This window comes from Alnus glutinosa, chromosome 14 (assembly GCF_958979055.1).
Source record: "Alnus glutinosa chromosome 14, dhAlnGlut1.1, whole genome shotgun sequence".
NCBI lineage: Eukaryota > Viridiplantae > Streptophyta > Magnoliopsida > Fagales > Betulaceae > Alnus > Alnus glutinosa.
The window spans coordinates 17,538,269-17,599,928 of NC_084899.1; the positions used below are offsets into that span (position 1 = coordinate 17,538,269).

A 61,660-nucleotide genomic window follows, 5' to 3' on the forward strand; every position below is an offset into this window, starting at 1 on the left:
ACTAACGAACTTGTCCTTGCTTTGCCTAGTTCTATTGTTTCTCTTTTGCAAGAGTACGATGATGTCTTCCCCGAGGAAACACCACATGGGTTACCTCCAATCCGAGGGATTGAACATCAAATTGATTTTGTTCCAGGTGCGACCATCCCAAACCGACCAGCTTATAGGAGCAATTTCGAGGAGACAAAGGAGCTTTAACGGCAGGTAAGTGAATTGTTGGAGAAAGGGCACGTGAGGGAGAGCATAAGCCCATGTGCGGTTTCGGTCTTACTTGTACCTAAGAAGGATAGGATGTGGAGAATGTGCATTGATTGCCGAGCCATCAACAACATAACGGTAAAGTATCGTCATCCTATCCCACGCTTAGATGATATGTTAGATGAGCTGCATGGCTCTTGCATATTTTCTAAGATTGATTTAAAAAGTGGTTATCATCAAATTAGGATAAAAGAAGGAGATGAATGGAAAACCGCCTTTAAAACAAAATATGGTTTGTATGAATGGTTAGTTATGCCTTTTGCTTTGACTAATGCTACGAGCACCTTTATGAGACTTATGAACCATGTTTTGCGTGCATTTATAGGCAGATTTGTTGTTGTCTATTTTGATGATATACTCATTTATAGCAAAAATATAGACGATCATGTAGTACATTTGAAATCCGTTTTAGATGTGCTAAGGAAAGAAAAGTTGTTTGCTAATTTAAAGAAGTGCACTTTTTACACCGATAAGCTTGCATTTTTGGGATTTGTTGTTAGTGCACAAGGTATACAGGTTGATGAAGAGAAGGTACGTGCAATCCAAGATTGGCTGAGCCCCACAAGTGTAGGTAATGTTCGTAGTTTTCATGGACTTGCTAGTTTCTACCGGCAGTTCGTGAAGGACTTCAGTAGCTTAGTCGCACCGCTTACCGAAGTGATCAAGAAGAACGTTAGATTTCGGTGGGGAGAAGAACAAGAGAAAGCATTTCAATTAATCAAAGAGAAGCTGACTAACGCACCTTTGTTATCTTTACTTAACTTTTCTAAAACGTTTGAAATTGAATGTGATGCTTCAGGTATTGGTATAGGTGCCGTTCTTATGCAAGAAGGACGACCAATTGCTTACTTTAGTGAGAAACTCAGCGGGGCAGCCTTAAACTACCCAACTTATGACAAGGAGTTGTATGCATTGGTTCGGGCTTTAGAGACGTGGCAACACTATCTATGGCCTAAGGAGTTCGTGATTCACACCGATCATGAGTTCTTGAAACACTTGAAGGGCCAACACAAGCTAAACAAAAGGCATGCGCGATGGGTGGAGTTCATAGAGACTTTTCCATACGTCATTCGGTACAAGCAAGGTAAGGAGAATGTAGTTGCCGATGCACTTTCTCGCAGGTATGCCTTATTCTCCACACTTGATGCAAAATTGCTTGGTTTTGAACACATTAAAGAATTATATACTGAAGACCACGAATTTTGTGAGGAATATAGAGCTTGTGAGAAAATCGCCTCTGGTAAGTTCTTTAGGCTTGATGGATTCCTATTTCGAGAAAATAATCTATGCGTGCCTAACTGTTCTATGAGGGAGTTATTAGTGCAGGAATCACATGGTGGGGGATTAATGGGACATTTTAGAGTTGCAAAGACTTTAGCTATTTTGCATGAACACTTCTATTGGCCTCACATGAAACGAGATGTCGAACGGATTTGTGGTAGATGTGTCACATGTAGGCAAGCTAAATCCAAAGTGCAGCCCAACGGTTTGTATACTCCTTTACCAATTCCTAGTGAGCCTTGGATTGATATTTCAATGGATTTTGTGTTAGGATTGCCTAGGACTAAACGTGGAAGAGATTCAATTTTTGTGGTCGTGGATAGATTTTCTAAAATGGCACATTTTATTCCATGTCACAAAACGGATGACGCTTCGCATGTTGCTGATTTGTTCTTTAGAGAGATTGTGAGATTACATGGCATGCCTAAGACAATTGTTTCGGATAGAGATGCTAAGTTCTTGAGCTATTTTTGGAAGACTTTGTGGTGTATGCTAGATACTAAGCTATTATTTTCCACTACTTGTCATCCACAAACTGGTGGTCAAACTGAAGTAGTAAATAAGACTTTGTCTACTCTATTGAGAACAATCATTAGAGAGAACATCAAAACATAGGAAGAATGTTTACCACATGTTGAGTTTGCATATAATAGAGTTGTTTATTCTGCTACCAAATTTTTGCCATTTGAAATTGTGTATGGGTTTAATCCTTTAACTCCATTGGATTTATCTCCTTTACCTTTGACGGAGCACGTTAATTTAGATGGCAAAAAGAAAGCTGACTTTGTGAAGCAGATTCATGAGAAGGCAAGACTCAACATTGAGCCAAGAACGGAACAATATGCCACATAAGCCAACAAGGGACGTCGCAACCTGGTTTTTGAACCCGGAGATTGGGTTTGGCTGCATATGAGAAAAGAAAGATTCCCGGTGAAAAGACGTTCCAAATTGCCCCCAAGAGGAGATGGTCCTTTCCAAGTCCTCGAGCGTATCAATGACAACGCTTACAAGCTAGATTTACCTAGTGAGTACAATGTAAGTGCCACTTTTAATGTTACTGATTTGAGTCCTTTTGATGTAGGTGATGATTTGAGGGCAAATCCTTTTCAAGAGGAGGGGAATGATGGAGATCAAGGCACCGCTTCAAAGGATCTCGTTCAAGTACCAATTGGGCCGGTTACGAGAGCACGAGCAAAGAAGTTCAAGGATGTACTCAACGGACTCATCCAAGAATTATAGGCTCAAGCAAATTCGTGGAGGCCCATTGAGCATGATCCACGTGGGCAACAAAGAATCGTCATCTTGATTCAAGTTCTAGAAGGATCCGGTCAAGGCTAAGAATTGGCAAGAAATATTTTGGTTCTATTCTAGAAGGATCGGATTGCATGGCTATTCTAGGCGTCCAGCTTTTCTTTCCTATTCCAGCTCTTTTTTTTTTTAGGCAAGTAGGGATTTATTTTAGCTTTGATTAGGAGGGTGGGCATCCAGCCTTTATTGCCTTATATGTCTTGTGTTTTTTAGGAAGGTAAGGATTTCTTTCCTTACCCATTTTCGGCTTTAATTAGGTTTTCTATGTTAGTTTTTTTTTTTTTTTTTTTTTTTTTTTTCTTTTTTAATGTTCAGCCCTTTAAATAGGTGCATAAGCAATGGAAAAGGCAGACATTGATTATTCATAAAACTTGTGAGGTTTATTCTCTTTGTTTTTTGAAGAACTAGATGAACTTATCGAGATTTCCCGTGGCGTTCATCTCGACTTATCAAACGGAGTTTCCACCACCGTTTGTGGCGTCTTCCTTATACCGAGGTTCTTGTTTGTCATAAACAACGGGTCGAGGTCTTCCATTCGAATCTGTCCATAGAGCGATCTTGGGTTTCCCTTTTGTTGTTGGGTCTCGTTATTCTTGATGGGGTTCACATCAGACGATCTCTAACCAATAAATCAACAATACAAGCCAGTGGCTCAACCATCCAACAAGAAGATAAATTCTGGTTAACTGCCAATTTTGCTAAACAATGAGCAACCACATTTCCTTCCCTTTTAACATGAACAAATTTGGCAGATGTCAAGTGATAAGTATTATGGACAATACTTTCAGTAATATGGCCAGAACTAGAAAGATGAGGAAGAGGGGAGCAAATATCATCAATCACCTGAGCTGCATCTATCTCAAAGATTACCTCACGAAATTCCATCTCCAAGCAAAATCTAACTGCCCAAAAAGTTGTCAATGCCTCCGCTGATTTAGCTTCTATTTTCTGAGAGTGCACAATACATTTTGCAGCCAAAAAAACACCATTACAGTTCCTAGCCACCAACCCAAAACCAACACAGCCTCTACTTGAGTTTGCAGCCGCATCCCAATTGATTTTAATGAAGTTTGGAGGAGGAGCTACCCACACTTGACACTCACGAACTGTAGATGCAACCGGTTTCAGCCCTCTAGTGTCGTCACGGCACAGACTAATGCGGTAATCTTGCAAAGAAATCAACACAAATTTCAGGACATCCGAAGGTTGTTTAAAGGAACCCTAAAAAATGAGAGCATTTCTTCTCAGCCAGATCTTACGAGCAATAATAACAAAGAGTTCCATATCTTCTTTGGAGAATCTAGCCATACATTCCTCAAAAAGGGATTTAAAAGAATTACAAAACAAGTTGCACTTCTGAAAACAGGATTTGGAATCCCCCCATACATCGTGGGCCGCTGGGCAAAGCCAAAGAACATGAAATAAAGTCTCATTCTCCAAATTACAGCAAGGACAAATGTCTTCCTCAATCACTTTGCGCTTCAAAAGATTAGACTTCGTGGGTGAAATGTCATGGCATGCACACCAAGAAAAGGTCTTTACTTGATTTGGAACCTTTAAACTCCAAAGGAACTTCCAAATTAACTTCTCCTCCAATCCCCTAGAACATTGCCCCTTAGAAAGATCATTAATGCATAGACCCAAGTGGTAAGCACTCCTGACTGAGAACTTGCCATCTTTTGATTCCTTCCAAATTAGCCGATCAGGGGGAAGACGTGGACTAAGAGGAATATTAAGGATCACATCAGCCTCTTCCTATAAGAAATTCTCTTTAATAATGTCTTCTTTCCAGGCACCCTGATTATGGTCAATGAGCTCCCCTACCACATCAAGCTGGCCCACAAGCCTTTGGGGAGATTGAACTTTATAAGTAACAGGGGTAGGCAACCAACGATCCTTCCAAATGTTGATAGAAACTCCATTACAAACCCTCCAAACTAGGCCTTGAATCAACAAAGCCTTAGCACCACAAATGCTCCTCCAAACAAAAGAAGATCTAGTCCCAATCTTAAAGTCCAAAAAACTAGAATGAGGATGGTATTTAGCTCTAAGCACTCTCGACACGAGAATTTGGATTCTGTATGATGCGCCAACCTTGCTTAGCAAGAAAGGCTTGGTTGAAAATTACCTAGTCTCTAAAGCCCAAACCACCAATGGTCTTAGATCTCCCCATATTCTTCCAACTCATCCAATGAATTTTCGAATTTCTAGACATATGATTCCACCAAAAGTTTTGCATCAGGTCATTTAATTCCTTGCATAAAGATGAGGGAATTTTAAAAACTCCCATGGAATAGGAAGGAATAGCTTGAACAACAGCTTTTATCAATATTTCCTTTCCTGGTTGGGAGAGAAATTGATTCTTCCAATTTAAGAGCCTTTTAATCACCTTATCCTTGATGTAACTGAAAGTTTGAATTTTGGATTTGCCCACAAAAGACGGAAGGCCAAGATAGACATCAATTCTATGAGCTTCAGCCAAACCCGACTCATGAAGAATCTCTTGTCTCCTTGAAAAACATGTATTTCGGCTAAAAAAACACTGAGGTTTTATTGACATTTAATTTCTGTTCAGAAGCTTGCTCATACCTCTCTAGAATTCCCATCAATCTTCTCCATTAGACTAGCAAAAAAGAATGCAGTCATTAGCAAAGAAAAGATGGCTGATTTTTGGGCCTTTTGGGGATGAGGGAACTCCTGAAATGTAACCTTTTTTCTTTGCTTTCCCAATCAAGGAGCTGAGGCCTTCTACACAAATCAGAAACAAATAAAGGGAGATAAGGTCTCCTTGGCTAAGACCCCTGGAAGGCTGGATATTACCAACCGTATTACCATTAATTAAAACAGAATATTTAACAGAAGTGACACAATTCATAACAAGATCAACCCATCGAGCATTAAAACCAATTCTAAGCATTATAGCTTTCAGATATCTCCACTCCACCCTATCATATGCTTTACTCATATCAAGCTTTAACCCCATATACCCCTCCTTACTCCACAATCTGTGCTGCATACTATGCATAGTATGCAAAGTCTCAAAGGCAATACTGACATTATCAAAAATCAACCTGTCAGGTAAAAAAGCACTTTGCACACAAGAAATGATTTGAGACAAAATAGGCTTTAAACGATTAGCTAAAACCTTAGAAATCAATTTATAGATTACATTGCAAAGACTAATTGGCCTGAAATCAGACACATGCACATGGTTTTGCACCTTAGGAATGAGTGCAATATAAGTTGTGTTAATTCCATCACCCAATCTGCCCGAATTGAAAAAATGATAGCTTGGCATACCTCAGATTGAATAACAGCCCAATTGGCTTGGTAGAAGCATGCAGAAAAACCATCTGGGCCTGGGGCCTTTAAAGGATCCATACCCTGCATAGCTGTGGTGATTTCCTCGATTGTAGGTTCCGATAGCAGCCTTAAATTCATCTCCCCAGTCATATTTTTTTCAACGGCATTCAAACAATCCTCCATATCCATTGCGCTTCCAGCTTTGTAAATATTTGAGAAATAGGAAATAAAGGCAAGCTCAATATGATTTTGAGATGTACACCACTGGTCATCCATATTTTTAACCTTCAAAATATTAGCTCTTTGTTTTCTTTGAGAAGCACAGGCGTGGAAGTACCTGGTGTTCTGATCCCCATTCTGCAACCAATTTGTTTTGGCTCTCTGCCTCCATTTAAAATCCTCCAATTCAAGTAGCACATGAAGTTCCTCTTGTATAGCCGGTCCAATCTCTTCATTGTCCAAGGAGCCCGCAAGTTGGAGATTATGTAATACAGACAATTTTTCCTTAATAAGATTCTCCTCAAGTTCTTTTTTACTTCTAGCCCAAACCTTGAGGGATTTTCTACAATTCTGCAAGTTGGCATCAAGCCTCTGCCAAGGGCTTTCATCCCTCTTCTTTGGTCTCCAAACTTGCTTTATAATACCCACATGACCCTTATGCTTAGTCCATCCCGCCTCAAAAAGAAAAGCTCTACCTTTCTGGCAGTTTCTAGAACTTGCATTTGAGAAATTAACTTGCACTGGATGATGATCCGAGCAGCATCTAGTTAAAATATCCACCTGCACTGCATTAAAAACTGAGCTCCATTCCGGGTTTGCCAAGGCTCTATCAAGCCATTCCTTGTTAGAATATTGGCCATGTCTACCATTCCACCACATAAAATTTGAACCAACAAAGCCCAAATTAGCTAAATTACAATCTTCCATAGCTTTCCTAAATGAAGCCATTTGAGAAGAAAGCCTGACTGCCTTGTTGGATTTTTCAAAAAGTGAGATGATTTCATTGAAATCACCTACACATAGCCAAGGACAAAGCTGTAATTTAGAAAGATACCGAAGGAGTTCCCAGGACTGCCCTCTCTTACACACATCCGGGTTCCTATAAAACCCTAAAAATTTCCACAAAAAATTATCTTGCTGGCTCAGAATCACTGCATCGATGTGGGGTTTTACTAAAGTTTTGAATGTTCACCGAACAAGCACTATTCCACAACAAGATTAAACCACCACTTTTACCAACACAATCAACAGCAAAACAACAATCAAACCTTAAAGACAACCGAATCTTCTCTGCACGTTTTTGGGTCAGCATGGTTTCCATGAGAAAAACCAAATCCGGGCACTTTTCCTTCACCAACCAGCGAAGGACCCGAATTGTCCGGGGGCTCCCAAGCCCCCAGCAATTCCAACTGAGCACGATCATGGCGATCGGCGGGGCTGGGAACCAGCCACCGCTAGGGCTTCTTCCAGTGAAATATTATTTTCATAATCCAACTTACCTTTCTTGGACAAAACAGACCCGCCTCCATCTTCCCCTTCTTTTTTACGTTTGCTACAAACACTTTTCAAATTTTCCTCCTTGGGAACTGATTCCAAAGAATAACTATCTTTCTTCTTCCACGAATCTTTTCCTCCCCTGCATTGTTCAACTTCTGGAAGTACATTGTTTCTTATTTTAGAATTCTCTAGAAAACACGAACTGGGATGAGATACTTTTTGGTAAGGATCTGCCCTACCTTGTAAGGAACTACCACCTGTATCATTGTCCCCATCTGAAAAATTATCATAATAACGTGGTACTTTTTGTAATTGGGCCACATCACCATCATTCATTTCCTTTTCCTTAACTAAACTGGAGCCCACCAAGTTATGGCCCATAACAAAAGGATCCAGAACATAGTTCATGGTCGAACCCTCCTTGGAATTTGGGTTCTCAGAAGTACCCATATCCGAGATAATCTCCTCACATCATTTTCTAGTTATCCGCTCTACAGTCTGTTGCCTTGTCTGAGAGTCTAGATCTAAACTATCACCCGGTCTTTGACCAACGTATTCACCCAGAAACTTCTTCATGTCACTGTCTTTCAGTCGCCCCCATCCTGCGTAATCTGGAGATTAGACAACAAATCCATACGTGATTGTACATTATCCCTACCATTAATGCACGTCCTCAGACCTCGCGCCTGGCCGGAAACCTCCACCTGAGCTCTAGGACTCCGGCTAAAAAGACCTTCTTCTTCACTACCAAAGCCTTCCTCTGAAGGCAGACCTTCATCATCCTTCTGTTGGACATGGCTAAAATTTCTTCCCACCCCACTCTCTTGGGGCTGTCGCCGGTATGATAAATCTCCTTGGTTTCTACGGATAGGATAAACAATACGTAGCCATTGGCCATAAGCCTCCTGTTTGGTGTTGCTGATGCTACCTACCCCCCGACATCCTTGCTGCACATGTAAAATTACCCCACACTTATAACAAAACCTTGGTAGTTTCTCATATTTAAATCCTATCCACAAAGATCGACCATTGACATGAAGCATTCTTCCACGTGCCAGTGGCTTCCTGAGATCAAGCTTGATTTTCACTCGGAGAAATTCCCCCCAACCGGGGTCTCCATCTACAATATCCACATCTTCCACCTCCCCCACAGATGCCCCTATTTTATATCCTACATTTTTCCCCATACACACCAAAAGAAGGTCATACATCCGAACCCAAAAACTTGCATAGTCAAAGACCATTTTTTAGGGAGGCGTGAAACCCTCAAAGTTAGCCAAGATGATAAGGAAGCCATCGAAAATCCAGGGGCAACCTTCCAATATTCTAAGCTTATCACTAACTTCCTCAAACTCCACAACAAACAAGTTACCACCTATGATTTGAAAAGATACCTTACCTTCGAGATGCCAAATGCGAAGTAAAGGAGCTCGAAAATGCTCCTTCAGCACTATCCTATCTACCAACAGTTTCCCTATCAGGCACTCTTTCCCTTTTTGCACCAAAGATGCAATGTCCTCACCCTCCAAAGTAACACCCGTACTTTCATCGTCATCAAGGGTGAACTTACCCCACCTTTCCGACAACTCCTCCACCATGGATCAGACCACTGCAACGAGAGGAAAGCACAATTTGACAAGGATAGATTTGACCTAAAGAATAGAAAATTAGCTTCACTTCAGTGGTAAAGGAGAGAAGAAGACCACGAAGGAAGAAAGTAGTTGGAGATGTGTGAGATACGGAGACTTTTCTCTTCTTCCATGTTATTCTGTCTTTTGGACATAGAGCGTCAAACAGAGCCGCACAGTGAGTTGTTGTAGGTGTAAGAAAAAAATGTGTCGCACATCAAGGCTTTGTTTGGCAACCCCTTCCCCTCAAGTATGAGGGGAATTTTTTTTTTTTTTTTTGAGTGATAGTAAAATGTAATTAATGTGATATAAAGTACAAATAATTTGTATGGAAAAGTGGAAAAAAAATTGTATTGTAGATTTTTTTTTATTTAAATAATAATAAAAAATTGTTGATGTGATGTAAAAAGTGAAAAAATTTAGAATGTTTTGAAGTTTATATTTTTTGGAGAGAGAAAGAAGGGGAGGGGAGGGGGTTGCCAAACGGGGCCCAAGTTTTCTTCTTGGTTTCATTGAAAAGAGAGAGAGAGAGATAAAAGGTAGTGCGTGTGTAAGTGAGGAACATAGTCGCGCCATACAAACGTGGGTAGCTTTTCTTCATTCTTGGCGCTGCACCGCAAGAGTGGAAGAGAAAGACGCGGTGATAGTGAGAAAAAAATAAAGAGACCAGCTGCTATCTGTTTTAGCAAAAGAAAAGTTTGTATTCCTGTCTTTTGTATTGACTTCGAAAAATAATCCCTATTGTATGATAGTGAGATTTGGGTGTATTGGGGCTTTGGGTTCTGAGTGATTTTATCTCTACTATTTTTGTGCTCCATCTTGATGGTGAATTTATTCGTGATCGTCTCTGCCAATGGATGTAGGCTTTTTAATCTTGATATCGTGCATGATTGATTTTTTGCTTTCATCTTATTTTTTCGCATCTCATGGGTCTTGGGAAATGGGGTATATTTCCTAACAACTGGTATCAAAGCTTTTGGTTCAAGTGTGAATGATGGCAAGAGAATAAGGAAAGTTAGGAATCAAAAAGTTCAACGTCACAGATTTTGGGTATTGGAAGATGCAGATCGACAATTATCTAAATGGGAGAAAACTACATCTGCCTCTTTTGGGAGAGAAACTAGACAATGTGAAGGATCACGAATGGGCTCTGCTTGATAGACAGGTGCTGGGAGTTGTTCGATTAACACTGTCAAGAACGGTTGTACACAATGTTGTGATGGAGAAGACCACAACGAGTCTATTGGCAGCTTTGTCAGGTATGTACGAAAAGTCGTTTGCTAACAACAAGGTGCATCTGATGAATAAGTTGTTTAATCTGGAGATGGAGGAAGGTGCTCCGGTAGCCCAGCATCTGAACGAGTTCAATACAATCAAAATCAATTGTCCTTTGTGGAGATTGATTTTGATGACGAGATTTGTGCATTGATCATTTTGGCCTCTTTGCCAAACAGTTAAGAGGCCATGAGAAGGTAGTGAGCAATTCTATAGGGAAGAGTAAACTCAAATATAAAGATATCCGAAATTTGATTCTAAGCGAGAAGGTTCACATAAGAGATACAGATGAAACCTCAAGTTCTGGTTTTGTCTTTGTAGTGCCCCGCATAAATTAAATACCAATATTTACAAAATTACAATGAATAATAATTAACCTAATTACTCTCACTCAAATTCTTCAAATACATATTCTTTCCCAAAATTTAATTATTGTTTTAATTCACTTCAAACGCTCGCCATCCTCTATGGAACGTTCGAAGGAATCCTAGCATAAACATTCGATTAACCCTCACCAGAACATTTGATGGTTGACCTAGCTGACGCAAACCTTATCCTTATCATCTTTGAGAACCTTCGACGCTCTTGATGATCGATTGATGTGTCATTTCTGTGACCATTCAAAGTATGACACGAACGTTCGGACATGTCTAAAAGATAAAATCTTACTCACCCAATCTTATCCACTCTCCTTCCCCTATAATTACAACACCTCCCCAACGTTCTTCATGCACCATTCCTTCCTCATCCATCCTACCCACCCCATTTCTAGAAAGAGAATGAGGAAATTTTGATATTTTTTACACCTCATTGAGGTAAGTGTTGGTCCTAAGCTCATTTTTCATGTTACTATTATCATGTCTTTATGATTTATCATGTTTTTACAAATTCCTAGCATGCAGTGATGAATGCAAAAAATTGCCCATTTTAAAGAAACTGGTTTTCGAAGAAGTTGCAAATTTCTTTTTAAAAGCCCTAATTCATTACGTTGATATGTGTTAATATGTTTATTAGGCTATTTAAAATCATAGTTAAGGGTTATCACATTTTGGGTAGAAGATTTAAGTCTACTCAACGGCTCCAGAAACTTGTTGTACCAAAAAGGGGCAAATCCAAGTGTAGGCTTTTGCAAGTAATAATTCTCAGTAAGTACAAGGCCGATCCACAAGGAATGATCAAATACAATAGAATAATTTTTATTATTATGCAGAAAAAAAAAATTAAGAAAAATAAATTTGACTTTGGTTTCCACTAGAAAGTAGAGCAAGGGAATAAAATATGAATTAAAAAGTAAACTACAAAACTAAAATAAATAAATTGGCTTTGAAAGAAATTAATAGAAATACTAGGGTTTCAACTTTCAAGGATCCACCTAGCATCATGTTATGTATTCGTGACACATATAATGATAATTCAATTAGGTAGAATTTCAATTCTCCTAATCGGAAAATACAACAATGAAGCACTCTTAAAAATAAAATAAACTGAATGTGGGTTAACTAGAATTTGATTTTGATAACATGACATAATAAAATAAGCATCTATTATTAATTCGGATCATATTAAATCAAATAGAATAAGAATTTGATATAAACGAAAATAATAACAAATCAAAATAAACTTATTCTCATGAAACTTCTTTCAAATTAAAATTATCCCTAACATTCAATTGGGATAATTACACTTTACCCCTATGTTTTATCCACGGGGTGGCGATTTACCCTCCAATATACCAAAATTGTTAGATGGCCCTCCTGAACTTGCCAACATGTGGCAAAATTTACCTTCCGTCCACTTGCCCGTCTGTTTAGACAGAAAGTCGGTCACATGCGTTGCACATGACGGTTTAAGTGATTTTTCCTTCCCAAAATACCCCCGTCCCCATCAACTATTAAATTAAACAGTGTGTTTTGATTTTATAAAAACTTCCAGCAAAGAGTGTAAATGAAACGATGTATTTTGATTTCAAAACAATGTCCAGCAAAGACCACACAGGTGTTCCAGCGGGGCTAGCACCTCCAGTCTTTCTGCCATCGCAGCTTAGCAGTCATACATTAGATGGTTCAATGTTTATGGCCAAGTGTTCCAGTTAGATTGTATGTATCAGAAGCAACCAATGCTCTGGCCAGATTTATTTTCCACACATACCATAATGTAAATACCATAATGTAAATACCATTTGAAATGTAAAACATTAGCTCTTTTATCTTTCAAAGATAGCTATACCCAGAAAGAAGATAAATATGATGATATGATTAGAGTTCATTTTGGTATGGAGGAAGACTAAAAAAGACATGCAGTAAGAAAAGAAGTCATTAAGCTTACATGGCTTTGGAAGTGAGACTTCCAAGTCGTCCCGGACCCTTCTCTCAGCAGTCACTGGTGTATAACGAGCCTCTGTTGCCAATGCTTCTCTCTCCATAAAACCAGCCCGAGCCATCTCTCTCTCTTCCCCCCTTCAACTATTTTCTTGCAAGGTTTTCTTTCTTTTCTCTCTTCTTCCTTGTGGCTTGCTCTGTTGTAGCAGCCTTACATATAAACAAATTTTGGTGGTACCTACTGGTGTTGAAGTGGCAGAGGGAGAGGTGGACACAACCGCAAACAAACAAGGCCCGCCTATGCTACGGTGGCAAGAACGCAAAATGCCACCTATTCTATGTAAGAAATAGTTGTGGCAAGCCTTAAGGTCTACATGCAACAATAGGGAAGCATCACACCAATAAGAAAACAGAGTATCTCACTTAACCAAATCTCATTGATTTATTATATCGGCTGCTTACTTATTCTAGTGGAATACATATAAGAGAGAATTGATTATTGACTAAAGGATAATGTAAAGGATAAAATAGATTAATATAATGCTCTGTTTTACGTTATCAACTAAAGAACTACTCTTCCTATATAATGATATAAGCTGGGTGCCACTTTGAATGTTGCAAAACCCAAAAAGGGTCAATCTGTAGCCATCTTTGGATTGGGTGTTGTTGGCCTTGCTGTGAGTTTTTCTTCTTGAGGAAGGTGAGTTTGCTTCTTTGTCAGGGTTGGGGTTGCATGGCTGGGTTATTTTCGCACTAACCTTAGGAGACCGAACAGAGGAGACCTTCTATTTTCCACCGAATCAATCACATTCATTGTCCTCTGCGTTTCAATGCTCGGTGGTCTTCTTCTACTCGGGCTATTCGCGCCGCTCCCGTTTCTCTCTCTCGTCTGGTACCGTCTGTTCCGATCAATCTATGTCCTTTCACGTCTCGGGCTCATGGCCGGCAACGTCTCGTTCACATGTGGCCGAACTCCGGCTCTCGATCTAAAGCTTGAAGGTGAAGAGTCGTTCCCCGTCCAATTCACTGACGTGGACAAGGTAGGCTTTGAGGTGGTCCAAGAAGTCTCTGCCTTTGGGTGGTGACCGAATTATGTTTTTGGGGTTTTGCGGAGGAGTCTAAATAGTTGAAGCTTTGGAATCCATGGGAAGTTGTAGAGAGCTAGAGAGCTTAGACCACCTAGGTTTTGTGGGTTTGAACCGTCTCCTTCCCCATAACTCAGTGGTACTACAGTGGACGCATGTGTGGGAATAAGGCCTGGATGGGGCGGGGGTATTTTGGGGAGAGAAACTCAGTAAAACAGTCACGTACAACGCACGTGTCCGACTTTCCGTCCAAACTGATGGGTGACTGGACGGAAGGTAAATTTTGCTACACGTTGACAAGTTCGGGAGGGTCATCTAACAATTTTGGTACATTAGGGGGTAAATCGCCACTCCGTGGATAAAACAGGGGGGTAAAGTGTACTTATCCCCATTCAATTATTAAACTATGAAGAACAACAAATAAAATAGTCTCACGAATACATAATAAGAATACTAAGCTTCACCTCTAGCCTTAACTAGAGATTTAGCCACTCATGTCTATGGAAATAAATCTCATAATTAACGTACTAAACATAAAATATATTGAGAACAAAACAAAAAAATTAAAACTCTGTTGTCTCGTTGCAAAGAGAGAAATTTGACAATCTAGTACTTGCTTCCAAAATATCTCCACTCCCCCCCCCCCCCCCCCCCCCATTTTTCTTCTCTACAGCCCTTTTTATATAGGGTCAAGAAAAATCCTAGTGCTTCTTTTATTTCTACATGCACCACATATGCAAGGTTGGGTTTCACTTCTTTTATTTCTTTTTTCCACGTTTTGTTTTCTTCTACATGGGCCCCACAATTTCTTCCTTATTTCCTTGGTCCTCCATGCATCTTTCTCCTTCCTTTCCTTCTTCCTTTTGATTTGTCTTTCATTTATTTGCTTGGCTTGGTTTTCTTAGCTTGGCTTGACTCATTTTTGTCCACTTCTTTTCTAGGCTTGGCTGGATGATTATGAAAAAAATTCAAACAAAGCAATTTCCCGCATTAGAATATTTTTTATGCACAAGATTAATAATTCAACATTTTTCCTTAATTGAATCTAAAATGTATGAATTAAAATAAAACAGAGTATGATAATGCTTATTTTAATATAGCAAATATGCACTTTTAAACTATTATCAGTAAGCGTTGGTCCTAAGCTCATTTTTCATGTTACTATTATCATGTCTTTATGATTTATCATGTTTTTACAAATTCCTAGCATGCCATGATGAGTGCAAAAAATTGCCCATTTTAAAGAAACTGGTTTTCAAAGAAGAAGATGCAAAATTTATTTTCAAAAGCCCTAATCCATTACGTTGATATGTGTTAACATGTTTATTAGGCTATTTAAAATCATAGTTAAGGGTTATCACATTTTGGGTAGAAGATTTAAGTCTTTCATCCATTCTGGTACAATTCAAACGTTCCACAGTCCTTGGACGAAAGTTAAATACCCGTGGATCGAATGATCGATGCTAAAGGCCAAACGTTCAAAGATGCTCTAATTCAGGGTTGAATAACATTTTGAGGTGTTACGTGCTTAGGTTAGATTTTTGAGTGGTTATTTATTATGTTCCGTAGTAGCGGGAAATCCAAGATGTCTGAGCTTGTGGATGAGCGGACGAGGTAAGTAAGCACTTACAAAACTGGTTCTCACTTTAACATGTAATATGTCAGCGAACTGAGCATATTTTATTTTCCTTAATGATATATCATAAGCCTGTTAATTTCTATAAAATCTTTACAACTGTTAGAGACAAGTATTACTTATTTTATGATAGTAATATATGGACTATATTAATTGCATCATATGACATGGTACATTGGTACGTATAGTAGGATGGTCATTAACTTATTATATATACGGGCTTGACCCTATGGTCACAGAGGCAGTGGCGAAGCCAGGAATCTATCTTAGTAGGAGCGGAATTAAAATAATAAAATATAATGATAAATAAATACTATCTTTCACACTAAACAACTAATGGCCTAATGACATATACTCTAATGATATTCTAATAAAATTATTAGCATATTCCAATAGCTATTAATCTAACAAATCAACAAACAATGTCTTAATGAAAAGAACAAACAATAACAAATAACGTACCTGAGAGTGGCAAAATTTTTACTGAAACTTGTCACTTGGTCAGTTGGCTCAATCCCAAAGTATAAAGAAAACCTTATAAAAAAAAAGACAATGTTGTTCTTATCAAAATAATAAATAAAAAACTACAATAAAAACGAAGAGTCAATAAAATTATTTAAATCAAACTGATGTCAAAAGAATAAATAAATAAACTGAATTCGAGTATGGAAGTTTGAAGAAAAATAAAAGTTACAATTTATTAAGTAATAAAGATGAAAGATCTTTTTTTTTTTTGGATGAATTAATTCTCTATAAACCACCAAAACAGAGTTACAACTCTCCAATAAAAAAAATAAAAAAAAAAATAAAAAAAAAAACCGGAACACATCCAAAATAGGAACAAAGGCTGCTAAACAGCAGACCATACCAACAACAGAACAAGATTGCTAAACATTGCAGAAAAACACTATGAACAACTATAGATCATCCTATCTTAATCCAAACAAATATAACTATACATGCTTCAAATTGCAAATTGTAATGACTGTAAGTAATAAAGAAAAGCAAAACAAAGAAAATTAACTTTATATATAAAAAATTTTTTTTTAAAAAAAAAAAAAAAAAAAAAAGTGGTTGTGGGCCTGTGGCCCAAGTTGACAAGTCACATGACTCACATTGCAACTATTAAAAAAAAAATTCTGAAAAGTCAGATAATTCAACAAAACAGAAAGAGGAAAACAAAATAAATAATAATAATTATGAAAAGGCAACCTATCAACGTTGAAAAGTCAGGATAAGTTAGAAAAAAATTTTGGACAACATGTCAAGTTGTCAACCACATATTTCATCCTCATCTTGAAAAAAAAAGCAAATGAAGAAACTAAAAGGAGAACAACTCATCCACTATCAACTCGGTACTAGAAAAGAAAAGAAAAGAAAAGAAAAAGAAAAAAAAAAAGAAAAAAAAAAAAGGAAGTAGAAAGCTTGCTGCTTAAGTGCTAGAGATTGTCAAGGAGGAGGCGAACTGGCGAAGATGTTGGAGGCCAAAGAAGAAGATTTGTGTTCTTGGCTTTTAATGGTTGGTTTTTCTATGCAAGAGTTCTAAAGTTTCTCCAAGATGGAGAGACAAATGTTTTTTTTTTTTTTCACAAAATTGTTCCGTTCAACCGTTCCTCTTCCTGAGCAAGTGAGCATTTAATGATTGTTGTTGTTGTTTTTTTTTTTTTTTTTGATAAAATTTTCTTTGAGGGTTGGTTTTTTCTTGTAAATGTAGTTTTTTTTTTCTTCTATTATCAGTAGGGGGCAGGCATAGCATCAACATTTTTTTTTCTTCTTTTTAATGTAATTTTATTTTAAAATATCTGTAAAAAAAAATTTCTCAGACATTTAGGGGGGGTGGGCTTTGTCTCCGCCACTGCATAGAGGTTACTTCTATGTTATGATGGGTCTTGGATCCAATGATTGTTTTTGTGATCGTTGCATCATTTACGAATGAGGTCACGATTACAGCTTTGCTAGTAGCGTGGACAACCCGATGTCGAACTCGGTCAAGCTGCTAATATATAATGGTATGCATAGGGCACCGGTGTTATATTACAGGTCCATTGGGACAACGTCAATCTTGTCAGGAAGGGGTTAATATCCTAGGTAGACTATACAGAAGACATCTATGACTGATTTACACACACACACACACACACACACACACACACACACATGTATAACATATTTTTTCCACATTAAAATATTAGTGTTTGTCATGAGAATTATGCATCAACAACTCTTTAAACTAAACTACCTTTTTTTAGGTGTAATAACAGAGACAATACACATCATTTTGTGAAAACCCATATTTATAATTCCAAGAGTTATTAAATGTCACTTGAACCATATTACATAACCAGTTTCCTAATGATTTATTTATTAAGTCCTAGCTTACACAGTTATTTTCATTTTCTTGATATTTACGGTTTTAACAAGTTGTCAATACTTAAGAACGAGAAATTCATTAGGATGAAGAAGCCAAGCGAATGGCTCATAGTACCAGGTTTGGCTGTTTTGAGTTTGTTCTAGAAATGATATTGGAGAAGTATGAGTCTGTAATTGATGATGTGTTTGTGGATGAATAAAATAAGTAACCTCATATCATGATTTTATTTTTTTACTCAAATAAGTCATTATGGGTAATTTCACTAGTCAATTACCAGTTAATTAATCTGAAGGAACCGCTAGTAACTCTCTAAGTTAAGTAAGCACAATTACCTAATTTTTGGGGAGTTACGACCTTAAACCTTGAGACACGAGGCAGGGGTAAGCAATCTCGGTCAGATGCAAAAGATGTGGAGTGTTATTATTGTCACAAGAAAGGGTACTTCAAACGATTTTGCAGGCTAATGAAACAAGACCTGAAAGATAAGAAGAATCATATAGGTTTTGCAGATTCAGTTAATGTTGCTAATGATGAGTCCGATGGCAGCGAGGTTAGTGCATATGTTCTTTCAATTTCGTCAGGTACATAATCTCTCATACACTATTGGATTTTGCTTGTTCATACCATGTGTCCGAATAGGTAGTGGTTCAACACATTTAAATGGTGTAATGCGAGTAGAGTGTAAGGTCATTGGACTAGGTACCGTAAAGGTCACGATGTTTGATGGGATTGTTAGGATACTCACTAATGTCAGATATGTTCAAGATCTTAAAAAATTCAGATATCCTTAGGCACATTGAATTCTTTGGGCTATGGTTATTCAACTAAATATGGAATTATGAAAATAACTAAAGGTGCTATGGTGATAATGAAAGGTAATAAAATTGGCAATTTGTACAAGTTGCTCGGGAACATAGTTACAGTTGGAGCTGCAGCATCCACTTTAGCAAAACCAAAGAGTTATGACCCTGTTTTATGGCATATACGGCTTGGCCATTTAGGCAAGCATTGTATGTTTGAACTTCACAAGCAGAATTTGTTAAAAGGAGTAAAGTCATGTAAATTGGATTTCTGCAAGTACTATGTGTATGGGAAGCAATGAAGATTTAGCTTAAAGGTGACATCTCATACAAGCAAAGGTATTCTCGATAGGTTCACTAAGATGTTTGGGGACCGGTGGTGGTGTCTTCTAACGAAGGTACACAGTATTTTTTCAATTTCATTGATAATTTTTCAAGAAAGGTTTGGGTTTATTTTATGAAGTGCAAGTCAGAATTTTCACCATCTTCAAGCAGTGGAAGATGCATGTGGAAAATCAGGCTGGAAGCAAAGGGAAGTATCTAAGATCTGATAATGGTTTAGAGTATAGAGACACTGCAAAGCTGAGTTGCCACAACGATGAATATAACACTACTGGGAAAAGGCAAGATGCATGAGGTTGAATGTAGGATTGCCAAAAAGTTTCTAGGCTGATGTAGTTAATTATCATGCTTCATCGCTAACCAGTCTCCATCCGTAACAATTGATTTCAAGGTTCTAAAAGAAGTATAGTCAGGTAAATCAGTTGATTATCCTGTGTTGAGAATATTTGGTTGTCCTACATACGTTCATGTACAAAGTGGAGAAAGTCAAAAAAGTATATTTGTCTTGGTTTGGAATCTGGTGTTAAGAACTATAGGCTATGAGATCTAGTCTCAAAGAAGAAAATTGTTAGCAGAAACGTGGTGTTTGATGAGGCCTATATGCTAAGAAAGTGTGAGAATGAAGCATAGACTGATAGCTAGAAAGAGAAATAGGTCATGGAGGTGGAACTTAATGACCAGCGTTCACTCACAGACAAATGTGATGACGAAGAATCTTCAAGAGACTCACAACACCGAGAAGAACCTTATTCTTTAGCAAGAGGCAGAGAGAACATGATTGAAAAAAATAAGAGAGGTATGGATTTGAGGACATGATTTTTTTTTTCCCTGATAGCTGGTAGTAGAGATTCATCGTTTGTTCAGAATAGTATGCCAAAAATAGGTGGAGTTACTACAGAAAGGAAAAGCTTGGGAGTTAGTAGAATTGCTCAAAGGAAAGAAGGCTAAAGGGTGTAGATGGTTCTACAGGAAGAAAGAGACATCAAAGAAAGCTATATGGCCAAAAGGACTTGTAGAGAAGCATGGTGGTATATCTAAACCAGGTCTTATGCTCAAGTTCAAGAGACGCTTGGACTTTAGTGGCTCTTGTGGATTGTGATTGCCCTTAAGGGCTTTGGAGGAGACATCTGAAGAAGATTCGTATTTTGCGACTTGATGGGGTTCAAGTCAAGGTGGAGATTATTGATGTGGGGTGACTTTCACCCATCATCAAGATTGTGGGGCCCACTGCTTTTCCTTTTACTTTTGGGTTTTAGAGACAAGTACTCCAAAATCGACTTGGATTTGGATTAAAAGATCTACTTGTCATAGGATTGTTCCACCGACTTAGTGTTTTATATAAAGGCATGTTATTCAGCTTTTTGGACTTAGAGCATCAAACAGAGCTGCACAGTGGGCTGCTGTAGGTGTAAGAAAAAAGGTGTCACACATCAAGTTTTCTTTTTGGTTTCATTGAAACAAGACAGAGAAAATAGGTAGTGCATGTGTAAGTGAGGAACAGAGTAGCGCCACACAAACGTGGGTAGCTTTTCTTCATTTTTGGTGCCGCACCACAAGAGAGGAAGAGAAAGACACTGTGACAGTGAGAGAAAAATAAAGAGACCAGTCGCCATTTGTTTCAGCAAAAAAAGAGTTTGTATTCTTGTCTTTTTGTATTCACTTTGGGAAAAATCTCTATTGTGTGATACTGAGATTTATGTATATTAAGGATTTGGGTTCTAAGTGATTGTCTCTCTACTATTTTTGTAGTCCATCTTGATAGTGAATGTTTTTGTGATCGCCTTCGCCAGTGGATGTATGCTTGTCAAGCTAAATCACTTAAATCTTGGTGTTGTGTGTGATTGATTTTTTGCTTTTTTCTTATTTTTTTTGCATCTCACGGGTCTTGGAAAATATGGTATATTTCCTAACAAATGTGTGGGCTATCAACATGGAATTCTTTTCTCGAGTGTGCCACCAATGCTGACTGTTTGGTACTTGATCATGGTCGATCAAGGTTGTGTTTCCCCAGTTAGACTAGTGCAACATGTAGCCATAAAAATGTGCTTAGATGCCCTAAGGGGTGCATCAACTCTTTAATGTATAGGGGTAATTGCACGGTAGAGTAAAGCTATATGAAAGAATCTTCCTCTTATCCCTCCAAATGTAATGTGGTTTTTAAAATCACAATTAGATCAAAATCTAATAATAATCAATCCCAAATCCGGTGGTACTTCTAAAAACAACACCTTTTGTGGGATAAGAGATGGATAAGAGTCTTGCATATAGCATTACTCTTATATGGGAAGGCCAAAGGGGAAAAGTTAGACATAAAATTTTAAAAAGAAGTATTTTCAGCTCTATTATGCACACTAAGTTTAAAGAATAAAGATTTATATGATATATTTTTCAATATTGTTATGAGTGTAAGTTAGAAAATGAAGCATTTTGATGTAGGATTTTTTTTAGCTTTACCATGTATACAAAGTTAGAAATGAAGTATTATATTTTTCATCTCTATAATACGTTCAAAGAAGTAAACTCTCTTTTGACGCTCTAATAAATGAAAAGGCCATGTTTAGAATGATTTATCTTTCCATGGTATTTTGTTGATTTAGAATGTTAATATTGCTCCTTTCATTTATATATATAAAACAAAGATTTTTATTAGAATAAGGGAAGGCTTACACCATCTCGAATGGTTGTTTACTTATTGAGTTGAGATTTTCTACTTGTAAAATGCTATTTTATAGAAGTCACTAACGCAAGAGAGGATGAGCAGCCATAATAAGATGATAGACATGATCCCTAGAGTATTTTGAGTCTACAATTTTTGTTCAACTTGGGAGAGTGTCATTATGTGACAACATGTTTAGTTGGATGACATAATTGCCTTTTTGGTTATGCAATTATGATTTGTTAAATTATAATGAGAGATTCTAACATGTAAGTAAATTGTAAATTTTGAGCACTTGATGTATATAGTTATAAAAGAATGTATTAATGTTTATGCCCTAGAGTTTTGGTGATATCTTGTGACTATGCTTATAGTTTATTTTTTCTAAAAAGAAAAAAAAAATATAGCAAATTATGTTGCATGTTTTTAGTCAAGAAATAATAGTAGCACTCCAGGGTATTTATATAATACATAATAATTGGGCGGCGTTACAATATAAGTACTGAATTAATTATTGTAGATCCCATAATTAAAGGTTTATTGGTAAGGCATTATAAAAGTTATGTGGAGTATATGAGACACATTGATTCACTTTGTTCTTAATTTATCTCTTATTGTTTTATAGACATCAAGTTATTGGTACAAAAATTTTTTGCACCTGTATTATTTTTATTTGATTGGATATATGAAATTGGACCTAAATGGCTTATAAGAGTCCCTAAGGGGTAGCTCAATCGGTTGGGGACCATGCTTCATGAAGCGGGGGTCACTAGTTCAAATCCCCTTTCCCCTCTTGTGTGGACATGTCAAAAAAAATAAAAATAAATGGCTTATAAGAAGTCCATTCATAAAGTTTGATTTCTCATAAAGTATTTATTTAAGGAGTATTGTATATTGGAATACTAAATACATGGAAGGGAAGAGTCATCATAATGGTATTACCTCCATGATTCAAATGTAGTATTTTTTTTTAGGAAAAATTGCATCAATGGTCCATGTGGTTGGTCTAAATTACAAATCGTTCCATGTGATATCAAAATTAATTTAGAGACCCCTACGGTTAGCCTAATTTACAAATTGCTCACTCGAGTCAAATTCCATTAAAAAATTTGACATATTCTATTAGGCGTTAATAAGATAGCGACATGTGTCAATCTTAATAAAAAAAAATAAAAAATATATAAAACTTCAAAAATTATTTTTTTTAAAAAAAAAAATGAAAAGAGAAAAGGGGGGTGGTTGGTGGTTGGCCACCCCCAACCAATGAGGTGGTCGTGCACCACCCTAGAGGTGGCCAAGGGTGGCACGCGGCCACCCCCACCCCCAAAAGTGTCTAGGGGTGATATGTGGCCACCCACAAGTAGGCTTGGCAATTTTTGACACGACCTGTGAACCCGACACGAAAATATAGGGTTTGGATTCGGGGTAATCGGGTTCGGGTCATAATCGGGTCAACCCGATTACAACCCGTTTGTTAACACACACACACACACACACACAAAAAAAAAAAAAAAAAAAAAAATCTGAAACAAACCTAGTGCCCGCATCTTTTCTTTTTGGTTTTCACTTTCTTTCACTTAGTTTCACGCCTCCTCTCCTTCAGTCGTTTCAACTTTCAAACTTTCAGTGGTTTCATAATCATGCCTCCTCCGATCCTCAGACCCTGACTCCCTTGTCGTCCCACCCGTCGATCGAGCGCTGGTTGAACCGAAACGCCCTCTTGATGGTCACGCTAAGATGGTCGAAGAAGAAGCCTGAAACCTGAGTCCGATCCGATCGGTTCGGTCGCGTTCTACATCTTCTTTTCTCTGATTCGACGATTCCTTTTGTTGCTGTGGATCTTCTTCAATGATGTCAAGCTCATCGATGTCGAGCTCGTCGATTCCTTTTGAGGCTAAGATGGGGCGTGAGAGAGGCGCGTGTACAGGACAAAGGCAGAGGAGGAGGAGGAGCGTTGAGATGAAGACAAAGACGAAGTCACAACAGGTTACTTGGGTCGTGTTCGGGTAACTCGTTTAACAATAGGGTTGTGTTCGGGTTCAAAGATTCAACCCGATTATTAATCGGGTCGGGTTCGTGTTAGACTCGATTGTGTAATCGGGTTGGTCGAGTTGACACGAACCCGATCCGTAAACCCGAATTGCCAAGCCTACCCCCAAAGGCTAGGGGTGGCCACGCGCCACTCCCAAAGGTTGGGTAGCCATCCATTTTCTCTTTTTCATTTATTTATTTATTATTTTTTGGGGTAATTACTTTTTTCTCCCATGAACTACCAAAAAATGCGCAATGCCCCCATGAACTACCAACTCGACCAAAATAGAGCATTCAACTACCAAAGACAACCATTTTCCCCCCCTTCTGTCAGTCAAAGGGGTTAAAACAAACGGTCAACGGGTCATGTGCCGTTTTATATGGGGGCATGTTGGAAGATGATGGTAGTTCATGGGGGGAAAAGAGGAAGATGGTGGTAGTTCATAGGGGGAAAAGATGAAGAAAATGAGGGTAAAACGACGTGTGACTAACGGAAGGGGGGAAAATGGTTATCTTTGGTAGTTGAATGCTCTATTTTGGTTGAGTTGGTAGTTCATGAGGGCATCGCGCATTTTTTGGTAGTTCATGGGGGGAAAAGGTAATTACCCCTTATTTTTTAAATAAAAATAATAATTTTTTTAAGTTCTATATATTTATATATTAATTTTTTTTTATTAAGATTGACACATGTCGCTATCTTATTGGCACTGATGTAGTGCCTAATGGAACATGTCAAAATTTTTAACAGAATTTGACTGGAATGAGCGATTTGTAAATTAGGTCAACTATAAGGATCTCTGAATTAATTTTGATACCACAAAGAGTGATTTGTAATTTAGGTTAACCATAGGGACCAATAATGCAATTATTATTATTATTATTATTTTATCATGAACTTGGAATAAATAAAGTTATAACCATATTGAAGTACCTAACAACATAAAGAAATTAATGTGTCATGTGGGCCAACTGAGAGAGTGTAATAAATTATCTAACAAATTAAAGTGTGACCCATATGGCACATGTGATTTAGTGTGGTTTAATTAATGGCAATTTATTCAAATAAGAAAATTATTGATGGAAAGAATAATTAAGGTAACATTATAATTGAAAGAACATTCTAATTGGAGAAATGCTAGACATCCCAACATTTTTTTTTCAGAATTTGATTCCAAATTGATGTGTCACAATCCTAAGAGATTGTGGCACACTTCCCAAAATGATAGATCTCATGGGATTGTGACACATCAGTTTGGAACTAAATTATGGAAACAAGTGTTTGGATGCTAGACATGACGAGAGTTGTGTCAAAAGAGTAATGCTATAAGGAGAACTAGAGTCCTCCCAAATGTATGTAGCTTTTAAAATCACCATTGAATCAAAATTCAATAACGATCATCTCAAATTCAATGGTGATTTTAAAAGTCACATGGCATTTAGGAGGACACAAGAATGACTCTGATTCTCCTTATAGCATTACTCATATCAAAATTATTTTTTGTTGCATATTCTTGTGAATTTAGGTTTCACGCAATTTTCTTAAAATACTATCTATTTCATCAAATTTGACCAATTTATAAATAGTTAACTACCTTATTTAGTCAATATAATCATCAATTCAAGAGAACACTTTCTATTTATGGTTTTACTTCGCCCAAATTTGTTTCCACATAGTTATGCCTCAAACGTTCATGTTGTCATCAAAGCAAAACAATTTTCTGTTTGGTTCAAGTAATAAAATGAGGGTGCCACCATATCTAATGTGCGTAGATATTGCTGCATATCGATAGTCCAGGCAAGAAGACCTAGGAAAAAACAAAAAAAAAACAAGCATAAGTGACTTGTTAGAGATGCTAGCGAGTAGCGAAGAACACTCTAATGTCTAAGTCGGTAAAAAATTCTTAAAAAGAATGAAAAGCCATAAAGTCAGGAAGGACTCAGGAATTTAGCTTATACAGTGAACTCATAGTAATAGGAGATAGGGTATGACAATCTGGGCCACGTGACACCATTTGGTTGGAGAACATCCTACCAGTACGAATTGTTCCTCCTAGGCGTACGACATCTTGTCAGTATGGAGTGTCCGCTTGAATGTGTTGCAAACGAGATTGTTGCAACGTGGGTAGTAGTCGACAAATATTTCTATTCACATGTAGTAGTCATAGTGGTCCTACTATTTGTTGTAATTAGTAGTTGTCAATGCTTCCTTATTCGTCATAATACACCCGACAAGCTAGGGGTGTCGGTCGATGACTCCTCTTTTTTAGTGCTACTAAATGGTAGTCCTTTTGGATTGTTCTGCCCATCTCAGGGACTTTGGCAAGGTGATCCCATTTCCCCCTTTCTCTTTATTATTGGTACAGAAGTCATTTCCCGTTTGCTCCATCATAATCTTCATGGTTTTAAAATAGTTAGATCATGTTCTCCTTTAAATCACCAATTATTTGCTGATGATCTAGTCATTTTTACAACTGCCACTTCTAGTGAAGCACATACTATCAAAGATTGTCTCAATAAATATAGCTCCTGATCTGGACAAACAGTCAATTCAACCAAATCTAACCTCATGTTTAGCAAAAATACATCTTCTACTATTTCAGCTATTCGGGCTATTCTTCCTTACCAACTCACTTCTGCCATAGCTAAACACCTGGGCATTGCTATTCTCTTTGGAAAATCTAAAACATTGGCCTTTTCTGACATCTTATTCAAAGTGAATGGGAAAATAAAAGGTTAGAGATCAAAAACTCTATTTCAAGCCGGTAAAACTACTTTGATTAAGGTGGTGGTATTTGCTATCCCATCCTATACTATGAGTTCTATTCTGCTTCCTGATGGTCTATGTAAACAATTGGACAAGTCTTTTAAAAACTTATAGTCAGGTTTTCCAATGGACGAAATTCGTAATTTATCACTCAAGTCTTGGAAATCTCTTTGTTTGCCCAAAGATCAGGGTGGCCTTGGTTTTCGTCTTATGAAAGATGTGAATCTCTCACTTATATATAAACTTGGCCGGAAGCTGCTCTCAAACCTTAACAGCTTATGAGTCTCTCTCTTTCAGACAAAGTACATCAGGTATGACAATTTCTTATATTCTTGTTTCACATCTGGCTCTTGGATTTGGAATGGAATTAAGGCTACATTGCCTCTTATATCTGTTGGAACTTGCTTTATTCCCCATAAAAATTAATGTCTGCTAATTTGGTCCTCACCATGGATTCCCACTCTTCCAACTTTTATACCAACTCCAAGGTTACCTTCCACCCCCTGGTCATTTCTGATCTTATACACCTTCCCACCATGTCCTAGAAGCGAAATTTACTACTTTTTCTATTTGATCCCATCTTTGTTATTGAAATCCTCAAACTACAAATCCATTCATACTCAAATTCTCTCTCCTATGGACCCCATCCTCTACAAGTACTTTTTCTACCCATTCCGCTCACCATCTCTTTAGCTCCTCTTCCCCAGCCACCCCCCCGGCCTCCTCTCCCTAATACCTATTGGAAAGCCCTCTGGAAACTAAATCTAAACCACCGCCTAAAGCTTTTATTTGGAAAATGGTCTGGAATATTATTCCTACTAAATTCTGAATCTCCCAATCCATACCCCCTTCTTTTCCAGACACTAGTTGTTATCTCTGCTCCTTTCCCATAGATTCTCTTTCACATATTTTTTTACCTGCCCTATTGCACGAGTGGTTTGGCGCCAATTTTTTTGACCTTTGGATACTATTGCTTTAAATATTACTAACATGACAGTTTGGGTTCATGTCATTCTCAATCCGAACCACAGGATTGGCATCCCTCAGACAGAGACTCATCTGATCCAAATATTTGTTGCTGTAGCATGTGATTATCTCTAGTTCACAAGGAATAAGGCCCATCATGATGGTCTTATCCTGAATGCTCTTATTATTTCATCCACTATCAACAAGACTATTCTAGGACATCACTTTGCATGGTCAACCAAGCTAGTTACTACTCCTGAAGTTTGGAATTGTCCATCTCCTCATTTTTGTAAGATCAATTATGACACTGCCTTAGAGATCCATTTTTGGCTCTAGCTGTAGTTTGCTACTACTCTGCTTGCTGCTTGTTTGGCGACTTCATGGAATTATCTGCCTTTATATTGGAAGGTAATTCTCTCACTGTCACTTTGGCTTCTTAACAGCCAGCTATTACACAAAATTGGAGAATTACTTCCACTATTACTACCATTTTATCCACTATTCCATCTACGGCTAGTCATGTTAACCGAAGTACAAACTCCTGTGTTTATCATATAGCAAATTAGGCCGCAACTTTAATTCATTCTGATTGTATTCCCGCCCTTTCCCTTTTATCTATATCTTTTTCTCAATTTCTTGGAAAAGTTTCCCCCTCCACTTCCTACAATCCTTGGTTTTGTTTTTCTTTCATTGTACTTTTTTTTTTAAAAAAAAAAAAAAAAAAAACTTTTGCTGCCAACCTATACGATGCCCTAATCATTGATTCATTGGCATTGTGTCAAGAAAGAAACAGCTGTAATAAGTAAAATCTGAACTGGGTGAAGAAACACCACCAGTTCTACCTCGTTCTTCTTTTTGTCTTTTGTCTGTTTGTTTGTTTTTTCCTTTTAAATAAACTGCGAGGAGACTCGCAAAATTACTTTGACGACCAGGACCTATTTTTGGTACCAACAACATATAGAATCCAAACTAGGGCTCCAACCCTCTCTCTCTCTCTCTCTCTCTATCCCTCTCTCACAGAGGCCCCAGCTGAGACACTCAGACACAAAAATTCATAGAGATCAGATTCAGAGCTCTCAAGCCCGCCATTTTAACGGTAAGCTATTTTCGCTCAGCCTTCTTTATCCTCCTTCTACCAAAGGCGTTATTTTTTTGGATGAATACCAAAGGCGTTACTTGAGCATGCCATTGATTAATGAAGCTTCAATTTGCGTTTCATTCCGAGTTTATTGTGTCCGTTCCCAATAAACTTTTAGGTTTTTTTTTTTTTTTGTTAATCAATTTTTTTTTTCGTCTGGTGATTCTGTATCAGGAAAAGTTGTGTTCTTTGTTCTTATTAACATGTAGTTTGGTTGCTGAGAAAACGTGGAAGAAAATTGGGCTCTAAGTCTCCAATCTACGGAAAAACTAAAGTTGGGTCCAAAAACAATGAAGAAATGCAAGATACATATAATTTTTTTTATTCTTTTTCTTGGTTTTCTTTTTTTTGATAAGTATCTTTTTCTTGGTTTTCTTAGGACCCAAATAGAGGCCAATGCTTTTCTTGAAGAGTTCTATTCGTGTCACTTGTATTATTTTTGCTTTCTTTCAGACATTACAGAGAACTCTAGATATTTAACAAGTTTTGTAATTATCACAGTAATTGGCTAAAATGACAGAGCCTTCGAAAGTTCTTCATGTTCGAAACGTGGGTCACGAAATAACTGAGGTACTCTCGCATTGCAAAGAAACTTCTCTCCATTTTTTTTTATTGTCCGAGTATCATAATGCTTATTGCAGTTTTGTTTATTCGTATCTTTCTTTGAATTTGCCAGAATGATTTGCTTCAACTGGTTCAACAATTTGGGGTTGTCGCCAAGTCGGTGATGCTTCGTGCTAAAAACCAGGTTACTTTCTTGGGCTCCAATTGTTTTCTTTTTGAAACATGTTAGTGCTTCTTTCCATGGTTCAATGTAGCAATGTCAATTAAGGAACAGCCTAATTTATATTAGTTTTATCTTGTCATTGTGAAACAGGCTCTTATCCAGATGCAGGATGTGGCATCTGCTGTCAATGTAGTGCAATACTACACGAATATTCAGCCTAGTGTTCGGTAGAGTGTTTTCTGTGACAATTTCTTTTTTCTTGTATGCATGGCTGTGACAACAGGAGACTTCTCTAGTGGAAACCCCTTTGTCAGGTCATGTGTTGAGTGGCATGGACTAATATTAAACCATTAATGTGTTGATTAATTTTTTGAGTCTGTTTTTGAAATGTTACACTGAAAACTTAAACGTGTCTTTTTGGTTTTATTAGGGGGAGAAATGTTTATATTCAGTTCTCTTCACATCAAGAACTGACTACAGTGGATCAGAATAGTCAAGGGCGCAACCAGGTTGGATTTTGGATATTTTGATATATATATATATATATATATATATATATATATATATATATATATATATTGTGGCTCTTAGACCAAGAATATTTGTCTCTGTAGCTCTTGCACTAAGGAGGCAATGGTGGAGCTAGGATTTTGGTTCACCGGGGGCAAAATTAAAAAAATAAAGTTGAACTACAATTGATTAAAAATATAACTAACAAAATAAACAAACAATTCAACAAATTTTAATTATTATTTAAAACATATAAATGTAACTTGTAATATATTTTTTCACGCTTAACATTAATTTACTCATTAGAATCATTATTGTTTGCCATAATCTCCGGTAACTATAATTATATATTTCATACAATTAAAATATGTAATAAAAAATATATATGTTCATCAACAATTAATTTAAGAAAGTAATCTAAATATAAAATCTACGTAGATGATTTTATTATTAAATAGTAAATTTATAAATGTATCAGTGTAACAATTTGATCACATACCTCAAAATTTTCAAGAAAGAGAAAAATTGTCAAAAAAGGCTGGCATTTTTCTCTATTTTAAGCACGCTCTTTTCACCCCACACCCCTCAACCTCTAAAAAAAAGGCTAGTTACTTTGATTTGTTGATTGGCTGGATTTTTATTCAAATTTAAAGAGATAATTTTGACATTTTTTTAAGGCTAAAAATAGCATTGAATTTGACAATAGTTTCACAAGTTCAGTTTCATATATACTAAGTAACTAGGGTCGGGCACTGTTTTCATTTATAAGTATGACTGATATATGCAAATGTGGGTTTGGCTAGTCGACATCATCTTCATATGTGTATTTCATTAAAAAAAAATATTGAGATGACAATCACCACTATTAATAGAATGAAATTATTCCACTCAACTAATAACTTTTTTTTTCTTCTAAACCTTCATGACACTAGTTAAGAATTGGATGAGGGTACTTTTAATTGTAAAAATATTCTTGTATACATGGAAGCATACGTGGGCTATAAAGCTTGGGTACATCTAGTTATAGACCCCTTTTTGTGCATCATAATTTATTTTTCTTCTTTATTCCTCTCCACAAGTCCAAGGTGCCAGTTTGCTTGTGTCTTTTCATGTACTCCAAGTGTGTTGTCAGTCGTGCACATGTAGTAAATAGGTGGTGCATTTTCATATCAAGTTGAAATTGATTTTGTGAACACTTCTTCCCAAACTTCAAACTTTAAACCACAACGTTTCGAGAATTCTAGCCTTAAAACAAAATCATAGAGATGACACAAATCCAGATGAAGTGATGAAGTCGGCTCACAAAATCACCCGTAGACTCCGGTTCTCCTTTTGAGCGAGCCTCAGATGACCAACGCAGTGTGCCAGAGTGCTCTGCTTGTCAAGGCGTCGAACGTGAGGGATTTCTGATTTGCCGGTGAGATTGTTGCCTGATGACCTTGCCCCTGCGTGAGTGAGTGAGTGAGGGTGGGCAACTGGGGCACCTCAATCTGGGCTAATGGGATTTTAGGTGAGCCAAAGGGGGCGTTTGAACCCTCTCTCCCCCTTGAAGGGGGGGGAGGAGTTGCACTAATACAATTTTGGCCTTTTATGAAAACCAGAATATATACAAGCTTCTAAATGACTAAGGTACCTTTTTGAGGTAATAATAAATATAACTAAGTGGATTTTGGCTCTCAAATGCTTTGAAGTTCAAATGGCTAGTTTCTATCTTAAAGGTGGTGCAAAATACAAAAATCACTATGTTAGAAGTCGTAGAAGTCTAATCAAAGTATGCACTCAACCTCACATAAAGCGGATGCAAAACATGTTACATGCTTATATTAGTGTGTATGGTGTAGGAACTTTGAATTAGAAAGTAACTTTGTCACGAGTGAGCACTCTATCTTTCTAGCTAATTGGATTGTTGTTCATAAGCAGTCTTATTTGTCAAATATGTTACTTATTTGTCCATTAAAGATGTAAAATGACTCTAGCTAAATTAGAGTTGGTGGGGATTGGCAATGTCAATAATGTTGAAGGTTTGGCTAGTGTCTTGGGTTGCATGTTCTTTTATTTGCCTACGAAATATTTAGGCCTTCCATTGGGAGCTTCATTTAAGGCCAAATTTATATGGGATGACATTATTGAGAAGATAGAGCGATGTCTGGCTAGATGGAAGATGATGTATTTGTCAAAGGATGGGAGGGTTACCTAGATCAAACGCACTTTATTTAATGTGCCTACTTACTTCATGTCTCTTTTCCACTCTCGGTTGGTGTTGCCAATCACATAGAGAAGTTTCAGCAAGACTTTTTGTGGGTGGCACTATCATAAGTTCAAATTCACTTGGTTAGCTAGTCTAAGGTTTGTTCTCTAATCTCTGAAAGGGGGCTGAGAGTATGTAATTTTTTGTTAAACTGAGCTCATTTGGGAAAGTGGCTTTGGCGGTATGTTCATGAGAGAGAGGTCTTGTTGAGGGTGGTAGTGGATTATAAGTGTGGTAGCTCTTGGAGAGGGTGGGGTTCAAATGAGGTTCATGGGTCATATGGGGTGGGGCTTTGGAAGAATATCAGGAGGCGCTGGGGGGAGTTTTCCATTCATATTAGATATGCGGTTGGTGATGGCTCTAAAATTAGATTCTAGCATGACATGTGGTATGGGGATCAAGCCCTCAAGGTAGCTTATCTGAAATTATACAGTTTGACCTGAAGTAAGGACTCTTTTTGTGGCGGATCAAGATCATATGGAGTTCTCTAGTGACTTTCATCAGTAGAATGTTAATTTTATCAGTGCGGCTCATAATTGGGAGGTGATGTATTTACCTCGTTGTTCAAATTGTACTGCTTTAAGTTGAGTCAAGGTGGTGAAGACAAGCTTTGTTTGGTTCCTTCCAAGAAAGGGTCATTTGATATTAGATCTTACTGCAATATCCTTGCTCTCCATGATAGCACTTATTTCCCTTGGAGGATAATTTGGCGGAATAAGGCTTGTATGAGAGTAGTGTTTTATGCTTGGTCGGCTGCCTCACGAAAGATACTCACTATGGATAATTTAAGAAAGCGGTAAGTCAGTGATTGATTGGTATTATATGTGTATGAAGAGTGGCGAGTCAGTAGATCACCTTTTACTCCATTGTGAGATAGCTAATGCTCTTTGGAATGCCATCTTCAACCTTGTAAGGTTGGCTTGGGTTATGCCTAATCGAGTAATAGACCTTTTCGTCTACTGGAAAGGGAAATTTGATAGGCTTGAGAATGCTGTAATGTGGAAGATGGTTTCGTCTTACCTTATGTGGTGTCTTTGGAGGAAAAGAAATGATCGGAATTTTGAGGATCACAAACAGACGGTAGATGAATTAACGGATTTTTTCTTGAAGTCGCTTTATCATTGGACATTTGCTTTAGATTTAAATATTTCTAGCTATCATGTTTTGGTCTTTTTTCTTCTTCTAGCATGTTGTTTCTCTTGTATACTCCTTGTGTATTTGGGTTGCATCTTTTGTGTTTTTTAATAAATTGCAATTACTTATCAAAGAAAGTAAAACCACTCTAGAGGTATACATAAAAAATCCGCTCTAGAGGTAATAATTGATATTTAGTCTGATATTACCTTGTATTATTGTTTAGTGAGCTAGACTTCAATACTTGCCAAAAACAAAAAAGAGCTAGACATCAAGCTTCTAGAGAAGAGGCTGAACTTACCCATTTGCCTGTATGACATCATGTGAGAACCAATTTTGAAACTTTCTATAACAATGTTATTACTCCACCTAAAATATGGATAAATCCTGTGTACTTGATTGCGCTTTGCGCTTTTTATTGATATCTCTCTTACTTATCAAAAAAAAAAATATGGATAAACAAATATGTATTGTGCATGTCTGTTTGTGTATGTATTTTTTAGGTTTATAGGTTTTTCTCGTGTACTACTTTTGTACACTACATATGTACCTGCGCAATGCCCCTTTGCAGTTCTACTAAATTCTTACTTACGACATATCAAAAAAGAAAAAAAAAAAAAATTCTTACTTACGAAAGAAATAGGAAAAGGTGTGTGGTGTGTGTTTATAGATGTAATGTTTTTTTAACTGATCATCCTCACTTAGTTTTACATTCAAGACACTGAGTTTGTACACTATATTTCCAAGTCCCATGTTTGAACCCAAAGAAATTAAAACACAACAACAAATTTCCCCCAAAAAAGATAAGGTTTATCAAGTATAGCATTAATGAAATGATTAAACCTATAAAAGCGTGGAGCTTAGTTTGATTGAGGTCAAATCTATTTTCCTGCGATCATTGCATGATTAAATGCATTTTTTAAAAAAAAATAAAAACTAAAAAATAAAAAATCGGATAAATAATAAGAGGGTATTTGAAACAGGAAAGCCCTTATGTACACCGGATATATACAGAAGACTTACCTAAAGATTACAATCTACAATTCAAAAATATCCGTTTTTTTTTTAAATAAAAAATAAAAAATGAAGAAACATAGATACAGGTGGAAGCAAGTATCCACTCATACAATGATATCAGAAATAAAGATTTAAACTCAAGTGTAGGAAGCTCAATGTCATTAAAAGTCTGATTGTTCCTCTATCTCCAAATAGTTCACATGAGACAGGGAGGAGTTGCTTCTTCTTTGAGCTTTGTTGATCAATAATTCTTTATTGGTAATTTTTAGGGGAATCTTTTGTATGTTTCCTGTCTATAAAATTTTCTCCTTTTTGTGATAGAATTTATTGTTAATTACCAAAGAAAACTACATTAATGTGATTTCTTTGTCTGTGATTGGTATACTATGACAAAATATTTTGCAGTAAAGTTAAGGCAGCTTTTTCTAGAAGATAAATGAACCCTATTAAAAAAAAAGAAAAAAAAAAGAAGAAGAAGAATTGAATCCAATGGAAGATTTTGCATATCCTAAAGCGGATATCAAATGAAATGAAATGATAAAACAATTGCAGCAATTAAACTTGTAATTGTTAAGAAACCATGACCACTGAAGAAATGACTTACAAAACTCTCAATATAACCTCTTTCAGCACGTGTGTTTGTGTGAGTGTGTGTGCGGCATGCATGTGTGTGTGTGTGTGTGTGTGTGTGTGTGTGAGAGAGAGAGAGAGAGAGAGAGAGAGAGAGAGAGAGAGAGCATATGCTTATTGTATTTGCAATGTTTGTCGAACTGTCAATTCACAAAATCAAGGATAATATAATTATTTCTTAGATTTGACTTTAGTCTTCTTGTGCAAACGGAGATTTTTCTATGTTGATTTCAGTCTACTCGTAGTAAAAACCATCTTTCTAATTATAGATTCGCTGTAACTTCACAAAATTGTCACCTTTCTAGCTATAGGTGCACGGCAAGTTTCCGGCAAACGTATCCACATAGGCATAATATTTGATGACTAATAAATTTTTCATTGTTTCTTTTTCAAATGCCTGATTACTAGGTAATATAGTAACTTATAACATCTCTCAAATCTTTTCAGTTTCTATTTCTCTATTTATTTATTTCTCTCTCTTTCTCTCTATATTCTCTCCTGACTCTGCTGGTATACTGCCGGAACTCTCAAGGATGCACCGCCTAATCGAATTCTCTTAGTCACAATTCATCACATGCTATATCCCATAACAGTGGAAGTGCTTCATCAAGTGTTTTCTCCTTATGGTTTTGTGGAGAAGATTGTCACATTTCAGAAGTCAGCTGGTCAGCTTCTTCAAGTCCTCTCTCTCTCTCTCTCTCTCTCTCAAACATGAAAAACTTGCTGGACATATCTTGTGTTTAGGATGGATGGGAAGTTTCATTTTTAGTTTCTTCATCTTTCTTAATGATTTGGATTGTAGAGTATTGGGATTTTAACATGTTGATCGTGTTTGTTAAGCATACTCCTGAGATGTAACTGATTTATCAAAGACTCATAACAGAAAAGGTTTTCAGAAAGGTATTAAATATGCTCCAATGGCCTGCAAATTGTGTAGGTTTCCAAGCCCTCATCCAGTATCAGTCACGCCAGAGTGCTCTTTCTGCAATAGATGCCCTTCAGGTGGGTGGGTTGGTGGGTGCTTGTACGTGTATGTTTCTTGAAAGTTGTTTTCAGAGTTTGTTCTGATTAAATTTTCAAAATTTTGGAATCTTCTTTGTAGGGAAGAAATGTATATGATGGCTGCTGTCAGCTGGATATTCAGTTTTCAAAGTAAGTGTTATCATATTAATGTTAAGTCTCTTGCCCAGCAGGTTTGGTTATCTGCGCTGTATTGAGTCTTCTGTTATTCTTCTTTGTTATATATCAGCCTTTCTGAGCTACAAGTGAACTACAATAATGAGCGCTCCAGGTGTGTGCAAAGCGATCAACTTCATTTGGCTGTGTTAAACTCAATTTTCATTATGGTTGCAATAGCTAATTTTTACCTTTATTCTCCAATGTTTAGGGACTTCACAAACCCAAGTCTACCTTCAGAACAAAAAGGCAGATCCTCACAAGTATGCACTGTTGATGTTATTTTTCTTAAAAGTGCATGTAATTTTTCATCAATCCTTTGACACTAGGGTTTCTACAACTTTATCTCTTTGTGTTTCTGAGGTACATATTTGTACTGCTTATCTTATGACAGTCTGGGTATGGTGATGTTGGTAGCATGTATGGTCTTCAACCTCCTGGAACTGGGGCAGGTGTGTTTTCTTGAAGTCCTTATTTTTCTTTCCGCCACCAATGTATTATTTAATTGACCAATTACTGACAGCTTTAATATATCTTATCTGTTGCAGTAGGATTTCCACAGGTTTGTGTTGCTCAAGCTTTACTCTGAGCCTTGTCCAGGTTGTTTTGTTCATATCTGAGTGGTTTATTAACTAATTGCTTAACTAATTGCCTTGTTTAGGAGTGTGAATAATTAGTCTCTTTAAATTCTAGCACTCTTGTCCCACAAGTTACTTGGTTTATAGTTTGGTAAATTTTAGTAAAAGTTGTACTCATGACGTACTTGTCAAATATCATTCCCAGTGTTATCTTCAGACTTTTGTTCATTCTTGATATTTTCTTTTCATTGTGTTTTTTTGGGGTTATAAACTCTTGGTGTAATTTCAGAATTTGGAAATTAGGCATACTATACACACTTTTTGGTAAGTATCACACACATATATGCACCCCAAGATGCAGACTGACCGTGCCTCATAACTCTCATAATGTGTAGTTGTGTGCTTATGCATGTGAAGTACTTATAACCTCAAAATCTGTTTTCTTTTTGAAATGGTTAAAGTTGACAAGTTTGTACAGGGACTTGTTGAATGTCGGACTCTGGCACCAGGAGTGCCCAGTAATGTCATAGATCTAGTGACAAAAGATTGTAGATTACCTCATAGTTACCTGATATTTTTGTGCTTTTTACTTTCATTGGTTTTGCAGAAGACCTTAGAAGTTAGAAATGTGATTCTATTTATCTGTTTAGTAGTTATTTATGGACAAACCTTTCACACTGTATTATTTTAGATGGGAGATGCTGCAGCCATCACAGCTGCCTTTGGTGGGGGCCTGCCTCCTGGTATAAGTGGCACAAATGACAGGTGCACTGTCTTGGCCTCTAATCTAAATCCTGATGTAAGTGATGTTTCTTATATTTGTTTCACATCCGTTTCCTCTTTTAAAGTTTGTTAATGCTATGTGAACTTTCATTGGTCAGAAAATTGATGAGGATAAGTTATTCAATTTATTTTCCCTCTATGGAAACATTGTGAGGATCAAGCTTCTCCGTAGTAAACCGGACCATGCCCTCATTGAAATGGGAGATGGATTCCAGGCAGAGTTGGCTGTACACTTCTTGAAGGTTTGATTTTTTTTCCCATATATTTGTCAGAATGCAAAGTAGAATTTCAATTATATAGGAAATCTTTTCAGCATTGATATTAAAACTGTAGTTACTACTATAATTTTTCTTTCAATAAAAATAGAATTTAAGCTTCATACTTTCACTTTTACCAATAGATAACGTACTATACATTTGGAGAACATACATTTTAGTCCTTTAAAAATACATGAAGCTCCAATTTGGCCCTTGAAGTTCGAAAGTTGCAATTAGGTCTAGAAGTAATTTAGAAAATCACATTTAAGTCTCTGTCGGACTGACTAACGTTAAATTGATAATCTGTTATGTCAATTTCTTGTGCGACAATTAATATGGCTAACAAAGTCCAATTACACATTTGCATGCGTACATGACATAAGATAAGCAACGGTATGTCATGTTAACATAGATTTTTTTTTTTTATTTATTATTTATTATCTAATTTAGAATAAGATTTTAAATTGAAGAAATTTTTTGTTGACATGGTGTTGCTTTGTGCATAACTGTCCATGTGAGATGTGTCTTGATAGTTAAAGTTTCTTTGTCAACACTTTCCATCATGTTTGCTTGACTGGGATCTAATTGCGACTTTTTAAATTATTTGAAAACTTGTTCGTAACTTTCTAAAGTCAGAACTTTGTGTATTTTGAAGGACTAAAATGTGTCTTCCCTATTTTTATCACCATCATGTCAACTTCTTAAAGTTGAGAAATGATTATCTATAGTTCAATTCAAAGAAGTTTTGCTCCTTGTCTTGCATACTGGTTTAGTTTACATATATATGTGAGCTAGACACATGTTCATTGTCCATGACTTTGGTATTATGAATCCTGTTGTATTAAGTTTTTAGGGGAAACTTCACTAACCACACTATATTTTCATCACTTTTGCAATATTTCCCCAAAGTTCAAAAACTCTTAATTTAATATATCGAATTTAAAAAAATTTGCAATCTCACCTCTCCGTTTGGATTTTCCGTTCAATCCTAATAGAGGGGTAAAAAATTTTCCAAAAATACCCTAATTTTTTTTTTTTAAAAAAAAATTAATTGTAATTTTACAAGGGTATAATGGTCATTACTATTTGACGGCTTGATTTAACCCCAAACATTAACGGGAAGGGTGAGATTGTAAAAAATTAAAAGTTTGATATACGAAATGGAGAGTTTTTGAACTTTGGGGGGGGGGGGGGGGGGGGGGGGAGATTGCAAAAATGATGGAAGTTAAGGAAGTTAAGTGAAGTTTCCCCAAGTTTTTTTTTGTGTATAAAGACAAAAAAGTTCAACCCTTTCAACTATCAAGTCTCCCTCTACTCTTGCCTCTCCGCAATGTTTTTTCAATCTCTGTCCAATCTCTGAACTTGGGTCATTTCTACTATGCCTGACAGAATTTTGTACTTGTCAAATAATAAAAGGGAAATTCGTTCACATGTCCTTGATTAGCTTCTTACTAAAGTGAAATTATATCTAGCTTGGTTTGTATTATTTATTTGGTCAAAAGAAATTTTTGGACCTCCCAACCCAATAAAAAGAAAAAGAATCCTTTTTATGTAACTGATGGCTATTTGCTTTTCTAAGAGCTCTGACTAATGTGTGTTAGGATTAGCCATTTAAGGCCTTTGCCTTTAGGTTTTTGTGCAATGCAATTATGTGTTTTTTTTTTTTTTTTTTTTTTTTTAATGATGTTTCTTAAAGCTATTCACATTTGTCCATAGGGGTTTAAGGTTTTTAAGAGCATTCATGACACTCATTATCCTGTCTTCAGATTGGTTTGCCAACAACAATAGTGGCTGTGGCCCCATATTCCCATCATGGGACATTCCTTTTGAGATTACAATGCTCGAGTGTTGTAGGGTTAATATCCGGCTTTGTATTTTCATATAGGGAGCATTGCTGTTTGGAAAACGGCTGGAGGTAAACTTCTCAAAGTATCCGAATATAACACCGGCCCCAGACACACGTGATTACTCCAATTCAAACCTTAACCGCTTTAACCGTAATGCTGCGAAAAACTATCGATATTGCTGTTCACCAACCAAGATGATCCACCTGTCCACCCTCCCTCAAGAAATTACAGAAGAAGAAATAATGAGCCACCTGGAGGGGCACGGGACCATTGCAAACACCAAAGTCTTTGAGGCAAATGGGAAGAAACAAGCCCTAGCCCTGTTTGAGACCGAAGAGCAAGCCACTGAGGCACTTATCTGCAAGCATGCCAGCTCCATCGATGGATCAATCATCAGAATCTCCTTCTCCCAATTGCAGTCTATTTAGGAAATATTGCATGAACCAGGAGCTTCATTGAAGGACTGTTGTGCTCAATTATCTTCTCTCATTGTTCTCTTTACATTTAATTTGCCCCTCTCAACCACTTGCGGATGTTTGCACTTTCTCTCCCTTTTTAATTCTCAAAATTTTCTAATTTTCATCGTTTTCTGTTCTTGTGTATATTCTTGGTTTGGTAATTGGTGTTGTTAAAAGATTTAGGCCCCGTTTGTTATTATTATTATTATTATTTTCGTTCGTTTGTTTTCTCTTCTCAAAACAAAAATATTAATGAACAACTCATACACAATTCTTTAGACACAAAATAGTTTTCATGTTTATGTCATACTAGCCTATAAGCGTGGGTTTTTTAATTTAATTTTGTAAAAACATTTTAGAAAGATAGCAAAAAATGTAAATAATACTACAAAAAAAAAAAAAAAAAGAGAGAAATGATATAAATGAATTCGTTAAGTTCAAAAAATTGTTGATTTTTTGTTAGTTATTGATCTTGTTAGTGAAAATTTTGAACCAGCATTGAATGTTGATGCACCCATGTATGAATATGCGGGAAAGTTTTGGTATATACCGTATATTTAACAATTTTTAGTCACCCTAAAATCATTAAAAATGTTAAATTTTGGTTATTGAGGAAGGAATATTATTATCTTTAATGTTTTACTTAACCACTTTTTTCTTTAGTACTGACGCTCATTAGTGTCATTGAATTGTGTGGGCTTTAAAAGGTTCATTTAGCTTGTAGCTTGACTAATTCTCTTTCAATTGTCTATGTTATAATTTAATTTCAAAAATCTTTTTGCGAAAACGTCTTAGAAAAGAAGAGCGAAAATATAAATAATAATAATAATTATATATAAAAATAATAATAAAAAAAAAGTTATAAAAGAGTTCATTAAATTCAAACAATTGTTTATTTCTGCCCTACGGTGATTGTTGGGTGGATCAAATTAAACAACCAATAAAGTCATAAAATGCCATTTGTCACAAGTTTTGCCACCCTAAAACCATTTTCTATATTAATTTTTGGTTCTTTTTCATCCTATTTTTTTACTAGAACAGTACAATGTTCATCGTCTACTACATCTGAAAAATCTTCTTTTTTTTCTTTTTCTTCCTACAAGGGCTCCAAAACTTTCAAAAGATGCTTCATTTTCTTCCTTCAACATCAACCCAAAAGTTACCAACTTTCCTTCCCTTCCACTTTTATTTCACCAACCACACTCCAAGATGGCCTAGATCTACCCATTACAAAGCCTAAAACTTCGATTTTGTTCTCATTTGTCCAAGACACACCATCTATAGAAAGTTAGAAGGAAAAAAACCTTACTTTTTATTAGGGCTGGGTATTAGTTAAATTGGTGACAGTAGTGGTATTTTCAACCACCAAACCTAAAAAAATTTGGCTAAGTCGGTTAATTAATTGACTTCATACCGACAATAATAAATTTTGATTATTTCGGTTAAGTTGATTAACTCGGTGAAGTCGGTTACATGTCTGCTAGTCATGGGCTTTTTATATTGGGCCAAGCCTTTTTTTATGGGCCAAAGTGGTTGTTTTTTAGGCTAAACAAGTGTTTATTGAACATGTTTTGGGCTAAACGAGTGATGCAAAAAACTAAGGGCTAAAGTCGGTTAAGTCAGTTTGGTCAACGTCAGTTAAGTCGGTTTGATTAACCAACCAAATAAAAATTCTACCGCTTACCAAACCGAATTAATGTTGAAACAGTTTTTTTTTAAAAAAAATAAAAAATAAAAAATATTTTTATTTCGACTATCGACTGCCGGAAGTCGGTAGGTGGCAACCGAATATTCTGCCCACCCCTACTTTTGCTCACCATGCCACAACTTTAACACACACACACACAAAATAAAGACTACCATAAATCGTAACTAGAGTATACTTTATAAATAATAATAATAAAAAAGACTAAAGAAAAGGTTGGGGTTTACCTCCCCGCAGATCGGAAGCTCAAACCTCCAAGATCCTCTCTTCCTCTCCCTCTTTTTATCTTCTTTCCTCACTCTCTCTGGTGGCTTTGGATGAGCTAGATGGTTGTTAGAGAAGCCTTCCCACGTAGCATCTGCCAGACTGGATCCCTGCCAATGGATGAGGACTTCCTAGTTGCTGGCATTGCCATGGTACTCCAAGACAGCATGAGGCTGAAGTTGTTGACCCCCATCACGAATTTAATTTCTAGCATAACGGTACTTGTGGGAATATTGCTGCCCATTTTCTGTTTGAGTAAGGACACGTGAAAAACCAGATGGATCTTAATTCGACTCAGCTAGTAATTCAACCCTATATATAAGCTACTTCGCCAATACGTTCCAACACACGATATGGCCCATAAAACTAAGCTGCTAGTTTCATGTTGGACTGCCTTTCTAAAGAATGTTGCCTACAATATGGTTGGAGAACGAACATACACATAGTCGCCTGGTTGGAGGTAGTTGTGGGGATAGGAGATCCCTTGCAACCCACCCAACACAAGAGTGGATTGCGGGGGACTCCCCCACCCTAGCTATGACCACCTCCACAAAGTGTGGATTCATTTGGGAGTTGTTGCATTGGTTGGCAACTCGGTCGACTCGTTTGGAACTGTTGTTGCTTTGGTTGGCTTTGTCAAAAGGGTCTAGAGGATGTGGATGGTGGGGAAGACTCAATCGCAGTCAGCCCGAGTTTTTATTATTATTTATTTATTTATTTAGGGTTATTCGGTCTCATGATCTTCATATTCTTAGTCTAGAGGTTTACGCTTCGAGTGATAGTTTGGTTCTTGAATTTGTTGAATTTCTTGGATGTTGGTCATTTGCAAAGTAATTGTTAGGATTACAATATATAATGGCACAAAAACATGGTGAATTTGGGTTATGAGGTAAAGCCCATTGGCAACACAGCAGCCTAAGAGGGATAATACACTCGGGTGGCAGATATGACCAATGGTTCCTATTCCTTTTCTTTCCTCTCTCGCTTGAAGATTTTGACATCCTCCTCACACCAATTTCTTCACCATCTCCCAGAGTTCCCTTTGTATACTTCTTTCTGCATAGCCTCCTCTGCCAACCAAATATATATATATATATATATATATATATATATATATATATATATATATATATATATATATATATATATTAAAAAAAAAATGAAAAGATTGTGAAGCAAAACCTGAGCTAAAACCATTGTTGGCATAAAAAATTTCTGCATAGGAGAGAAGCATTTCCAAGTGGGCCTCTGAGCAGGCTCATCCACTGCAGCATTCTTAAAGGTATCTTTGTTGTCTTCTACGGCAGAGCCATGTGGGTTTGGAATTTCCCCTTCAAAACTGCGTCGTCTCAAAGAGAAAGGCCGCTTCAAGCTGTTGGTTCGAATATATTTCATTGTACTAACAAAATTTCGAACTGCAAACTCTTCTTCATGCGTAGCACAAAGACATCTGCAGCTGAAAAGGCAAGAGTCTCGCGCTCAAGCTCGTAAAATTAAGCAACAAATCGCATTAGAGAATTAGAGGAATTAGGAGAGTTTGGGATGTGCATAATCGAAATGGAATTATGGGATGAAACCCTAGAAGTTTGAATATACTATGTTTATTTTTTTATTTTTTCAGTTGTAGGTTTGAATAATGTTTCTTACACCATTTTTACACAATTTTTACACAATTCTAACAACCCACTTTTTTTTTTTTTTTTTTGATAAGTAATTCTAACAACCCATTTTTATGATCAACCATTAAGTATTTATGACCCACATATAAAAAAACAATTCCAATGGTTTATCATTTTTTGTAAAAAAAATAAAAAAAGAGTTAAAATTATGCAAAAATTGTGCAAGAAACATTACTACGTAAGAAAGATGTACAAAAGTATCATCTCAGGATTTACACGAGCAAAGGTACCATCTATGATACACATGTGGAAAAAAAAAAAAATATATATATATATATATATTAAAACTGGAGAGTGAAAGGACATTTAACCCATTTTTGTCATCTGCAAAAAGACCAACACAAACAGGAATGAAAAACAATGGCAAGATATCTAAGATTTTACATTACAATGAAATGCTGAGTTGTAAAAACAGATTACAGATAACCCCCCACTGGGCAAAGATATGACTGTTTTACCATACATCTGCTTCTGCTGCATTGCGTATGAATAAAAATGTATCGTCTTTAAAAAAGTTATCTTCCAACTACTTCTTAACACATGAAAAAGCACCAGTGCAGAATTTCTTCATGCTCCACCCATAAACTTGGCTTCATATACATCGGGTTGCTGCAAAATCAGGTAAAAAAAATGTAGAGTATAAATCAATAATAAACACAAGGAGGTGATAAAAAGGTATAACTTTACAATCCGGGGACCATGGGAAGATGCGTGAGCATAATTAATACATTACCATGAACAAGGCTGAAATCAACCTACGGGCAAACCATCTCAGATGCATTGCACTTTGAGCAGCCATTGCCGCTTCCACAGTATCAAACCGCAAATACACAAAACCAGCACTGTTTCTGTATGCCACATAAAACAGGTTAGAAAGGGAAAACCTTTCTGTAATAAAACATTCCCAAAAAAAAAAAAAAAACCCTTGAATTTGAGACATGGATATAATGATGACAAACATTATTATGCTTGGAAACGTGGAACTCTGCTTCCTATACTAGGAATTTATGAGGAACTCTGACATTATTTTTAACCCATGCATTTTGGGGGACTTGCAACCTCACCCACCACCACCATCTTATCAAATCAAAGGTAGGAGTGTCACAATAAGTATACAAGAGAAAATATTTAGCTAGAAGCAAAAAGAATAAGAAAATCATGATAACTAGTTACCAAAGAATAAACAAAAGCAACTGTCCAAAGATACAGAGTAAATCTTATTTGACCATAATGGTGTTAATCTTATTTAACTACCAAGCAAACCTTGAGAATTTTAGCACCAAGAGTCCAAACAAAATGTGATACAGAATATGGTGCAAGCTTAAAGTATTACGAAAGAGAGAATTAATAATTAAAATATCTAGCCAACCTACATAGACATGGATGCGTATGAGCAAATAATGGTTCTCAAAAAACCAATTCCAACAGATCTGCAACATATGGATATAAAACAATATAAACAAGAAACATTTAGTATGGGGGGAATGAGCATTATATTATACATTCATCTACTTACTTGTCCACATATGCATGTCTCACTCGGCCATATTTAGAACATTCTTCTTCCACGTCCTCTTTGATGTCCATATCAAAATCTGGATCCATCTGCATAAAAAACTTTAAACCTTAATACGTTGTAAGACGAAGCAACAAATAAAGCAAGAAAATTGCAGACCTCTGTTGCTGGATCAAACATATTCTTTAAAAGTAAGCACTCGCTAGGGCTTCCAACAGGTTCTGTGGCTGGGGTAGGAATAACTTGCGCTGGAAGAGCTGGCAACGAAACTGCAGCTTGCCCATTAACAGGCAAACTAATGGTTTGAGGATTTGGTGCTGACCCATTAAGCATAGGAACTCCGAGAGAGCCCGCTATACTGCAAAATTTTATAGGAATAAGTTTAGGACTTGGTTATCATGACATGAAATAAGGACAGCTGAGGCACAAACCTTGTGGCAATACCAGAGCGATCAAGCTTCTGCATAAGCAGTGCTCTTGATTGAGCATTCAAAGACTGTACAGAAAGATAATTTATGTCAGCAAGCAACTCATTCTGTAAAAATTTGACTATCCAACAACATTATGGGCATTAGAGCAAAAGAATTGAAATAAAAAAATATATAAAAAGAGACCCCCAGTTTCCGCTAGGGGAGAGGATCTCAGCTTTCCATCTTAATATTTATCAACTTTGGAACAAATATCTATTTAGTAGTGAGTTCTCAATCATACCCTTATGCTATGAAACCACCACCAGAACATATTTAGCAGTGACTTTTCTATCATACCCTTATGATTCTGCAGCTAAACTAATCCCATGAAAGAATAATCATTATTGCTATGCATGATTGCCAAGGACAAGCCCCCTTACTATGTGGACAATAATCTTAAAATAACCATCTCCTAACTGTATTATGCTGGCTGCACTCTAATATTAAATGAGTATCATCATAATCTTTTTTTTTTCCAGAGCAAGCATCATCAAAATTTAATAGACTGAACCACATACTCGCACATCTTTATGGAAAAACTAATGTTCCTACCTACGTATGAAAACAAATTTTAACTCACCAAACCACCCCCATCATCATCATCAAAGTCAGCAGTTTTTGCTCCAGTGTCTTGTGCTCCAACATGATCTGTAACAGATGAAACCTATATATACACAACAGGATTAATCACAACTACATTGACACAGACCAGCAGAAATAGGTAGTGATACAGAAGTACAAAAACATGTAAAATATCAATGCGACCAGGGAAACAATATCAGTGCAAAATGATCAAATTGCTTTAGACACTTGTGATATCCAAGTTAAAAAGTGAATAACACAACCATACCTTGATAGTTCGACCAGCTATTTCCACTTTTCCATTCAAAGATTGAGCTGCCTTTGCATCTTCAAGTTTAGCAAACTGTAAATGCATGAAGATCAGTGAACTACTTGCATACAAAGTTATCAATTAAAAACAATCTTTCTACACAGTCAACTGGAATATATTAATGCCTGAGAGAGAGAGAGAGAGAGAGAGAGAGAGAGAGAGAGAGAGAGAGAGAGAGAGAGAGAGGGGGGGGGGGGGGGGCTAGAATACATTACTTACTTGAACAAACCCAAAACCCTTGCAGTGTCCTGTCTCGAGGTCAAGAGGCAGTTGCACAAGCTCCACAGGACCAAATGGTTCAAAAATCTGAGCAAGTACCATAAACAATATGCATGTCATAAAAATTAGTAAACATGTAACTGAGTGAGATCAAGAACTGCATAGATGACAGTTTATATCCATCACTTAAAAATGCAAATCAAAAGAATGCAAGAGAAAAGGAAACCATGTCAATGATAAATAAAGTCCAGTATGCAATTGCAGTACCGCTCTAAGTTGGGTTTCGGTCATGTTGAAGTGTAAGTTGCCCACATACAGCTTTCTATCAACTGCTCCATATGGACCTGCAATACCACTTGAGCCCCCACTAGAAGCATTAGATTGAACTAGGTTCTTCTCAGCCTCGGAAGGTTTAACCATAACAGGTTGTCCAAGAAGAAGTTGGCCAGAGAGAGCAATTGCCATTGGCACAGACATTGAATCATAAAACTCAATATACCTGCAGTATTACCACGGCTTACAATAAGTTCTTCAGAACATGTGAGACTAAAAAGCTTGCAACCAAAACTTACAAAGCATATAGCAAAGAGTAGGGAAACAAAAACTCTAGTGCAGAGAGCTCAAGCTGAGTTTCTTTTGATGGATCTGATGGACTCATGTAAAAGAAAATGTTAGCTGATAAAAGTAAAAATAGAAAACTACAACAAATATTACATGACACAGTGATCAAGGAAAAACAAGAGAAAACCGCATAGAACAAGAGGACCCATTATTAATTTTTTCTTTTTTGGGGGGAGAGATAGATGGTGTGCCAAGTACATTCATTACACAAAGCTGTTACCAAAAAGTGAAGTCTATAAAAGTTAAGGACAGGCTTTCAATCCATGATGGGAGGTTGTAAATGGAAGGCAGTCATGGACATAGAACACATCCTTACATCACATAGTATCTAGCTAATGAAAATTACAAAAACGACCCAAAGAAGTTTAAAACAACTCAGGTTTATGTCATCTACCTTGAGTACGCAGCAAGAATTGATTAAACATGAGTGCAAGGTATTCCCATCATCCCTCATCATTATCGCAATGCTAGTTCATTTAAGAATACAGTTAAACTTGATTCTTGTAAATGATATCCTAATAACTATTTTACAATAGTACACGCATCAGAGTATAAAAATGTCCAACAAAAAGGGACCTACCCAACTCCTTTTGACCGTCTTGAATTCCTGTCCATGATCAGCCGGACATCCCTCACCTGAAAATGGGGGGGGAAAAGTTAAAACTAAATAGAAAGTCTAGTTTGCAAGGATAATGCATAGAGAGAGAAACTGGATTATTACACTGCATATAGAAACACCTATATCGGGCCGTACACAAGACTATCACATAACTCATATGTACGTTTCACTCACCCCACATATACAGAATGTTGAGACACAAGTAAGTCAATATACTACTTGTAACTGAAGGCAGAGGAGCATTTACTGCAACAGCAACCAAATGTATCTCAATAACATGGACACATAATGTTTGAAGCATTGTCTCATGCAACAATATTGTAATTATTTAAACGCATGGGAAGCAAAGAAAAATTTGAGTGGCATTAAAACATAACAAGATGACAATATGAAAACACCATTTTGAGAGAAACTGTTTTTTGAAAAGTACCATTTTGAGATAAAATACAGTTTATTGCAAGAGAAAACCAACTATTCTAACAATCTGCAGAATATGAAGAAATAAAATTCCACCAACCTTGCCCGCTCTTGAGAAGAATTCATACACATCCCTCTCAGTTGCTTTCAGAGGCATCTGCGATCACCAAATTCATAACAGCAGAGCAAACAAAAAAAAACACATTAATAACATTTATGCTTAACTTGAATTTCAAAGACATAAAGACATAGTAGAAAGTGTCTACCTGGTATGCAAAAACAGTTCTCTGATCCCTTTCTGGATCTGCTTCCGGCTCCACTTGTTCTTTCTTATCTTTGAATCTCCTGCCACCAATACAAGTTTTGAATATAATGAGAAAAACATGGTAAAAGAATTAGAGAAAGCTAATAAACTATTACAACAAAATTTTAGAAAAAGTTACTGGTAATAGTCAGACATGGCCATACATTAAATTAAAGTATGCATAAGATCAAAATAGTTATTTTACCCCCTTGCTCAATCAACAGGTATACTAGTAGTAAGAGTGAAAGCGTCGGCGCGTGAGAGCGCATCTAGATAGGGGTCGTTTCTCTTCCAATTACTCTCACCTTTTCTCTCTTTGCTAGCAGCTTTCTTGCATTTTTGGGGTCCGAGTTTCGGTTTGCAGGCTTTGTAGGGTGTGTACCTCGTAGGGTAGTCAGTTGGTGCTTCTCTGGCTGGGTGTATCTCTGTCTCGGCGATGTGAACATTCAGGTTTGGGCGTCTGTTTTCCGGGGGTGTAGCGAGATGGAGAAGAAATTTTCTGTGGAGGCGAAGTCTTTTGCTTTCGTGGTTTTGGATGGGGCATCGGTTTTGAGGGTGGTGGAGAAGAGAAATAATTTTTTGGGTGAGGTCGTACTAAGTGCTCAGTGCTCGAATTGGTTAGCGTCGACGTTGGAGGTGCTAATGGGTATTCCGGAAGATCAAGAATTTGTCAAGTCTTTCCGAGAAGTTTTGAAAATTCTGATTGCTCGGAGGGGTGGGAACAGAACTGGGCGCTTCTTAGAGGTGACAGTATTTGATTTGGGCAGTCGGAAAGGCTTCATTATCATCCCTGAGGGCCGTGGAGGGTGGGGATGGCAGAAATTCTCCGGCGAGTTGCGTAAGGCTGTCGATTTCCTCTCTGCTACGGTGGGTAGCGGGCAAGGCTCTCTGTCTTCGTCGATCAAGAAGGATGCGAAGGGGCTAGGGCCGAGCTTGGGCTTGGCCTCAAAGTGGACGGGGCCGTCCTTTGCGGAGGTGTTGTGCTCGGTTCAGACCTCTGCTATGAATAAGTTGCCCTTGGTGGAGGAATTTCGTTCCAGGTTGAGGGCTTTGTTGGAGGAGCCGGGTGCTCTTGATCCCCTCCCGGCGCCGACTCATGCTGAGCAAGTTTTGAGTTCGACGGTGGGCTGCCCACATGATCCATTGGTTAAAGACCGGTCTCTTGATTCGCTGGGTAAGAAGCCTTCCCCACGTTCAAATTCGAATTTTGAACGTTCTATGTTGCGCACGTGGAGCAAGCTTGTCAACGGTTTGAAAGTGGTCTTGGGCCGGACTATTAGGAATTTTCTGGGCCGGCTTGTCGGGTCTGGCCTGGGTCGAAAAAGTTCTGGTTTTTGTTTGGCCCGACTTCTGCCGAAACCTAAAGCTCATTCGACGATCAAACCAAGGACGCCTCCTTTTCCAGCGCCATCTCGGCCGGAGCTCTCTTCGTCAGCAGTTCTAGGGGCTCTTTCGATTGGTTCGTTTTCTTCTGGGTTCTCTCTGGTGCGTTCTCCTCCTAGGGGTTTGGAGGCTGTTTCGTCGGGGAAGGGTATAGCAGTTCCAGGGGCGTCTGTTCGGCCGAAGACCTCGTCGCCGGCAGTTTCAGGGGCTTTTCCAGTTCGGGTTTCTTCTTCAGGGGGAGGGTCTAGCAGCTTGAAGGTGGACCCTAGCCGGGTCACTGCCTCTAAGCCTTTCGGTGCTTCTCCGGCAGTTTCCCAACTCACGGCCTCTCCTTCCGCTGGAGCGACTGAGTTGGGGGAGAAGCTGCGCTCTTCTCCTCCCGTGGTTTCTAAGCCTTTTCAGAGGTATTTCAGGAAGGCGAGGGTACTTAGGGAACGGGTTTCGTGGAAGTGGAATGATGTTCTACTTTCAGACTCCCTGAAAGCCTCGAAGATGGTCGCCGACTTAGCTATTAATAAGGTTTCGGTTGTAGAGCCTCCAGTGAAAAAGGTTGCTGAGCCTCCAGTGAAGGACTTTCTTAGAAAGGGATTTCTCAACCCTCGCCGGGTTTTGACAACCACTTCCTCTTCGCCACAGAAGGTCGTTGATGGGGGGATAGTCGGGCATTCCTCCCCTCCTAGAGGCTGCTCCAGTTCTTCACCTATTGAGGGTCAGGGTTTCTCCCAATCTCGGAATTGGCCGATCGATTTTGATCATAACGGAGAGATTGTGGTTTGGGAGGATGATGTTGATTTTTGGGATGTATCGCCTTTGGATTGGGTGTCAGAGGGTGCTTTTGGGGAGGAGACGTTGGCAATTCGGGATGCCATGGAAAAAGAATTTCAGCGTGACAAGATGATATCGCGTCAAAAGTCCAAAGGCAAGAGAGAGCTTCTGAATCTGCATAGCTCTATCAACTATGGCGACACTAAGCCTTCTGCTAGGAGTAGGAAAGGAAAAAACCTTATGTTGTAGAGTTATATGCTTGGGTTGGTTTGTGGGTCGTTCCTCAGGCTTTTGGTTTTTGCTTGGGATCTTTTGAGGGTTGTTGTTCTTGGGTTTTACCCTTCTTCTTTTTTGGGGTTTGCTTGTATTTCGGGTTTTAGGTTTTGGGGGTGTTTTCATGTATTTTGGGTGGGGGTTTCTTCTGGGATGTATTTTTTAGTTTGGGCTTTTTGGGAGTTTCTTCTGGATATTGGGTTTTTGGGGGCTTTGGGTTTTGTGCGTGCGTAGGTTCTTGTAGGTTTTTTCTGTGGGTTAGCTGGGTGTTCCTGTGTATACTTCATGTGTACTTAGGAGTGCTTTTCGCTTTTTTAATAAAGTTTTCTTACTTATCAAAAAAAAAAAACAGGTATACTAGTGAAACAACTTTCAGAACCATGAGGATCATACAGATTTGGGGGGGTTTGTTTATATCATCACAACAAAACACAATCCTGTCTTGATGCCCTTGTCATATAAGCATATAGATATAGAAACAACTCAGATACATGCAACAATAAGATGAACATGCACCAAGAATTTCCCACCTAGGTGTTGTTGGATTGCAAGGGAATGCATTTCCATCATCTATACTTTACCTTAATCAACTGCTCCTTCTACTAGTGATCTTTTTTTTTATATAAGTAAATTTAGATTTAAAGAAAGTACTACTAGTGATCTTCCAATTGAGAAACAAATACTGACACATGACAATCATGTAACATGTAGAATTTTAATACCAAATTTGCCTTTCTATAACAGTGAATCCTAAATAATCAATTTACCCTCCAATAATGAAAAACAAAAATCACCAAAATACTTAAACCACTCACTCATTACATGGATGAAGTGGGCTCTTCTTTGCATCTCTTCTACGTGCACAACACTTAGTCACTTCTGCAGCTAAAAGAGCAAAACCAGACAAAGAATCCCAATGAGAGAAGGGAGAAGGAAGTACCTAGAGCTTCTAGTTAATAGTCTCCTAACCTTTCACCCTTGCACTAACACTCTTGCAAACTCTCAAGTAAGTGAAGTGCCCAATACCTATCAGGGATGCACATTCTAACAAGGGATGGTGTGGACCCTTCAATCCCTAATTGACTCACCCCCCTTGCCCTTCACTCTACATACACTCTGTACAGCCTCTACAATCTACATACTTTGCTGCCTCCAACACCTCGAATCCTCCCTAACCTTAGCTGTTGTCCCTTGCAAAAGCAAGCTCTTATTCATCTCCCAAACATCCCAACTCTTTATCCATTCAATAGAATAAACTCAAACAATTGCTCATTCTAAGCGCACTTCAAAAATAGAGACCTTAAAAAGAAACCTGGTCTTTATCATCTCCATCACAGAGAAGACCTGCAGGGAAAGATAGCAAAAACAGAAAGCCTTCGCCACCATCTTTTGCTGAATCACTGATTGACTCCCCAACCCCTTTTTGGTTCTCCTTGCCCTCTTTACCTCCACCTTATAAAGCCTCTACATAATTCACTGCCTCCAACCCATCAATCCTCGCTAAACTTTGGCCTAATCTTTTGCAAAGCAAACCCTTATTCATCTCCCAAACGGTCAAAGCCCTATCTCATCATTGACTATATCTTTTACCCTAAATTTTTCACTCACATTGCCATGTCCCAAGGACTACAAACCTAGCCTTGATCATCTATATTGCAGATAAGACCAAGTGGGAAACGATGAAGAAATGCTGGTTGAAAAGGAGCTTAGGGTTGAGCAGTATCTAAGGTTACCATCACTATCGCTACTGTAAATTTGCTGATATTCCATTGCTCTGTATTTCTGTTTGTGTTATTTTGTAAATTCAGTAATTATACCAAAAAGTAAAAAGAAAAACATTTTAAGGGCTTTCATCATTTTAAAAGAAGGCAACTGATTCTCCAATTACACATTTAGGTCAGATGAGTGTCACATAACCAACTTCAATTATCTCAGCCAATGGGACACTAACAGAGATGGCTACTAAACAAACAACCAGAGTTCACTGGAATGTTTAAAAATGTATGAAGTTGTCACGGCCATTTCTCTGGCCATGACCGTGGCAGGGGAGCTTAAAGGCTGGAGCTTTGAGTTGAAGAGAGATGAAGGAGATGGCGCAAAGTGAAGTAAAGAGTTCTAGAGTTCTAGAACTGACCAGCAGAGGAACGGCTAAGAAAGGAACACGTGGCAGCAGGCAGCTGGTGGAATAAAGGCAGTGGCGAAACGGTGCGTGGAGGACGTGCTGGAGCTGTGCGTTTTGGTAGACTACTGCGTGTCGTTTTGGACCATTGAGCTACAGGATGCGTTGGTTAGTAGTATGTGTCGTTTTGAGGTCTCTCCTCTTGTAAGGCCATTATATAAGGCCATATTAGGTTAATAGGATATTATCTGAATTCTGGTGATTTGTAATTGGAGGCTGAGCACCTCGAATGCTCTTGGAGGACAGGCACCCTTGAAGTTGCCATATCTTAATTTTCAGTAACATTTTCCTAAATCAATCCACTCTTTCCTCTCAAATTTCCATTCCCATCTAATTAATCCCTAAAAACCTAAGATACCCGTTACAATTGGTATCAGAGCTTAGATCCGAAGCTCATGAAAACTAGATCCCAAACCATGGTAGAAGATGCGCAGAATGTGAGAGACTTGCAGGAACGGGTAACACGGATGGAGCAGGTTATGGTATCATCGGAGGATTTGCAGGCGGCTATGCAGTCCTTAAAGGCCCAAGCGGCTTCTCAAGAGGCCAGGCAGGAAACTCGGGCTAACCGACTGGAGGAACAGATGCAGCGCCAGGAGCACCAAATGATGGCGCAGATTCAAGAGCTGTTGGCTAATAGGGGTGGACTAGGAATGGGATCTGGAGCTGCCAGGGAGACTTCGTTTTATGAAGGATCTACCTCGGGGGACGCAATTGTCAAAGCCAAGACAGTCCGATTCGCTGGGGAGACTTCGTTTCAGGAGGGATCTGCCTCCGGGGACGCAATCATCAAGGCCAAGACAGTCCGATTGGACTTTCCCAGGTTTGATGGAGAAGATCCTGAGTCCTGGAGCTGCCGAGCTGAGCAGTTCTTTGACTTCTACAACACTCTTGCGGAGCACCGAATTGCTCTTTCCTCTTTCCACATGGACGGGAAGGCACTGGTGTGGTACAGAGAGCTACGAACTAGCAACTCAGTGAAAACATGGGATGAGTTTGTTCGTTCTATGCAGATCCGTTTTGGACAAAGCTCCTACGATGATCCGATGGAAACACTGTCGAAATTGAAGCAAGAAGGCACACTGGAGAACTACAAGGACCAGTTTGACACGCTGGCCCTCAAGGTTCACGGGTTACCTGACAGCCATAAGCTCAGCTGTTTTTTGGGGGGACTCCGTGATGATATCCGCGTCAGGGTATGGATGTTTAATCCGAAGAGTTTGATTGATGCCTATTCACTAGCAAGGATGCAGGATGAATGTCTGGTGACTGGTCGACGAAATGCCCGCCTTAGTTGGAATTCGAACCAGGTGCACCAATCCGGACAAGGTTGGAGCACTAAGCTTCTGGTGGGATTTGTCAAGAGCAACCGAACCCCTAACGCTGCCCAGCACAACGCACCTGGCCAGGGCTGGCAAGGTGGGGTGCCCCAGACAGGGATAGGGCCCCCGGGTAGAGGGGAAGCCCACCCGAATCAAGCACTAGTTCCTGTGCAAAAAATTACACCAGCCCAGATGGACGAGAGGCGGCGAAAAGGCCTCTGTTACACATGCGATTCCAAGTGGACCCGAGGCCACGTATGTGCTGCGCCTAAGCTATTCCTACTTGAAGCTCTTAAGGATGGTGAAGAGAAGCAGGGCCAGGTGGAAGCGGTGGGTGAAGAGGATCCAGGAGAGTTCTTCCTCAAGGAGTTCCCCGAAATCTCCCTAAACGCTATCACTGGCACATCGAGCCCAAAAACGATGAGGTTAGTTGGGTTTCTGAGACTCCACCGGGTGGTCATCCTGATCGACTCAGGCAGCACCCACAATTTTGTGGATGCGAAATTAGCTGCCACTTTGGGACTTCAGCCGCAACCCCAGGAAGGAATTCGGGTACAGGTAGCCAATGGACAGGAAGTGGTGAGCCCTGGCCGAAGTAGGGAAGTAGAGATCAAGATGCAGGGGAGTGTGTTCCGCTCCAGCCTCTAAATTTTGCCTCTGGCCGGATGTGACGTTGTCCTGGGAATCCAGTGGCTTCGGACTCTAGGCCCTATTATGTGGGACTTCAGCAAGCTCCAGATGGTGTTTCAGCATGGGGGCAAGGAGTGTGTACTCCTTGGATTGAAGAGGGGCCCGAGTGTGAGTTTCGAGGCAGGGGACTCATTCAGATTGCCTAAAAAGGAACAGAAGGGGGTGTTACTGCAAGTGATCCCTCACTCTCCTCACTGTTGGGCCTTGCAAGGTCCAGCAGTTGCTCTCACCCCCCGAACAGACCACCTTGGTCCACTTTCCTCCATTCTGCAGGAATATGAAGACGTCTTCCGGGAACCCAAGGGTCTTCCACCCGCTCGGACTCATGACCATTCCATCACCCTCCATCCTGGGGCGCAACCAGTCTCGGTTCGGCCCTATAGATACCCCTACTACAAAAGGAAGAGATAGAGAAGATTGTGAAGGAGCTCTTGGAGTCTGGGGTGATAAGGCACAGTCACAGCCCCTTCTCATCCCCGGTGCTACTGGTTCGAAAAGCGGATGGTTCGTGGCGAATGTGCATGGACTACAGGGCCCTAAACAAGGTGACCGTGAAGGATAAATTTCCTATCCCTGTGGTAGATGAGCTCCTAGACGAGCTATGGGGGGCAAAGGTATTTTCGAAGCTGGACCTAAGGTCAGGATATCACCAAATTCGGGTGGTAGAAGAGGATGTTCCAAAGACAGCCTTCCGAACTCATGAAGGCCACTACGAGTTCTTAGTTATGCCCTTTGGGCTAACTAACGCCCCCTCCACTTTCCAAGGACTCATGAACCAGATTTTTAAACCCTACTTGAGAAGGTTTATACTCGTCTTTTTTGATGACATCTTGGTGTACAGTGGGGATATGGAGGCACACACCACTCACCTAAGGACGGCTCTAGATCTCTTGCGACAGAACCAACTATTTGCCAAGTCTTCTAAGTGCAAGTTTGGTTGTGAAGAGGTGGAATACCTAGGGCACATTGTCACGGCAGAAGGAGTGAGTGCTGACCCAGGGAAGATTGCAGCTATGGTGGACTGGCCTCTTCCTAAGAATATCAAGGCCCTAAGGGGGTTCCTCGGGCTCACGGGCTATTATAGGAAATTCATCAAGGGTTACGACTCCATGGCTAGCCCACTGACCGCAATGCTTAAGAAGAATTCTTTTGGCTGGACCACTGCAGCACATGAGGCTTTCCATGCCCTGAAGGAGGCTGTCACCTGAGCCCCAGTACTAGCCTTACCTGACTTCTCACAACCATTTGTCATCGAATGTGACGCCAGTGGGGTGGGTATCGGGGCAATACTTATGCAGAACAGACGCCCTATAGCTTTCCTAAGTAAGGCCCTAAAGGGAAAGGCTCTTCACATGTCAACCTACGAAAAGGAGTTGTTTGCCCTAGTGACAGCCGTCCAAAAGTGGAGGCCTTATCTCCTAGGGCAACCCTTTGTTGTGAGGACCGATCAACAAAGCCTCAAATTCCTGCTTGAGCAGAAGGTTGGAACACCCTTCCAGCAAAAATGGGTGACTAAACTACTGGGCTACGACTTCACAGTAGAGTATAAGGAGGAGGTCGATAACCGGGTCGCAGATGCTCTTTCCAGGAGGGAGGATTGGGGTGAGGAGATAACCCTATCCCTGCTATCCATTCTGACCCCTAGTTGGACAGCAGGCTTGAAACAGCAGTATGAGGAGGATGAGGACCTCAAACAGTTAATGTCTCGGTGGCACAGCCAAGAGTTAGACTCCCAGAGATACTCCCTCCGGGATGGGCTGCTGCTGTACAAACACAGGATCCTCTTGGGACAATCACCACAGCTAAAGGATCAAGTGTTGAATTTTATCCACAGTGATCCTTCAGCCGGGCATTCAGGCTACGAGAAAACCCTACACCAAGCTAAGAGGGACTTCTACTGGAAGGGGATGAGAGGGGATATTAAGCGATTTATCAGGGAGTGCGAGGTTTGTCAGAGGAACAAGTCTGAAAACACCTCCCCTGCGGGGCTGCTGCAGCCTCTTCCTATTCCTACCCGGGTCTGGACGGACATCTCCATGGATTTTGTGGAAGGGTTGCCCCTGTCCAGGGGGCATTCAGTGATCATGGTGGTAGTCGATAGGCTGTCTAAATACAGCCATTTTGTGTCACTATCCCACCCCTATACGGCGGCTATGGTGGCTCAGCTCTTCATTTCTACAGTGTTTAAGCTCCATGGGATGCCCCAAACTATTGTCTCGGACCGAGACCCTATTTTCACTAGTTTGTTCTGGAGCGAGCTGTTCAGGTTGCAGGGTTCTACTCTCAAGCTAAGCACAAGTTATCACCCGCAGACCGACGGTCAAACGGAGATAGTCAACAAGTGCCTTGAGAACTACCTGAGATGCTTCGCTCAGGATAGTCCCAAGCACTGGACTAACTGGCTGCCATGGGCGGAGTATTGGTACAACACCACATGGCACTCCGCGATCAAAATGACCCCCTTTGAGGCCGTCTATGGACACCCCCCACCCCGGTTGCTATCCTATATTCCGGGGACTACTAGGGTTGAAGCCGTGGATGAGGTGCTGCGCAACCGCGAGCAGATCCTCGACCTCCTCCAACTAAACATGCAACAAGCTCAACAAAGAATGAAACGATATGCAGATCTGAACAGAACTGAAAGAACCTTTACAGTGGGCCAGAGAGTTTACCTACGGCTGCAACCATATCGGCAGATGTCGGCGGCCTACCGCCGGTCCCTCAAACTCTCCCCCCGTTTCTACGGGCCCTTCACCATCCTCCGCCGGGTGGGAGAGGTGGCCTATGAACTGGATCTGCCACCGGAGGCCTGCATCCACCCCGTCTTCCATGTTTCCCAGCTTAAACCTAAACTGGGTTCGGCTTGCTTTGCGCTGCCCCAGCTTCCACCAATCGACAATCAGGGAGCGATTCGACCCGAGCCGGCACAGATCCTGGACCGCAGATCACGGCCAAAGAACAATCGGGCCCTCACCGAGATTCTGGTCCGATGGGAGGGGCAAACAGCGGATGATGCCACGTGGGAGGAGTTCCATGCGTTGAAAGACGCCTACCCACACCTTGCGGGCAAGGTGTTTTAAAGGGGAGGGTATTATCACGGCCATTTCTCTGGCCATGACCGTGGCAGGGGAGCTTAAAGGCTGGAGCTTTGAGTTGAAGAGAGATGAAGGAGATGGCGTAAAGTGAAGTAAAGAGTTCTAGAGTTCTAGAACTGACCAGCAGAGGAACGGCTAAGAAAGGAACACGTGGCAGCAGGCAGCTGGTGGAATAAAGGCAGTGGCGAAACGGTGGGTGGAGGACGTGCTGGAGCTGTGCGTTTTGGTAGACTACTGCGTGTCGTTTTGGACCATTGAGCGACAGGATGCGTTGGTTAGTAGTATGTGTCGTTTTGAGGTCTCTCCTCTTACAAGGCCATTATATAAGGCCATATTAGGTTAATAGGATATTATCTGAATTCTGGTGATTTGTAATTGGAGGCTTAGCACCTCGAATGCTCTTGCAGGACAGGCACCCTTGAAGTTGCCATATCTTAATTTTCAGTAACATTTTCCCAAATCAATCCACTCTTTCCTCTCAAATTTCCATTCCCATCTAATTAATCCCTAAAAACCTAAGATACCCGTTACAGAAGTACAAGGGTAAATTGAAACTTGTCCCAAAACTCTAGATTGTAAAGTGAAATAATGAAGTCAACCGACACAACAAGGCCCAATAGGCATCAATTTTATTAAAAAAAAAAAAAAAAAAAAAAAAAAAAAAAAAAAAAAAAAAAAAAAAGGAGGAATGAGAACATGCTAGCCCATTGCAACAAAATCCGTCTGCAAACTAACTAGATGCTAATTCAAACTTGTTATCTTAAACAGTAAGGCTGAAACTATTTATTATATCAAGTTGCTAATAATGCTTCTGCAACCTAATTGACACCAGGCCGTTTGCTGTCCTAACTCCTAAGAGCGGAACTGCATGCCCCTAAAGTTGTACTAATTTAAAGAATATTTTAGGTGGGACAAATCCAAATATATCTGATCCATATACACTGTATTTATATATTGTAGATGTAGAATGCGAGTAAAAGCGACTCTATTAATCCCCAGAGAAGTGAAACTTAAAACTACGCAAATAGTCATATGCTTTAACATGACCCTGCCTGATCCCCTCAATGAACAAAAATTTTGGATTGACAACTTGCTCATAGATTGATCGTCAAATTGGCGTTCTACAAATTTGTGCATTAAATTCAATTTTCTTTCTAAAACCACCAACCAAATTAGAAGAACCGCAACAAAAAAAAAAATGAAATAGATTTAAAAAGAAAGAATGAAAAAAGAGACCTGCTCTCTCTCATCTCTAAGTCTCTGTCCCGCTCTCGGTCCCGTTCCGACCGGCTCTGGCTTCTCCGAGACCTTTCCTTCTCATCTCTCTCCTTTTTCTCCCTTTCTCTCTCCCTCTCTTTCTCTTTCTCCTTCTCTTTCTCCCTTCTCTCTCTCTCCCTCTCCCTCTCCTTTTCTCTCTCCCTTCTCTCTCTCTCCCTCTCCTTATCCTTCTCTCTACTACTACGCTCGCGATCCTTTTCTCTCTCCGGGTCTTTGTGATGCCGATCCTTATCGCGATGACTAGACCGCTCTCGGTCTCGGTCTCGGTCGCGGTCGCGCTTGTCGCCGCCATTCTCGTCGTCGGCTCTGGACCTCTTGCTCTTGCGGTCGTCGCCGTCGGCCAGAGCGGGATCGTCCCCATCCACGTCGCGCTTCCTGTAGCTCCTCTCGGTGCCCTCCTTGCTCTTGCTCTTCCTCTTCGAGTCTCGGTCGTCGTTCTCCTCCACCGTCTTCTCCAAGTACTCGTAAGCGTCGAATTCCATGGGTTCCTCCTAATCGAAACCCTAGATTTGCAGAGCGTATGAAGGTGCAAAACGGTGCGAATTTGTGTACCGATTGAGATTTTTTAACTTTTCGGTCTTTCTAGGGTTTTGGGAGGGCTTGGGCTTATGCTTATCTTAATATCTATGATCTGGAAAATGGACTTGGATGTAATTTTGTAAAAAGACGCTGTCCTTCTGACGAAAGGAAAGGAAACCAGAGTGAAGCCGAAAGAAAGTGAGCGGATTGGAACGGGGCGGATTTGGGCTGGACGTCCTGACCCGAACTTGAACCCCCTTTTTTTCTTTTCTTTTTTTCTAAAGCCATTATTTTTTAGGAGATTAATAAACATCATCAATGACAAATTGACGTGACGTGATGTAAAATGTTAAATACATCGGTCTTCAAAATTCTTCTTGTTTTAATGTAAAAACTAAATAATATATTCATTTATGCACTTAAACTATTTGATTTAGGTAACGTTTGAATTTACGATTTTAAAAATTGAGATTTTAAAATATGGAATTTGAAAATTTGATTTTTAAAAATGCAGTTTAACGATTAACAAAATCGCAGTTTAGCATTTAAAATGATGTTTTTTCAACAAAGTACTCACTTGTCTGAGATTTGAAAAATGAGTTTTCTGAGTTTTTAAATCGATAACGCAATTCTTTAACAATTTATTTTCTATGATTTGATTTAAAATTACTTTTTTATCTACGAAATCGCAATCATAAACGCACTCTTAAACTCATTATTGATGTAAAGAAATAAGATTTAGACTACAGTCAAAATCTGATTACCTTAGAATTGTGATTATCTTTCTATTTAAGGCCTTAATACAATAGGTTATGTAAAATTGTTCCCATACTCTTGCAAAAGAAGCATGTAATGACTTATAATTTACCTGTGTGTAAAGAATGATTTGCTCCAAGACAGGATTAATTGGATGGTGCAAAAGGCAAATTAAAATCAAACCTAAGTCAGGTCAAAATTGTTAGTCTTAATTACTCTCACGAACTAACACATCATTTTGCTTAGGGCTTGCAATTTTTTACATAACTTGCAAATCTAACATGAACACGATACAAAGTTATAGTGTTTGGGTTTAGATTAAATGGGTTCAAGTCATAAACAGGTCAACCCATTTATGACACATTTAATAAACGAGTCAAACAAGTCAACTCGATTGACCACTGTTGTCCCGTCTAACCCATAAAAAAATAAAAAATAAAAGGTTGTGGTAAACTAAATACGTAAACAATATAGCCTAGATCTTCTCCCTTGAATCTCTTCTCTCTGTTGCAAACTTGTGCCGCTCTCCTCAATCCTTAACACGGGTCTCTCTCTCTCTCTCTTGGCCCATTGTCCACAATTGCACCACTTCCTTCCTTCTCTCTCTCGGTCTATCCATGACTCTGTCGTCTCCGTTGCTCCGATCTCTCTCCCTCTGTCTCTCTATCATCT

General features: G+C 38.7%; 2 protein-coding genes across 2 annotated transcripts; one reads left to right on the plus strand and one right to left on the minus strand.

Annotated features, from left to right (window-relative positions):
- The first annotated feature begins 28,428 nt into the window (after positions 1 to 28,428).
- LOC133857052 (polypyrimidine tract-binding protein homolog 3-like) lies at positions 28,429 to 40,204 on the plus strand. Its single transcript, XM_062292156.1, has 15 exons — positions 28,429 to 28,615; positions 29,159 to 29,227; positions 29,334 to 29,405; positions 29,535 to 29,611; positions 29,815 to 29,893; positions 35,456 to 35,588; positions 35,861 to 35,925; positions 36,026 to 36,075; positions 36,173 to 36,214; positions 36,311 to 36,362; positions 36,494 to 36,551; positions 36,648 to 36,661; positions 37,369 to 37,476; positions 37,559 to 37,702; positions 39,603 to 40,204. Exons 2-15 carry the CDS (start codon positions 29,171 to 29,173, stop codon positions 39,990 to 39,992), a joined length of 1,341 nt encoding a protein of 446 aa, XP_062148140.1. The 5' UTR covers positions 28,429 to 28,615; positions 29,159 to 29,170; the 3' UTR covers positions 39,993 to 40,204.
- A 3,817-nt stretch (positions 40,205 to 44,021) lies between these two features.
- Positions 44,022 to 60,345, minus strand: LOC133856966 (uncharacterized). Its single transcript, XM_062292037.1, has 13 exons — positions 59,672 to 60,345; positions 48,691 to 48,769; positions 48,525 to 48,581; positions 47,969 to 48,024; positions 47,035 to 47,266; positions 46,768 to 46,854; positions 46,507 to 46,581; positions 46,237 to 46,320; positions 45,618 to 45,682; positions 45,346 to 45,544; positions 45,187 to 45,275; positions 44,404 to 44,518; positions 44,022 to 44,279 (listed from the first exon to the last, which is right to left on the minus strand). The coding sequence occupies exons 1-13, from the start codon at positions 60,193 to 60,195 to the stop codon at positions 44,238 to 44,240; spliced, it is 1,704 nt and encodes a 567-aa protein (XP_062148021.1). The 5' UTR covers positions 60,196 to 60,345; the 3' UTR covers positions 44,022 to 44,237.
- Between the last annotated feature and the right edge of the window lie 1,315 nt (positions 60,346 to 61,660).

What these genes read in the sequence shown, in the direction of transcription:
- LOC133857052 (XM_062292156.1), top strand. Translation starts at nt 29,171, where the DNA reads ATGACAGAGCCTTCGAAAGTTCTTCATGTTCGAAACGTGGGTCACGAA. An exon ending in TGCTTCGTGCTAAAAACCAG is followed by an intron (nt 29,406 to 29,534) that starts GTTACTTTCTTG and finishes ATTGTGAAACAG; the next exon opens with GCTCTTATCCAGATGCAGGA. An exon ending in CCTCTAATCTAAATCCTGAT is followed by an intron (nt 37,477 to 37,558) that starts GTAAGTGATGTT and finishes TTCATTGGTCAG; the next exon opens with AAAATTGATGAGGATAAGTT.
- LOC133856966 (XM_062292037.1), bottom strand. Translation starts at nt 60,195, where the DNA reads ATGGAATTCGACGCTTACGAGTACTTGGAGAAGACGGTGGAGGAGAAC. An exon ending in TCTTCTCAAGAGCGGGCAAG is followed by an intron (nt 48,025 to 48,524) that starts GTTGGTGGAATT and finishes CCCCATTTTCAG; the next exon opens with GTGAGGGATGTCCGGCTGAT. An exon ending in AGACATGCATATGTGGACAA is followed by an intron (nt 44,519 to 45,186) that starts GTAAGTAGATGA and finishes TGTGGCATACAG; the next exon opens with AAACAGTGCTGGTTTTGTGT.